We start from the raw sequence: 72089 nt of genomic DNA, 5'->3' as shown, positions 1-72089 counted from the left end.
AGAGGGTTACCGTGAGTCAAAATATATTCAATAGCAGTGTGTTTTTAAACATTGCCAAATATATGTCAAAAACCAGTCCAAAACACCCAAATGAATAACAGTATAGGTCACTATTTAAAGTTTTCTCAAGAACTCAGTATAGGTGTTTCTAAGTCCTGCTTCCTTTTACTCTTTCTTTCATCCTTCTTAAAATAACCGCCCACAAAAAGAAAGAGCAATATATATTTAGTGTGTATCATGAGTGGAGCTGTGCTAGCTCAGTGGGTCAAAGGGTTCACTGAGAGTGGAAAGGTTGACTGTTCAAGCCAAAGCCAGGTGTGACAGTTCGTTTCTCTAAAGATTTACTACCTTACGGTCATGTTACGCTGTCCTATTGGGTTGCGATGATTCAGAATTGACTCAATGTCAGAAGGCTTGCTTCTTGTTGTTGTTATTGTGGGCCAGTTATTATGGTAAGCCCTTTTTAGGAATATTTTCTTATTGCTTCTCACATCAATGTTCTAAAGAAACCAGAAAGTGATATAATTAACCCTATTTGCAGATGTGGGGAAGAGTATGAGAATGTTCAGCAGTCTATTCAGATTGCCTTGTCACTTTGGGAACTACTAGCCTTAAAGCTCAAAGAGTTTCTCACTTGGCCTGGGTAATCCCTGAGTAACTTCCATTAGAGTATTTAGAAATTCCCGTTCATGTTATAATACATGAACAACTAAGTCTTTATCTGAGGATGTTTTAGGAGGAAGTGAGACCTCTAAACTGTGCTATAAATTTAATGAAAGTATTATTGCAAATTTTCCAAGTTTAAAACTTGAGCAGTCCTTCTTGTACAGGTATTGTTAAAATTCTATATCTAAAAGCATATTCATTGCCATCAAGTCCAAAAGCAGAATTTCCCCCCTTAAGTTTTCCAAAGCTGTAGTCTGTATGGGAGCCAACTGTCACATCTTTGTCCTATAGTGCAGGTTTTTGGTTAGCCTCTGAGTTCCACCTAGGACACTGGTTAAGACTTTACCAACAGGTAAATAACTCACTGCCTCTGAGTTGATTCTGACTCATAGTGACCTCCTTCCTTCCAAAACTCCCTAACATTTTATACGTAAAGCAAATCATTTTAATTTCTAAACTTTTACTTGGAAAATAAACACATTTCCCCTCTATAATTCCTCTTCCTTCCTTTCTTACTAATAAAATGAAGACAGTTGCTCTACTCCAGAAAAAAAAAACCCTAATTACTAACAGATATTACTGGGTTGTTGTTTTTTATATACAATTGGGTCCCCACACTCACCCAGGAGAAACTGAACATAAGGAAGCATCCAATCCTATTCCTGACAAAAACAAATAATGAGCAGATTGAGAGATGGCAAGTTTTAGAGACCGGGTTTTGTAGAAGTAAAGGTTATTGATATTCTTGATGCAAAAAGTTTGACAGACGTGGGAAATGCTCCTTTTGTACTCTAGACACAGAATTCATAAAGTTGAATTATGTAAAATTCTCTTTGACTAATTATTGTATAATGAGTGCCCTTCTTTGTTCATTGTATCAAGGATTCATGATATCAATATGGTGTTAACATGGGTAGCCTGGTTAAGGTCATATTTACTGGATTTCTTCACTATAAACGGGCAGCCGTCCCTTTGTAGTTAATAAATGTCTTGAAACTCTACATTTATTTCTCTCCCCAAACTATTACCTACATATTTAAATGTCTTTTAGCAGATATGCAAAAAATCCACTGCCTTGGAGCCAATGCCAACCCATAACCACCCTATAGGATAGGGTGAAAGTGCCATTTGGAGTTTGCAAGGCTGTAACTCTTTATGGGAATAAAAAGAGTAATTTTTTCCTCCTGCTGAGCAGTTGGTGGGCTTGAACTACTGACCTTGCAGTTCTCAGGTCAAAGTGTAGTCCACTGTGCAAACAGGGATCCTTTTGGAAGTGTGGTAGTGACATACTTTCCTGTCAACTTGAAGATATAAAAGTGTAGGGGTGGAGTCTTGCTTTTCAATCAGTTCACAGCCTGATGGTGCCTCCTTGTGGGGGTGATCTCATAAGGAGGGTCCTGGGAACCTCCCCCCAGACCCCCCTCCTGCCACCCACACACACTGGCCTATAATCTTCCTGGATTCTGCATAATTGCATATGACTACATTAGTCTCAGTAGGGGTTATGGAGTAGTGTTGAATTTAAGGAGTAGCATTGGATTTATGGACTTGAGTTGGACTGGGTGGGATGTTTTCCTGATAAACAATTACTTCTGGATATAATACCCTTTCATACACACACATGAGTGTCTTAGAATTTGTTTCTCTGGCCAACCTGGCCTAACACTTTATGGTACCTTGGGACTGGAGTACTGAGAAACAAATCAGGAAGATGGAGAGTGGAGGCTTGGCTGACCTCTGCCTTATATCAGTTTTCCTCTTTGCCTGGCTGTAGGTCAGATGTAGCCATGCAGCATACTAGGAGTTTTCTGGAAAAAAACTTGGGAAGTAAAAAAATGAATGTGATCAATGAAAATTTTAAGCTCAGGGTGAGAATATACCCCTTGAACTTCTCCAAGACCATGCTGCTTGGCCAAAATAGCTGGCACAGGCCTGCCCTGGCTTAATATAGCCAGAGGCCTGAGGCCATATTGCATATGAATGTGATAGTTTAGATAAAAGAAGGATTGACTTTGACTATTTTAAGAATTGAGATTAGAATCTGGCTGTACTAGGTTTATACTAATTTCTTCTACCTATTTTTATTGATATATTGTGTGATAGAAATTATTAGGAAGCATAAAAATAGAGAGTTTGTGAACATCGATGCAAAAATCCTTAACAAAATACTAGCCAAGGGAATACAAAAGTATATGAAAGAAATAATTCACCATGATCAAGTGGGATTCATACCAGGGATGCAGGGATGGTTCAATATACGAAAGACCATTAGTATTATCCATTACAATGACATGAAAAACTATAAGAACCACATGATAATATCAATAGATGCAGAAAAAGCATTTGACAACATCCAACACCAATTCCTGTTTGAGACACTTGAGAAGAGAGGAATGGAAAGAAAGTTTCTCCAGACAATACAAGCTATATGTGAAAAACCAACACCCAACGTGGTAGTCAATGGAGAAAAGACTAACACAATCCCATTGAAAAAGTGGATCAGACAAGGATGTCCCTTGTCCCCACTCTTATTTAATATCGTGCTGGAGGTTTTAGCTAACAGCAGAAGGCAAAGAAGAGACATCAAAGGTATTCATCTGGGGAAGGAAGAAGTGAAACTATCGTTATTTGCAGATGATATGATTTTATATATGGAAAATCCCAAAAGTTCCACAAGGGGAGTACTGGAAGCAATAGGGGAGTTTGGCAGAGTGGCAGGATATAAGATCAACAAACAGAAGTCCATCGGACTGCTACACACATCAATAAGACCACAGAAGAGGAAATCCAAAAGGTCATACCCTTCACAATAGCCGAATACAAATTGAAATATCTAGGGATATACCTGAATAAAAGAACAAAATATCTATACGGGGAAAACTACAGAACACTATTACAAGAAACCAAGAGCAACCTCAACAAATGGAAGAATATGCCATGCTCATGGATTGGAAGACTCAATATAGTCAAGATGTCAGTTCTGCCAAAGGCACTACATAAGTTTAATGCAGTCCTGATACAATTACCCTCATCTTTCTTCCAAGAAATGGAAAAACTGATTACCAACTTCATATGAAGAGGGAAGAAGCCCAAAATTAGCAGAGAACTCAAGAAGGACACAGTGGGAGGGCTTGCTTTACTTGACTTTAACACATACTATACAACCACAGTCGTCAAAACGGCATGATGTTGGTGTAATGACAGATACTCAGACCAATGGAAAAGAACTGAAAACCCAGAAAGAAATAAAATCATCAGCATACAAACAACTGATCTTTGATAAGGGTCCCAAAAAATATCAAATGGGAAGCAGGTGCCCTCTTTAAAAATGGTGCTGGAAAAAAAATGGATATTTACCTGTAGAAAAATGACGCAAGACCCTATCTCACTCCCTGCACAAGAATAAATTCAAGGTGGATCACAGACCTTGTAGTTAAACCCCAAACTATTAGGGCCATCAATGAGGGAATTGGGACCAACTTGAGAACTTTCACACAGAGAATACATAGGCTATCAGAAATAGGGAAGGACACAAACACAGAGGAGGCACAAACTGACAAATGGGATATACTGAAGATAAAACACCTGTGTACATCAAAAGAATTCACCAAGAGAGTAATAAGAGTGTCCACGGACTGGAAAAACATCTTTAGCAATGACACATCAGACAAGGGCCTTATTACAAAAATCTATAATACTCTGCAAGATTTCAAAAAGTAAAAAACTAATTTCCCACTTGAGAGGTGGGCAAAGGACTTGAACAGAAGTTTCACAGGAGCAGAAATCCGAATAGTCAACAAACATATGAGAAAATGTTCCCAATCAACTGATTACAAGGATCCACATGTGACCTCTTCCCTGGGAGAGGGACAGCAGAGAAGGGGGGGAAGGGACACTCCGGATAGGGCAAGATATGACAAAATAACGATGTATAAATTACCAAGGGCACACGAGGGAGGGGGGAAAGGGGAGGGAGGGGGAAAAAAAAGAGGACCTGATGCGAGGGGCTTAAGTGGAGAGCAAATGCCTTGAGAATGATTGGGGCAGGGAATGTATGGATGTGCTTTATACAATTGATGTATGTATATGTATGGATGGTGATAAGAGTTGTATGAGTCCCTAATAAAATGTAAAAAAAGAAAAGAGGAGAAAAAAATGATTAGGGCAAAGACTATACAGATGTGCTTTATACAATTGATGTATGTATATGTATGAACTGTGATAAGAATTGTATGAGCCCCAGTAAATTGTTAAAAAAAATAATAATAAAAGAAAATGTTCCCGATCATTAGCCATAAGAGAAATGCAAATAAAAACAACAATGAGGTACCACCTAATACCCTCAAAGGTAGCCCAATTCAAAAAATCAGAAAGCAACAAGTGTTGGAGGGGTTGTGGGGAGACAGGAACTCTCATCCACTGCTGGTGGACTTGTAAGTATGTATGACCACTATGGAAATCGATCGGGCGATATCTAAAACAGATGGAAATTGAGTTACCATACAATCCAGCAATCCCCCTAATGGGCATAAACCCAGAAGAGGCAAGACAAACCAAGGCCAGACATCTGTGCTCCAATATTCATTGTGGCAGAGTTCACCATTGCAAGGAGTTGGAAGCAACCCAAATTTCCATCAACTGATGATTGGATTTAAAAAGTGTGGTATACGATGAAGAACACAGTTTTCCCCCAGATCCTGGATGCTTCCTCCCCCAACTACCATGATCCGAATTCTACCTTGCAGGGCTGGATAGGGCAGAGGTTGTACACTGGTACATATGAGGGCTGGAGGTACAGGGAATCCAGGGTGGATGATACCTTCAGGACCAAGGGTGTGAGGGACGATGCTGGGAGAGTGGAGGGTGAGTGGGTTGGAAAGGGGGAACTGATTACAAGGATCCACATGTGACCTCCTCCCTGGGATAGGGACAGCAGGGAAGGGGGGAAGGAAGACTCCGGATAGGGCAAGATATGACAAAATAACGAGGTATAAATTACCAAGGGCACATGAGGGAGGGGGGAAAGGGGAGGGAGGGGAAAAAAAAAAAGAGGTCCTGATGCAAGGGGCTTAAGTGGAGAGCAAATGCCTTGAGAATGATTGGGGCAGGGAATGTATGGATGTGCTTTATACAATTGATGTATGTATATGTATGGATTGTGATAAGAGTTGTATGAGTCCCTAATAAAATGTGAAAAAAGAAAAGAGGAGAAAAAAATGATTAGGGCAAAGACTATACAGATGTGCTTTATACAATTGATGTATGTATATGTATGAACTGTGATAAGAATTGTATGAGCCCCAATAAATTGTTAAAAAATAAAAAAAGAAAATTAAAAAAAATAAAAAGTGTGGTATATACATACAATGGAGTTCTATGCATGGCTAAAAAGCAGTGATGAACATATGAAGCACATCACTCTGTGGGAAGAACTGGAGGCACAAAAGGACAAGTACAACATGAGCCCGATGAGGTATTAAAAATGCAAAAGGGGAATAGGGAAAAAGCTACTGTATGCAAACATTCTTGGGGTGAAGACTGTGTAGTATGGCAGAGACCAGATCAAAACCAGGGATGCACATGGTAGACAACTGGGGAGGAGGTGGGGAAAGGAAAATAAAAGGATGAAAATAAGGAATAAGTGGGTAGCGGGGTCATGGGGCGCTAACCCTCCCAAGGAGAGGGTATTGTTTACATCTCCACAGGGAAAGAGGGACCAGACTTCAACCCAGTGTCCCAAGGTATGAAAGCAACATTCCGGTGTGGAGTAGGGAACCAGTAGAGAGGTCTGGGGACTGGACCCAATACCAAATAATAAGTGGATGCCTGCCCCTCCCCCCAGAAGAATTTATTTCAAAGGACAGCATTGAATCTGCAGTTCCGGGAGAGGGACATATCTGATCAGAGCACACGGGAGAAGATGAAGGGGGAGTAGGAGAGAGTGGAGCACATCCTGGCCCACGAGACCTTGAGGACAATGACCCCAACTAGAGCAGCCAGTCCACAGAGAGGACCACATGGTCAGCCCCACTATGAGACATGACGCCCCTCACTGACCCATGGCATTGCGGGGGACAGCACTGGAGACACAGTGTGGGAATTGTGTCCGACCAGATCCCACCACACCGAGGCAAAGCACTGGGGGAGTGCAGCAGAACAGCAAGGAAATAGAGTGGCAAGGTCCCCAGGGAATGCTGAAGGTGGACTTTGGGGCCAGGGCATGGTGCCCCAACAGACTGGACTGGAAAACACTCCTAAAGGCCAACAAACGATCCTTGACCTAACTATAAACTTTTCTTTCTTGTTGTGTTTTGTTTTGTTCTTTGTTAGTGGTTTGCGGTTGTTGTTGTTTTGTTATATATTGTTGCTTGGTTTTGCTCTGTCTTGTTTTTGTGCATGTTATTATCTCCACAGGTCTGTCTAAATAAGATAGGCTGGATGAACAATCTGGAGGAGAAAACAATGGTACCAACAGTTCCGGGGGGTCATGGGATAGGGGGAGGTGGGGGGAAAGGAAGTGGTGTTAACAAACCCAGGGACAAGGGAACAACAAGTGATCCAAATTGGTGGTAAGTGGGTGTGGGAGGTCTGGTAGGATGCGATCCAGGGTAATGTAACGAAGAGGTATTGCTGAAACCCAGATGGGGACAGAGCATGATAGTGGGACAGAAGGAAAGTCAAGGGAAATAGAGGAAAGAGCTGGGAGACAAGGGGCATTTAGAGAGGTCTATATAAAGACATGTACATATGCAAATATATTTATATATTAGGATGAAGAAATTGATCTATGTGCCTATATTTATATGTTTGGTATTAGGGTAGCAGAAGGACATTGGACCTCCACTCAAGTACTCCCTCAATACAAGAATACTTTCTTCTATTAAAGTGTCATTCTCTGTTGCTCACCTTCCTGACACAACTTCTGAAGACAAAGTGGGTGAATAAGTAAATGTGGTGAAGGAAGATGATGGTGCCCGGATATAAAAAAATATAGCATCTGGGGTCTTAAAGGCTTGAGGGTAAGCAAGCGGCCATCTATCTCAAAAGCAACAAAGTCCACATGGAAGAACACACCAGCCTGTGTGATCACGAGGTGCCGAAGGGATCAGTTATCAGGCATCAAAGAATTAAAAAAATCATATCATTGGGTACACACCTCCATGATACGATCACTAAGGACAAATGGGTGCATAAGCAAATGTGGCAAAGAAAGCTGATGGTCCCCGGCTACCAAAAGTTATAGCTTCTGGGGTCTTAAAGGCTTGAAGGTAAACAAGTGGCCATCTAACTCAGAAGCAACAAAGCCCACATAGAAGAACACCAGCCTGTGTGATCACGAGGTGTCGAAGGGAACAGATATAAGGCATCATCAGAACAAAAAAAATCTTACCATAATGAATGGGGGTGGGGGGGTGCAGAATGGAGACCCAAAGCCCATTTGTCGGCCACTGGAGATCCCCTTGCAGAGGGGTCTAGGGGAGGAGACGAGCCAGGCAATGTGTGATGTAGCACCAATGAAAAATACAACTTTCCTCTAGTTCCTAAATGTGTCCTCTCCACCCCCCAACCCCACCCCCAATATAATGATCCGAATTCTAACTTGCAAGTCTGGCTAGACCAGAGGATGTACACTGGTACAGATAGGAACTAGAAACACAGGGAATCCAGGGCAGATGATACTTTCAGGACCAGCAGTGTGAGTGGTGATATTGGGAGAGTAGAGGGAGAATGGGTTGGAAAGAGGGAACTGATTACAAGGATCTACATGTGAACTCCTCCCTAGGGAACGGACAACAGGAAAGTGGATGAAGGGAGATATGGAACAGGGAAAGATATGACAAAATAATATTTTATAAATCATCAAGTACTCATGAGGGACGGGGAAGCGGGGAAGGCGGGGGAAAATGAGGACCTGATGCCAGGGGCTTAAGTGGAGAGCAAATGTTTTGAGAATGATGAGGGAAATGAATGTATAGATGTGATTTACACAATTAATATATGTATGGATTGTGATGAGTTATATGAGCCCCTAATAAAATGATAAAATAAAAACATATAACTTGGGGGGGGGGAGAGAGTTTGTACACCCACTGCCTTTAGGCTCTAAATTGGAACTTTAATTGGGTGTAGGACACACCTGCAAAGAAGGTTTAGAAAAGATAAGCTCCTTCCAGTTGCCTGGAGGGCCCAGTACATTTGCATTCAAAAGACTTGCTGGAATAGCTGTTGGCAAACTGGAAATAAAAAAGGAGTTTGCCCATTTTGAATTTGGAACTAATGGCTTGCACCTGAAGCTGGGGAAAAAATGGAACCATGAAGAGATGCTTCTCTCTATGACTGTTAAAGGAAGCCAGTGGACAGCCTGTGGCTCGCTAGATGACCACCTGGATCTACTGTTCAGTGGAAGTAGGAGAAAAGCAGTAATAGATGGAGGGGTTAAGTCTGGTCACTGACACCAATGGACCTGGTTTACAGGGACTAAAAGAGAGGTGAGAGCAGGTTGGCTGGTCTGAAGTTTAAAGAGTTGTGCAGAACCTGAGCCTATGGCATGACCTAGCCCAAGGGGGCTAAGGCTGTTGATAACTTGTGAATGGGCCCCATGGTTGAAAGGTGAGGAAGCCAGTGGGCACCCTGGTGAGGCTAAGGATGGCAGCCCACATTTAGCTAACCAGAACCTGATCAGATGAAAATAAGATTTTTGAGCCTGTGAATTGGTGCATACTGTTGCTGACTTTATGAACGACTTGTCCTGATTTGACTTTGATAATGGATGCAGACTCACAAGGTTCCAACTGGAATTAATATTCTCTGTATCAAAGAACATGCTTATCTCCTCAAAGAATTGGGCTGATATAAATAGGCATTATAGAAATTGGATACCAAAAATGGGAATTATAAAGCATGAATGTTGGCTTACAAACTTTCATGAGTGGGGGATATGTCCATAGGATTATAGGATTATGGTGCAGGTGTTCACACAACTGCTATTGTTAGGCATAGAATATTTTTGTTTTGTTCACTTATAGAATATTATGCTTAAATGAGGCTCGCACATTTTGAGTTGTATGCATTTTTGTTTTATCCTATAGGCACAAATATGATTTTATTTTTATTTTTAAAATACTGTATGGGTAAATAGTTGTATAAAAATGCCAAATTGACAAGGGGTGGTCTGTTGTAGTTACATAATTTTGTGTCAACTTACAGATATAAAAGTGTAGGGGTGGAGCCTCGCCTGTCAATCAGGTCACAGCCTGATGGTAACTCCTTTTGGAGGTGACCTTCTCATAAAGAGAGGCCTGGGAACCTCCTTGCCCTCCCCCTCTGCTTTCACCTTCCTGTTGATGAGCCATGTTGAGACTCATGTGAGCCCTGTGATGCGGCCACCATCATTGGATCCACACAACTCTGCACCCATTGTCCTGTGATCTTCTTGTACTCTGCAACATTGCATGTGGCTGCATGAGTCTAAGAGGGACTTCTCGACAAGTATCAAACTTATGGACTTGTATTGGACTGGGATGGAATTTTTCCTGATATATAACTACTTCTGGATATAATTCTCTTTCTTATACACATATGAGTGTCTCTAGATTTGTTTCTCTAGTCAACCTGGCATAACACAAAAGATATAATTAGTACTGGTGTTTTTTCTTATGATTCGTTTGGATTTCTCGCTGTCTTTTTAACTTTTATAATTGGAATTCTATCTGGGACATTTTTATTGTTTGGGCTTTATTAAAATGCTAATTATCTAGCTGTCTCCTGCCCTCCAAAATCCATACTGATTCCCACTGAGTCCATTCTGACTAACAGCGACTCTATAGGACTGATTCAAACTGCCAACGTGCGTTTCCAAGACTGTAAATCCTTCCAGGAGTAGAAAGTCTTGTCTTTCCCTTCCGGAGTGACTGGTAGTTTTGTACTCTGAACCTTGTGGTGAAGAGCCCAGCGCATCACCCACTGTACTACCAGGGGTCCTCCTGTAAATTTCTCTATGAGCATCTTCATATATTTTAAGACCTCTTTAAGATTCAGTTTTCTACCTATTGATATCAATTACAGAAACCATAAACAAATTGCCAAGTACCTGGCAAAATACTAAAGGACTTTTTGGAGAAAGGTGAGAGAGGTAAATTTGGAGGGTGTGGCTCTTTAAAAGAGACCAGAAGTTGGAAGGGTTTGGGACCAACCAGAGGGGTGCAGGAGGACTCTGATGGATAAAGGAAAATACAGAGTTTGAACTCTCACCTTGACTTATTTTCCTCAAAGAAGCAACCATTAAGCAAAGACTTAAGTAACAGGGTGGAGCAGCTGAGCACTTGCTTCAGCTGCCAGTCTGTAATGCCAGGGGCTACAACATCAAATGAAGTAAAAGACAGAGAAAACTTTATCGCAGGGAGACTCTCAGAAAGGGCCTATATGTCACTACCATGGCCATAAGTATTTTTTGCCTATTTTGCTCACTTCTTAGTGTTAGTGCCTACAAATTGCCTGGCATACAGTAGGTGCTCAACAAACGTGTTGAGTAGATACACAAATGAATGAAGACATTGATAGATCCAAAAGGCCAGAATAAGAAAGAGTAGATCAACGTTTGGCTTCTTCAGATGGAAGTATATCTCATTTCATATGGACTGCTATCTTGCTGTGAAGTATAAACAAATTAGGGAGCAAGGCTGATTTTCCATGTCTATAGAAAAAGCCAAAGGAGCCCTGGTTGGAATAGTGGCTATGCATTGGGCTACGATCCGCCAGGTCAGCAGTTCAAAACCACCAGTGTTTCCACAGGAGAAAGGCAGGACTTTCTACTCCCACAAAGAGTTATAATCTCTGAAACCCAGAGGGGCAGTTTCACCCCGCCCAAAGCATCAGCATCCACATGACGGCAGTGAGTTTGGTTTTAATTTATAGAATAAACCTGGGTGCTCCCGGCAGTGGTCTTTCTTCTGTCGGTCTCTTCCTCATTAGGCATTCAATGCCCCCCCCATGAAATACTTAATGAACAAACAGTTCATAAATAATTAATTCTATGAATGAATGCCAAATGATGCATATACCTACCCTTAACTACAAGCCCAAGAGACTTTGTGTCACTGAAAATTATATATGTTCCAAGAAAAATGCTATCATTTGCCCAACTATGAAAATGTGGAATAATATGCTTGTGGTGGACACTGGAAATTTCTCTACTCCTTTTTAGATATCAGAAAACCTTGGGCAATAGGCCTAGCTGAAAAACCATAGTTCCAAATTTTATTTGTATTTATGGGTGGCCAGTGAAAGGTAAGAAAGCTCGAAGGATAAGGTGCTGTTCCTTGCTCCTTTATTAGTCCTGTTTGAAGGGCACACATAAGCATGGAGCTCAGGACCCATGTGTGCTCTGTGAGAACTAAGACATCAGAAATAAAGAAGAAGCCTAGATCACCGATGATTGGGAAGGTGTGTATTCATTCCAAAATGCGTGTCTCTGAACTTGAGTCATATGACAAAAAAATAAATTTTTATCTCCTTTATGTGACTATAACCAATTCAATAGCCAAATGAAATTTCTAATGGGCTAAGTTCCCTGCTAGATGGAATGTATGCATGTGCAGCAGCAGAAATGGGGCAAAGCCAAATGTGTACCTGCGAGAAGTAGGGAACTTGGACATTTTAATTGGTGGTTTTAGTAATTACTCACAGGAGGAGAAAATATGAAGAATAATCTAAAGAAATAGCGGCAGGGGTAAGTGGTTGAATTGTACTGTAGGAAGTGTTTTTTCAAGAACTGGTCTATTTCAGTATTAAGAAAGAATCATAAATCATCTAGTTCAGTTACCCATCTGATGCTCAATTCTCTAGAATATTTAGGTAAAAAAAAGTCACCTAACTTATGCTTGGCTACATCAAGTGATGGATAGCTCTCTACTTCCTACACCAGTCCATGTTTATCCGTGGACAGTTTTGAAAGGTAGAATGCTGCTGCTGCTAGTGAGATAAAACCTGCTCTTCTCCAGCCTCCGATCACTGTCCTTGCTCTGATCCTCAGAGCCGTGTCCAGCAAATCAAATCCCTGCTGGACATAAGAAGCCCCCAAGCACCATAGCTAGCTGCTAGTCCAGAATGGAATAGCATGGGAGCACAGGGACTGTTTGTGCACATGTTATAGATACCTTCCCAGAATCCAAAGACTCTGTACCACTAGACCTCTCCCTTTCTCTTCTTGCTGTCACACACCCCCAAAAGACGTGACCGTGCCTTCACTAGCTACATAATAACTTCTATTTTGTCCAAAATTGTACCTTTGTTACTGAAGTATAAGTCCAAAGTAATTATTATTCTGTTACTTTTAATAACTCTGGAAAATAGCTTTTGAGACAGAATGAGCAGCTGGGTGAGAAGCACATTGCCGTGCACCTATGCAATTGTGTGATCAGAAGTAAATCGTTTGTGTACTACATCAGAATAAATGATATTTAGCATATCTTCTCGAAATCACATCTGTCCACACACACCCGCTTTCATTCACCCTCCAATAACTCCCTTATACTTCTCTTAGAATTTTGGATTACTCAGCAAGCATAAATAATATTGATATAGTATTATTGTGACTTTTTCCATTAAACAAAGTCTGTTTCCAACAGAATTAGATTTATTCTCCCATTACCATATTTCAAACATATCCTGCTCACCAAGCTCTGGTGACACGGGTGAGATATTTACCATCTGTGTTATGATACCTAATTCACTTGGTTATGCACTAAAATCAAATATATTGAACCCAAGAGATTCGAATGAAAAAAAAAGTAACCTAAAAGAGCCTTTTTTTTTTTTTTTTTACAGAAAGAAAGAAAGAAATTTAGCCAACTACTGAGGACATTGTAGGTTTACTCTGTATCTACTCTCTGAGTTTAACCCCCATGGGCAGATAGCCTTTAAGAAATTTAGTCACTTTCTCTGCTTCCACAACTGCCAAAAAGAGCATATTAACATGAAGGGACACTACTGTTACTCCGTACTAGGAAAGCCAAGGTCATTTCTCTGGCGAGAATTTTAAAAGTATAAAGCTAGGTTCAGAGTGAAGGAGAAACAGTTTCTCATGGACAATCTATCTTCCGGGCAACCTATTCTCTTATCAATAGCAGAAAGGAACAGAGATAAAATAGAGTTTAAACTTCAAATCCCTCAAGTCAGGCTGTCAGGGAGGGCAGAGTGCGGACGCTGACGTGCTGGGAAAGGAAAGCTGATGCTGACCGCGTGGGTCACGTCCCTGGTTCACCTGGTGAGTGTGCACTGGGGTGGGTCAGCAGACGATGAGCATTGGGTTATTGGCAGCTTTGCTGCTGACATTAGAGACCCGCTGGGCCTAGAGAGGGCCAGCTAAGTCACAGAGCAGGAGGAACATGCACCAACTTGACCTAAAACCTCGACAAGCTCTGGGCCTCGTTTTCTCCTCTGCTCAACACTCTAAGCGATCGTTTTAAAGTGGATGCATCCTGGGAAAGTCTTTTCTTCTAGTCCCAGAAACTTCCTTCCCCAGGATGAGGAAGAAGAGACAACTTTGGGCTAGAAATTGACTCACTGCCTTCCTTTCACTTCGACAGACGTCTACTTTCCAGCCTCCTGAAAGAGAACCCCTAGAGCATGCTAGAATGTACCGGGCCCCTGAGAGGCACAAATGGTTCTCTCAGCTACTAACCTTAAGGTTGTTCATTCAAACCCCATCAATGGTACCATGGAAGAGAGGCCTTGCCATCTGTTTCCAATTGCAGTCAAGAAAATTTACAGTAGAATTGTACTTGCTAACACAGGGCACACCATGAGTTGGAATTGACCCAAAGGGAATAGGTTTAGTTTGGGTGTTTTTTAGAGTGATGCCATTTAGAACGCTCTACTCAGATGACATGCAATAAATAATTGCTTATGCCCTAAAATTGCCATGTGGGAGATAGCTTATTTTTAGTATCAGCTATAAGGGCTAGTGTTGACATTTTTACATGCAAATGGAAGGACAGATCTTCCCTGTCTTCAAAGACCCCACCAGCTAAGCGAGAGGATGAATGCATAAGGACCTAATATATAATCCGTACTGTAACATGTGCATTGATAGAGACAGATAAAGAGCCTCAGAGTTTCCAAGAATGAAGACATTGATTCTAAGCTCAAGATGACAAAAAGCAACATGGCTAATGGCGAAGCACCAGGGCTCACACAGGAGCACAGTGAGTGCTAATCTCAGGTTTACTGCTCTGCCTTCGCTTCATCCTTCACTGCGCATCAGTTTCTTCAAACATTACATGAGAAGGGCAAAGAGGCATGCTTGCCCAAAGTCCTCGCAGCCTCAGGAGATGGCTCTGAGAGGAACACATCAACAGACAGATCCCAAGCCAAGCAAAAACACTGTATTGTTCATGGCAAGTTTCACAGTCTTCCGAATAGAGCAGAAGTGGTATTGCCCGCCGCCAGAGCCTACCTCCTGGTTTCCATTCTGCAAGACTATCTTGAAAACTGGGACTATATTGTCAAGCCAGAGTAACGCTGGATGTTCACATCCAGTCAGTCATAAAAGAAGGTTAGTTTGTGTCCAGAAACAAATTCCTAGTTATTGTACTTCTTAATTATTGTACTTCAAACACATCCATTTCATCCCCACGGTGTAAAATAAAGAAACAAATATTGTCTCCAGGGTTGTATGACACCAGATCTTTCAAGGCTCCTTTGAGGATAAATAAGTAAAAAGGAAAAAATAAAACACTGCCATTCTGAAGTTCGCGCGCACGCGCTCTCGCTCTCTCACTTATTTCTCTCATCACCACGAAACAATAATGATGATATAAACTGAAGGGCAAGTATTTTGTCCTTTATAAACTTGAATTAGGAAGTCGATCCTTTTTACTCAGCGTGTTTTCAATGCACATAGAAATAAAATTGTTTAAGTTCATTTAAGCAATTAAACTAGTACAACAAGAGTTACTAATAGAGAAGACACACACAATCTATGAAACCAGAGTAAGGTAGAGAAAGTGCTGGAACCTTTGTTACAACACATAAGCAATGCAGTTAAATGTTGATTGCTATTAAGCTTCTATTTATGACTCCCCTTGTACAGTAGTTCTACTGTCAAAACTGAGAAGAAAGCAATTTTTCAAAGGTATAGCTGTCTGGATAGTATCCCTGTACAATTGGAGACTGGCAAGAGATACCTGGAAGATGAGGGATAGGAGAAGAATTTAAAGTCAGAAAAGCCTATTAAGTGCCACTAAGCATACTACTGTATAGTGTTATTTTAATTGCATACAGAACTTTGAAATAGAAAGGCAAAAAAGTTAAGCAAGATTACATAGATTTCTACAATACTCCACATTTTTCCAATGACATCTGTGTGTGAGTTCCTAGAAGTATTCTTCTATGTTCTAATGAGAATTTGAAAAGGAATTGGGTCAAGTTAAGCGGCTCCACTCATACTGAGTAAAAGGCAGGGTTTCAACACCTAAGAGAAGGACTTTCAATTGCCTAACCAACTTCAACCACCGAAACCAGAGCTTCAGCAGTGTTATTCTTTCGAAGTTTATAGGTAACAACGGAAAAGGAGAAAATTAGGTTACTTTAAGCAAAGAGATCTCATCAGGAGGAGAAACCAGCGAGTGCAAGAGCAGAACTGCTACAGCCCTGGAGGTCATGAGCTTCACGCAGATTTAGCAAGTCCCTTGTTGACATCCAAGGGGAAGGACTGGGCTTTCTACTCCAGCAAACAGTTCCAGGCTCAGAAACCCACCGGGGGTCTCTATGAGTCAGCATTGACACTGGCAATGGCCTTGAGTGAGTGGTGGTTTTGTAGCATAGCAACTTGGTTGTGCCTTGAGCTGTTAACAGAGAGGTCAACAGTGCAGAGTTGCCAGCCTAGATTTTCCACCTGGGAAACCCTCGGGAACAGTCCTGCTCTAGCCTGTTGGGATATTAAGAGTAAGAATGGACTCCACAGCAATGAGTTGGTTTGTCCCAACACACGTCACTCCACATAATCTAGTCGCACTGATTCCGACAGATCAGCTTCATTTTTGTGTGTTTTTCTATCATGAGTTAGTTTGGTCTATTTTCTGATGTCTGTCCTCTCTATCCGCTCTACCTCATGAGTTCTGGCCTTGTGCCTGCAGCCTTCTCTCCAGGTGCCTGCAGTCCTCTGGCCAATGTATTGCTGTGTTGCTTTCTCTATGTCCCTAAATTAGTCAGTAAGAGAACATCTGACTAGGCTAATCACTCTCCACCATAGAAACCCCCTACTGGAGAGGTTCCCTTCATCAAACTACCTGAGAGATGCCTGCCAGCCTATCAAGGACAGCATTTGACTCAGGCACCTGGTCCAGGTCCAGACATCTTTGATTTCAGCTGACAGGCTGTGATAAAAAATAAATAAATGAAGAACAGAGTAGGGAGTCCTAGTGGCACAATGGTTAAGTGCTTAGCTCCGTGGTTCTCAACCTGTGGGTCGCGACCCCTTTGGGGGTTGGACAACCCTTTCACAGGGGTCACCCAATTCATAACAGTAGCAAGATTACAGTTATGAAGCATCAATGAAAATAATGTTATGGTTTGGAGGGTCACCACATGAGGAATTGCATTAAAGGGTCACAGCTTTAGGAAGGTTGAGAAGCACTGGCTAAGCTGCTAACTGGGAAGGTGGCCATGGAAACCCGTCAATCGGTCCATGGGAATAAAGAGCAGGTGTAAAGATGACAGCATAGGAAACCCTATGGGGTAGTTCCACTCTGTCCCTCTCTGAGTCCGAATGCAACTCAATGCCCCACAACATTGTCCCACACCGTGCAGGTGAGGTCCCTGCATGTTGAAAAAAGTTAAAATGCTGTTGCGAATGGGAAGACTAGTGGTTTGAATACACTCAGCTCCCTCTTAAGAAAAAACTTTGGTGATCTACCACTGAAAAACAGGCCACTCAAAACCTTGGTGGACACAGTGCTTCTCCAACGGATGTGGGCTCACCCACAACTAGTTTTGATTTGTTGCAAGACCATCTTTTAGGATGTCAGGAGTGTATCTGGATTCCCAGACATTCAACATGTTTCCAAAGCACTCAACTTAACATTCCCGAGGAAAACGGTATTTTTGTTTGGGTGGTTCCTTCTGATTCTTGAATTCTGTTTCCGGTTCATAGATTCTCTCCTTGGGATCGTTACCTTACCAGTTTCTTAACTATGAATTCCAATGTAACCCTGCTGAGGAGAATCCCAAGAAACATGGTCAGCCACTCCAAGCACCCAGGACACTTGCCTGAGGCACCAAGGTAGACAGCTACAACAGAGAACAAACAGCGGCCACCTCTCTGGGTCTTTCAATGGTTTCAATCCTTAAGTTATTTTTTAAATCATTTTATTGAGGGCTTATACAACTCTTATCACAATCCATACATCTATCCATTGTATCAAGCACTTTTGTACATATGTTGCCATCATCATTCTCAAAACATTTGCTTTCTACTTGAGCCCTTGGTATCAGCTCCTCATTACCCACCTTCTCTGCTCCCTCTCCCCCAGGGAGGGGGTTACATATAGATCCTTTTAATCTGTTCCCCCATTCTCCCTCACCTTCCCTCCACCCTCCCAGTATCACCACTCTGATCACTGGTCCTGAGAGATTCATCTGTCCTGAATTCCCTGTATTTCCAGTTCCTATCTGTACTAGTGTACATCCTTCGGTTCAGCTGGATTTATAAGGTAGAATTGAGATCATGATAGTTGGGAGGATGAAGTATTCAAGAACTAGAAGAAAATTATATGTTTCATCATTGCTAAACTGCACCCTGACTGGCTCGTCTCCTCCCTGCAGTCCTTCTGCAAGGGGATGTCCAATTTCCCACAGATGGGCCCTGAGTCCCCACTCCACACTCCCCCTCATTCACAATGCTATGATTTTTTTTTTTTTTTTTTTGGTCTTTGATGCCTGATACCTGATCCTTTCGATGCCTTGTGATCTCACAGGCTGGTGTGTGTCTTCCATGTGGACTTTGTTGTTTCTTAGCTAGATGGCCACCTGTTTATCTTCAAGCCTTTAAGATCCCAGACTATAGCTTTTGATAGCTGGGCACCATCAGTTTTCTTCACCACTTTTGCTTATGCACCCACTTTGCCCTCAGCGATTGAGTCGGACAGGTTGGTGTGCTTCTTCCATATGGATTTTGTTGTTTCTCAGCTAGATGGCCGCTTGTTTACCTTCAAGACTTTAAGGTCGCAGACGCAATATCTTTTGGTATCCAGCACCATTCAGTTTTCTTCACCACATTTGCTTGTGCACCCATTGTCTTCAGCGATCGTGCCAGGAAGGTGAGCATCTCACATTGACAAATTGTTAGAACAAAATGTTCCTGTGTTGAGGGAGTACTTAAGCAGGGGCCCACTGTCCATCTGTTTCTTAATACTAAACCTATAAATACATGTACATAGATCTATTTCCCCCTCGACATATATAAATAAATTTACATCTGCATATGCCCTTGAGGTATTTCACTGTGTCACCTGTTCCAAAATAGGTTCAACAATGTTTCTACTAAGCGTGTAACTAGAACAGGCAAGAGAGGAAAAGGTAGACTGGAATGTGGTGATGTGTGTGTGTGTGTGTGTGTGTGTGTGTACTTTTTCTCCTTAAAAGCACAATGATTTAAAGAAATATATTTTTTATCTATCTGATTTCATTGTAGGCTGCTAATTTTCTGAGGCAGATACAATCAATGTAGGAAGAAAGCCCAGTACTCTATTAGCGCTTACTTTTCACTTGAGTTCAAGTACAATCTGAATGTGCTTCCTCTTCACTAGTTTTCAAGGGATCATTTGAAACCAACTTTTCTTCTGTATGCACTTAACACACCTCCTGAGGAAAAGGCACCAAGGACAGGCATCGTTTTTTCATACTTCTCAGTCTATGTTTGACCTTCAGAGGCACCTTTCTTAAGAAGGAACAGAGCGTGTCCGCCCTACCTCAACATGGAGGGCTGTGGATGAGTAAAGATTCCAAGCTAAAAGACACGACCTCTGTTCTCATCAACTCACTCTCTGGCCTTCAAACCTGAGGAGGTGCCCTCATGCATCACATCTTTTCTGTTACCTTACTCTGCTGTGCATGCTGTACCTTGGCCAGAAATAGAGGGATACCTTGTGCTTCCTCGTAGACATCTGTACTTCAAGGAAGAGATATAAAATATGCAAGAGTGCAATGTTCCCATTTTTTCAGATCCTCTGGTGGCACATACCCAAACCAGGAAGTTGCTACCCAGCTGGAAACAACCCATTCATCTGGATCTCTTTCTTCCTAAGGATTGATGTTTAAGGAACAAGAGGCAAACCTTGCTCTCTATAGAACTCTTGTTTAAAGACACATGCACAAAACCAAAAAAGGAAACTTTCGTTGTTCAATTTGTAATAGCACGTGTATGTATGTATTCATGGTTGAGTGCTTCAAGACCTAGATGATCTTTACTTGTCTTTATGGAATTTAAAATAGTCAGACACGTTTCCCATTTTTAAAATGAAGAGGTAAAGTCATAGAGAAGCTAAATGATTTGTCTAAACCAAGAAATGGATTATAATTTGGAAAATGGTATTATATTTTAAGTCTTATTCAATGATCAGTCACCTAAATTATTTCATTTTTAACACAACATACTTGAAAAAATATATATGTAGATACATATAAACACACACAGCAACAGGGTTTCAAAAGTTTGCAGAAAATGAAATTAAAAATAATTTAATTCTTCTAGGAATGTCCTATAGGGCTCTAAGAGTCCTGGTGGCATAATGGTTATACATTGGACTGCTAACCCCAAGGTCGGCCCTTCAAATCCACTACCTGATTTGCTGGAAAAAGGCAGGGCTTTCTACTCCTCTAAAGAGTAAAAGTCTCAGAAGCCCACAGGGACAGTTCTACCCTGTCCTGTAAAGATGCTAGGAGTTGGTTTTGACTTGATGGCAGTGACTTTGGTTTATTTGGTTTATATATGGCAATTAGTTTTCATTACGAATCATATATACACATACACATACACACAAAGGGGGATTGCAAAGTTTGTGGAAAAAATTTTGCCTTGTCTTTTAATTCTATTTATCCACAAAATTGTTGGAATATATAGGCTTCTGGTGACATAGTGGTTGCTCACTCAGCTGATAAGGCAAAGGTTGGTGGGTTTTAACCCCACCAATGACTCCACAGGAGAAAGACGCGGCGATCTGCTTTGGTAGAGGCAACAGGTGTGGAAACCCAGGAGAAAGTGCTCTCTGTCTGATAGCATCAGTGTGGGTCATAATCCACTTGATATCAACAGATTTAATTTGGGTGTTTTGGGTTATAAGAAAACATTTTCTCTGGGACGAGGAAATAGTTTGTAATCATTGTTCAATTTATAAAAAAGCAACAACAACTCCCTGCCATTGAGTCAAAGCTGACTCACAGAAAAGCCCTGTGGGTTTCTGAAACTGTCATTGTTTACAGGAGTAAAAAGCCCAGTTTTTCTGCCACGGAGTTGCAGGTAGGTTTGAACTGCTGACCGTGCAGATCACCATCCAACACGTAACTACTACCCCCACCACAATTCCAGACATTCCAGTTATGTCAAGACATTGTTCCACAAGGTTCATAAATGACCCTTTCCTGCAATGCAATTCAAGCATTTGCTTTATCCTGCTACCGCTACAGACTTTGGGGCGGAGCAGTGAATTTACACTCAGATTTAATTGAAAAGATGTCTGCCCACTATATTTTGTGCTACCAAATAATACTCTAGGATGTCCTCTAAATTAAAAAAAAATTCCAGGTTAAAGGCATACTTGGTTCCTCTCCTGGGGGTCTCTTCCATGAATTAGTATTCATGACGGTGGAGGCATGAATGAACTCCCCGAGCCGGGAGGGTAGAGAAAGGCCTCCCCATATGGACAGTTCCTTGTCCATGCTGCATTATGGTAGTTCTGAAGAGGGGCAGATTTGTAGTCAAACAAAGGTCAGCAAATGGCTCCAGAGTGCCAGAGTGTGATTTTTCCTTTTTAAAGAGGAGATGCTCTGAGGGTTGGAGATTTTCATCTCCCAGCTCCAACACAGAGTCATCACATGCAAACACGGACACTATCCCTGTAGTCTCCGTACAGATTAATTACTTCTGATTGCCAGGAAGCGTGAGTGGGCTACGCTGTTTCGTGATCAACTCCATCCCCCACTCGCTCTGAGACAAAAGAAAAGCGTGCGTGCGCACACACACACAAGGCTACAGCCTGGAGCCACTGTGATTTCACCTTGAATAGCCTTTATAAAGGAATCCCTTTCAGTTTTGCTTTCCAAATGAAACATTCAAAACCAGAAAGGACTTTATCAAATCTTGTTTTTCTTCATTAGTATATCACAAACTGCTAATTAGGAAAGATTTTCACTAAGTGATTTAGTTCGGATGGCTGTTTTTAACACTTGAAAGGTTACAGCTTCAAGAAGAGAGGAAAGAGCCTTAATTAAAGAATGAATTAGTGAATATTCAGTTATAGTTGATGCTGTGCCATACTATTATTTTGTATGTATGGATGTTTTATGTGATTCTGTTATCAGAATAACCAAAGAGGGAGACATTGACTACTGAGGCTAGAAAAAGGGGGAGTGGAGAGGGCTTCTGCCTGATCACATTCAGCCATTAAGCTCAAGAATCAGCTGAAGCGTGGTTTCCATAGCAACAAGTCACTAATTGCGAACATAAAGTAAAAAATCAACCTTCTCAGAATTTGGCAGCTCCGTGGATGATGTCTAATTTTTTTTTTCAATCTTTTAGTAGTGTGAATTGCGACTTTTCTGCAGGGGAATCCTCCAAGTCACTTTCTGAAACCTGGGCCCGGTCTCCTGTAAGGCCATTCTGATCTGGCCAAGTGGTCAGCATAAAGCCCTCCAGACTGGTCAAGTTGATTGCCAGTCCCTAACCCCGGCCAGAGATAAGGAGGATGGTTGTGATGAGAAATGAGGGATTTGTGTATCTTTGAGCTACAGAACTGCCAAGGGAGCTGCTTGCTCAGGCAGATGAATGAACCACAGAAACACTACCAGATAATAGATTTAAGCATCCTTTAGACAAGAAGTGGGAAAAGCAAATTGAGGGGGAAAGGCCAGCTAAACCCTGCCATCAGCCACTTTCCATGGTGTTAGCCATCCATGCTCACTCAGAAGCACAGGCTCTGCTTCCTCTGGCTGGCAGGTCCAGACACCAAACCAAAAAAAGGGTCCCTCTGAGTCTTGGGAACCTGTTCAACTGACACAATGGCACCATTCAAAGGTCACCAATTGATGAAGTGCAGCACATCATTGGTCAAAATCGCTTCAGCCGGGGTGACCTTTCACCAGCTCTGTAAGGGTACTCACTGGGTCACTAGGAGTGAGCAAGAACATTTTGATAAATTCTGTTTCCATGACGATGAATTAACCAGTGAACAGGGGGAGGTGTTGAAAGATCTGCATTCTGTAGAATACTCTCAACTGTTTGCCTGTTTTCGTTTTTAGCCATTTAGCTCTCATGGCTCTGTTCCAGGGCTCTTTAATTTGCCAGTAGCTGTTTTTCCTGCACAGATTACAGGAGTAATTCATCAGTGAATGTTTCACTCCGTGGTCCCATCAAATGTAAGGCAACATAAAAATGAATTTTTCCAATTACGCCTTTTGTTTGTTTAGAAAGAATGGACTAAGCTTCTATTCTTTCTTTCCTTGGCACCCAGCTCTGGTGTCAATATCCCCTTATTTATTGACCATTACTTTACACAGACTACAATTGGAATTTGTGAAGTGTGGGGATCTGCTTTTAAGTACTAAAAAATCCCCCCAAAGGCAATGATTTTTGAATTTAGTGGATTGGAACCCTAGAAGGGGTCATAAACAGCAAAAAAGAACATTATAACTTGTCGGCCCAGTACTTGTTACAATAGAACAAAATGTTTAAAGGGAGAAAGAATTAAGAAAACGACAGGGCTTTTCTTTCACTAAAGTACTTTACATCGGCATATTTATGTTATTTCAGCATTTACCCACTTCTGAAACTTGATGGCCGAACTACCAGCTCCATCAGGGGTGGGCTGCTGCAGTTTGACGAGTGGGGTTGGTGGTTTAATTGTCCAAAGAGCTCAGAGAGCAAAAGGAATTTATCAGGAACAATTGACTACACAACCTTTTTGCTTAAGTAAAAAGGAGAATAATGACTTCAAAATATTTATTTTCCTTCTAGCTTTCATTTGTATCTCAACAAGTAACTAATTTAGGTCACTAATTTCCAAGTAATGAGCACCCCACCCGCCTTCCCTTTCTTTTCACCTACAACAAGGCGAACAAAGGAGTTTTCATTTTTCAACTGGAAATGTCAAGTGGCACAACCAGATAAGTGCTTGATGACGAACTTCTAGTTGGTGTCTCAAACCCATCTAGTGTGGCACCTTGGAAAACAGTCCTGCTGATCTACTTCTGAAAACTCACAGCTGAGCCACCTGGGTGACGGGGTTCAGGGTCAGCGGGAGTGCAGGTGACCACCAGCTACAGCAGCATGAATGAAATTACAAAGAACAGTACGATTCACAAGAGGTAATGCACAAAACTGTTTAACATGATCACATAAAGTTCTGCCAATCAGAACTACTTTTGAAAAATTTCAATAAATAGTAATGCAATAATCTATTTTTCTGTGAAAAACTGCTCTTCGGGGTCATATTTGCTCTGAGAGGTTAATTTCACTAGCAAGAACAGAGAGAACTTTCACATTTAAAAGAATATGGTGATTTTATTTTCCTCCCTCTTTAACACATCCTTGCAGAAAAATTATTAATATTGGTGGATCTCAGAGAATGTACATGATTGAAAAATCAAAGTAATTGTTTTAATGAATAAACTTGAGTTGTTTTGCAGCAGACACCTATCAACTATTATAATGGAAAACCATGCTACTCCAACATCAGTATATTGGTAGCTCTGCTGTTGTTCCTTTAGATTTAAAATAGCAGGAATGAGACTATCATCTCAGGGGACAACTTAGTCCATTGGCACAGTGTAGGTCACAAAGATAATGTTCTACATTCTAGCTTTATCAGTGGTCATCTCTAAGGTACAACAATGGATCCCTATTCCTATGGAACACAACAACTGATCTCTATTCCTATGGAAACAAACCAAAAAAAGAGAATCAAAGATACAAAGAAAAAACTGGGACTAATAGCCCATAGAAACCACAACTTTTTCCAAACTGAGACAAGAAGAACTAGATCGTACCCAGCTACCACTATCAACTACTCAGACAGGGAACACTGAAAAATGTCCCAGGAAAAGTAAGGAGGAAATGTAGGTGGGAGTCAAATTCTTAGAAAAGACCCAATCTATTGGATCAATAGAGATACTAGAGGAAACCCCCAAGGTGATCACCTTTGAATTTGAAATTGAATCTATTTCTGCAGGTTCCTTTTAGCCAAATAATAGATTGGTTTATAAAATAAATAATATCAACTGTGAGTAATGTGTCCCCATAAGCAATTAACTATATGAGACTAAATTATCAACACACCAAAAGGAGAGGGCAAGGAGCAGAAGGGAAGGTAGGCCATTGGAAACAGAACAAACATAATGAAAATGAGAATGCTCATACATTGGGAAAATTGTATATAATAACATGAAGCAATTTGTATGAGAATTTTTTAAGGATAGTTTATGACACTATGCAAATTTTTACCTGTTTTGTTGATGTTAGGTGTCATCAAGTTGCTTCATTCACAGCATATTGTACACAGGTGCAATATGCCATCCTCATCAGCAAATGCTTCAAGTCCCCCTCACTTTCAGCAAGCAAGGTTGTTACCATCGGCATATTGTAGGTTGTTAGTGAGCCTTCCTCCTTTCCTGATGGTGCATTCTTCTTTGTATAGTTCAGCTTCTCAGATTATTTTCTCAGCACACAGATTGCGTACAACCCTGATGCACACCATTCTGATTTTAGAAAAATTCAGTATTTCCTTGTTTTGTTCAAATAACTGCCTCTTGGCCCATATACAGGTTCAACAAGAAAACAATGAAGTATTCTGGAAACTCCATTTGTTTCAATGTTATCCACAATTTGCTGTGATTCACACAGTTGAATTTATTTGCATTGTCAATACAACAGGAGTTAACATCTTTTTTTTAAATACATCTTTTTGGTATTCTCTGTCGTCAGCCAAGATCAATCTGACATTGACAATGATATCCCTTAGTCCATGTCCTCCTCTCTATCCTGCTTGAATTTCTGGCAGCTCCCTTTCAATATACTGCTGCAACCATTGTTGAATGATTTTCAGCAAAATTGAAGCTACACGTGATATTAATGATATTGAGTAATGTCTGCATTATGTTGGGTAACCTTTTTTTTGAAATGGGTACAAATGTGGATCTCTTCTAGTCCGTTGGCCAGGCAGCTGTCTCAAGATGTCTTGGCAGAGACAAGTGAGTTCTGCCAGGGTTTCATCAGCTTCTAGAGACATTTTCATTTGGATCCCATCAACTCCTGGAGCTTTGATGTCTGTGAATGCCTGCAGAACAGCTTGGATTGCTTCCTTCCCTTCATTGGTCCTTGATCACGTGCTACCTCTTGAAATGGTTGGATGGTGACCAGTTCTTGTTGTTGGAACAGGGACCGCTGTGTTTTCTTTCCATCACTTTTGGATGCTTCCTGCATCATTCAATATTTTACCCCCAGAGAATCTTTTAATATTTTGACTTGAGGCTTAAATTTTTCTTCAGGTCGTTCACATTAAGATCTGCTGAGCAGGTCCTCCGTTTCGGTTTTCTAACTTGAGATCTTTGTATTTTATTCAAATAGCCTATCTTCTTGAGTTGCCTATTGAAATTTTCTGTTCGGTTCTTTTACGCCACTGTCCCTGAAAGGTAATCAAATATTATTTTAAAATTAGATATTAAATAGTAAGGGCAACTATGGCCATTAACTAGATAGGGACACAGGTGAAGGCCAATAACATTTTTGCTCACCAGCCATATGCACTTCCTTCTGTTTCCTCTAGATAATGCACAAAGGTTCTGGTAAAAATGCCATGCTCCCCTTCCCAGACCTGAGGCCATATAATACAGGTAGCTGGCTTTTATTTCACATTGGTGTTAATAGTGTGAGATCCTTCCGCCATCTGTTGTCTGGGAAATGGACATGGGATGGCCCATCACAAGAGGCAGCTGCCTTCACACCAATGTGACCCAAACTTGGCATCAGGCAATGCAGGAGGCAGCTCGTTAATGCTAATGTCTCCAGCGAGATATGGGTGAACAGCAGTTCGTCTGAGTCCTGGAGATTGAAAGTGCCACACAAATACTATTGTGCTCAGTTGCCGATCATTAAAAATGAGTACAAATGAGAAAAATAATGGCTTGTTGATCCACCTAAGTCAAATTTGACATTCTTATTACACTATTTACAACGTGTAGACATCATTTGACCCTTAACTGGAGAGATTTCTTTTAGAAAGAAAATTGCCATAACACTTTCTTAGATTATTTGGTTAAAACAGTTCACTAGCAAGACATTCCAAAAGCTCCAACAATTTTATTTCTTAGTATACATTCAAATGACATAGTGAACCACTATTACATATATATTGTAAAGCATCTATTACTTAAAATAATTTTAATACTGAGGAAGTATTTTATAAATATTTAGGACATGAAGTCTTAAGTGACTTATGACATATCATAAATATGGCCACATTATACAACATCAAAATGGGATAATAAATATCCATATAAGCCCTAAAAAGAAAATGTATATTTAAGCATCTAAAGACCAGGTATTTTCAAGTATTTGCAATGTATTCCTGAAAAGCTGTGTAAAATATTTTAAATCATGTTCTTAATTTATTTTGACATTATTACTTATATAGATTATTCAGTAATACTTTTAGTAAAGCCAGCAATATTTTTCATATGGAAATAACTTCTTTATCTATTTTAAAACTTTATATAGTTTTGATACCTATGATTTAAAAAGCATGTGTTTGGTATAAAGTTAAAAGCACATAGCTGCTTGTATTTTAGATTTTTTTCCCCCTTCTACTCTTCTCCCAGAGGGAATAAGGAGAGATACAGCTACAAGGTCAGCATGTTGGAGTTAATAGATCTGATTAAGGACGCTATCCTGGGATTCTGCAGCCAAGAATCTAATCCCATTGGCCACATATTGTTCCCTCTTTTATAAACGGTTCTTACTAATATCTAGTCTGACAACTCTGGATTTCAGCCACAAGCAAATACCTGATACTTTATTGAGGTAGGTAGATGAATAAAAGTAATAGTCTTGTACTTAATTTACAAATAAGACTAACTCTCATCTGGAAATCACATAAAATTTTGACTGCATTGAGAGAGCATCATTATAGAAACTTTTTAGTAAAATAGAGTACTATGAGAACTAACACAAATAGCCCAAGAAATATTTTTAGAGTATTCCCAGTCTTTGACCCAAAGGAATTAATTGTGTAGAAGAAAACACACACACACACACACACACACACCGAACTCACAAACATTGAGTCTATAGGCTAGGGTAATCCACTAGCCCTATGAAAACCCAATGTCTCTATGTGTTTACAAGACTCTAATTCTTTACAGATATAGAAAGCCTCATCTTTCTACTGGGGAGAGAGGCTGGTGGTTTTGAACTACTGGCCTTGTAGTTAACAGCCTTATGTGTAGCTCACTGTACCACTGAGGTTCCTGACATACACATAGTGAGATAAATCTCTATTGATTATAAAGACTGTGGAAGTGTATGGATGGAATAAGTTGCATTGATGGTTTGATAGTAGAATTCTAACCTCCCTTGTGGGAGACCCAGGCTAGATTCCCGGTCTGTGGACTTCATGCATAGTCACTGTCCATCTGTCATTGGTGACTTGCATGTTGCTGTGATACTTGAGTTGCAGCCAATTAATATGGTCCTTCCAGTTATAATTCCTGATGCTCTATATTATAATTATAGACTTTATGCCTGTGGCTATAATCCCATTTTGAACAGTGTTCTCTACTCTTCTAATGGATATGATTAGGGTAGGTTTAAGACTTGACTTTACTAGAAGGTGCAACTGAGGATACCATCTATCACTTTCCTTGCATGCGGTATATATGTTTGTTTCACTGTACAGTGCTGACATACAACACATTACCTAGAAGGCCATGCCTCTAATCCTGCCTAAGCTTTGGTAGTAGCAAGAATTTTGGAGTTCTGGCTCTGGACCCTGCATTTGTCTTACCACTGCTTGGCCTCCATATTTGGGACTGCACAATACCCACCAGCATGTGAGATATTTCTGCAAAGGTTCATGAATGTCTGTGGGACATTAGAGTGAAGCACAGAGCCCAGGGGCATGAACAAATACATCCAAAGGAGGAGTAAAAGGGGTGGGGAAATGGAACGGAATAGCATGTTGGCAGAGTCACATATTTGGGACATCTTTAGTCTCTAAATCCTTGAGACTAGTCTCATTTTAATTCTTTTCAAAGAAATGAGTGTCGCACTGAACAGATTTTAGCACGTCCAGGCTAAGATGAAGAACAATGGCTTGGTGATCGACCTTCAAAAGTCACCAGGGAACCCCTTATGGACAGCAGTTGCCTAATCCACCCTTGGTTATTGATTGGGTATGAAGATGTAAATGACTGTCGAATTAGAGATGATGCCAGCGTTCCAGGCTCAGTGACTGGATGGATGTGTGGTGGTGTGCCATTGAGAGAGTACCAGAAAAGGAGTCACGTTAGAGAAACACGATTCAGAAAAGGACTCATTTGAGAGGAACAAAAGTGCCTATGGAACATCTGTATAGAAATGTATGATGTTCAGGGCAGAGTCCTGAGTGAAAAACATAAACTTGGGGTCCACTGGAAAATATTAGTATCTGAAATGATTAGATTGGTTAAAAATCCACCTCCCCCCACCCCCACACCAAAAAAAGAAAAGTAGAGCTATGGATTGAAGATTCAACACATGTGCACAACACTTGTTTAAGAAATGAACAAAGGAAAATTAGCCAAGAAAGTAAAGAGCAAAGATAGACCAAAGGTTGGGGAAACCCCATAATACATTAACATTATGGAAACTACAGAATTGTAAAAATGTAGCAGAGGGGTCCAGTAAGTAACAAACAAAATATATCCATTAATTTGCTTCACGATCTTCTCTTCTGAATACAAATCTGTATCATTCAAATGAGAAAGAATTTAAATAACTAAGATCTGAGGGAAAAGTTAAATATGGAATTAGGAAAGGTCATGTTCAGCATATTCCCATTTATTTAACCAACCCGGTGGCTGTCAAGAGGACCCCACATATAGGAATGCTATAGGACAGAATAGAGCCACTCCATATGGGTTCTAAGGCTGTAATCTTTACAGGAGCAAATTGCCATGTCTTTCTCCTGAGGAAGGGCTGGTGGCTTTGAAATTCCCAGCTTTCACTTAGCAGCCAAGTGCTGAGCCTAGCACCACCAGGACTTTTGACATGCTCTTTAGCCAACCAATCACCCCATTATTGTTGAGTAATTTCCAATTCACAGAGACCCAATGGGAGAGAACAGAACTACTCCACAGGTTTCCAAGACTCTAAATCTTGAGAGAAGACAGCTGCATTGGTTTCCTCTGGGCAGCTAGCACCTTCTATCATCCACCTTTGGGCTAGCAGCCATGGACTTTCATCACTGACCCACACCCTCAAGGACGGTCCATCTAAAAATGAAAACAACAAGCGCTGGCAGGGATGGGTAGGAATGGAACCCCGGTACAGTACTTGTGGGACTGTGGAGGGGTCCAGTCACTATGGAAAACAGTTTGGCAGTTCCTTAAAGAGTTCATTAGAATTATTATGTGACCCAACAATTCCACTCCTAGGCACACACCTGAAAGAACTGAAAACAGGCAGTCAAGAAAGAAACGTACACACAGGTCCATGGCTGCACTATTTACAACGGCCAAAAGGTGCAAGTGGCCCAAATGTCCATCAATAGATGAATGGATGAACAAATTGTGCAATAGCCAAACAAGGGACGTTCTTCATACAGGCAAAGAAATGAAATGCTCATACCTACTACAAAGTGAATTAACATGGAAAAGATTATACTAAATAAAAGTAACTCGGCACACAAAGTCACATTGTATAATTCCATTTCTATTCAATGTCCGTAATAAGTTATTCATAGAGATAGGACATGGTGGTGGTTGCTAGATGCGACGCATTAGGGTAAATGGGAAGAAATTAACTACATTATGGGTACAACTTTCCATTTTATGATGATAAAACTATTTCAGCATTAGACAGAGGTTGGAGTTGGACAACATTGTGTATGTAAATCCCTTTGGATTGTTCACTTTAGGATAGTTCATTTTATTTCATTGAGTTTCATCTAATTTTTTTCAAACGTCAGTTCAATATTCATCTTTCTGACAAGTACCAGGAGTGAAAATTGCATGAAATGACCAGTAAGGGTGGAAATGTTGCTTTCATGTCAAGATGAGAGTGAGATAGAGAGTTTGTGAGAGTTGAGAAGCCACACGGATCAGCTGAGTCCTGAGAGAAAACCATAACATCCTTCAATACAGAAGAGACTAGCCACAAGGTGTGCAGAGGAATAAAAATGCCGCAAAACCCTCTGGGGGCTCCTAAAAGAGGAATAATGGAAATGCAACAGAAAATTAATTTATTGGCATTTTGCATAGGAGAAACTTGGGGGGGATCTAAAGTCATGCCAATGCCATAAGCACGCTGTGAAAGCTTGCTTGTCAAGCAGACAAGATGGAACCAATGTCAGATATTCGTATTAGCATAGTCATCATGAGATGTATGACTTGTGCCCAAATTCTGCCTCACACATTTGTAAAATGAGATAATGGTATCGCTTACCCTATAAGCCTGTAAAAATAAATAAGATCACACGTATACAAAATACTAGTCTAACCTTGCGGTTTCCTCCTGGGAGTGGTTTTACATCACAGTGGACATTTTGTAATGTCTGGAGACAGTTTTGATATTACAGCTGGGGAGCCGTGACTTCTCCTGGCATGTAGTAGGCAGAGGCCAAGGATGGTACTGGATTTCCTGTAAAATGCAGGAGAGCTTCCCAGAACAAAGAATTATCTGACACAAAATGTCAACAGTGCCAAAGGGTGAGAAACCCTTCTTTGTTAGTTGTACATATTTTAGAAGAGCTGACATTTCCTGAGTGCTCACGCCATGCTAGACTCGTGTGTGTGTGTGTGTGTGTGTGTGTGTGTGTATCATTATCTCGTGGAGCTTGCCCCTGTCCAGTGAGATGGAGGCTCAGGGTGGTACACATGGTTAAGTGTTTGGGAATTATAAATAAGGTAGGGTTCATCTAGAAGCAGAGCAGAAGAAAGGCATGGGGCTCTACTTCTGAGAAAAATATCAGCCACCGAAAACCCTTTGGAGCCCAGCTCTCCTCTCCATGTGTGAGGCCAACTCATGAACAACTGATGATTTCACGAGATAGCTACATTACCTCCAATTTGAAGATGAGAAAACTGACATTAAAAAAGATGTAACATTAAAAATGATGTAACCAATGTGAGACAATTATAAGTGGTAAAACTGGAATTCCATAAATGTTAGTTATTACTAATATCATCATCATTATCACTATGTACCATTCTGATGTATAGCAGACCTACAGGACAGAGTAGAACTAACTGTTGCATAGGGCTTCTACGGCTGCACATCTTTACAGTAGTACATTGCCTCAGCTTGCTCCTTGGCAGTGACTGGAAGGGTGAACCTTCAAACTTGTGGTTAGCATAACCCAAAGCTTAACCCACTGTGCCACAAGGGTCCCTGGGTCACTGAGAAGTGAAAAATTATTCCAGTGTTTTCCACTGTCAAGCTCTTGGCCTCAAGATGACAAAAGTTTAGTTTTCCACCTTTCCAAATATTGACATAATTCAGATAAAACTGAAACATTACATGTTTTGATTTCCATGTACATGTCTTTCTTTAAATGTAGATGAAAGGAAAACATAGTAATGGTCAAGAGAGGAAAATTATGCATTTTTTAAAGACTGTCTTAAAAAGAAAATCTCCAGATTGCCTCTTAGAAAAGTCTTTTAACATTAAAAACCATTAAAGCCTGACTTCAATAACAGGCATTAAGTCCTTTCTAACGCTGAAGTCAATAGCTCCTCTTGTAAAGGGGTTATATGGTTTAAGCCCTGCTTCCAGCCTATCTTAAACTCAAGCAACGGATGAAAGAGATAAAAGTCATATGACTGTATTCATTTCACTGCGTACTCTAGCATTCTTACTATGTGTACATTTATCCTATTGCCAGTGAGGTGTCATTGATTGTTTTTAACAACCTTTTTCATCAACATCCTTTGGGAAGATGTTTTCCTTCCCTTAAATCACCCTTCGTGGAAGATGCACCTAAGCAGATTGTGTATGGACCTTAAAATATGCCAGAAAGGTAACAAATGCTGAAATCTGAGCATACACACAAATAATTCAAACAAAATTTTCTCTAAATTTGGGGTTCCTGAATTTCCAAAGTAATTGGGTCTGAATGCAGGAAAGTAGAGTGGTATAGTAGGTGAGAAGGAAAGATTTGCAGTCAGATCAATATTAACAACCCACCGCTACCAGAGACTAATTATCTGGTTTTGAGAAAGTGCCTCTCCTATTTAAAAAAAAAAGAAAAATCAGATCAACCACTAGGACTGTCCAAAAATAAATTTTAAATGTATATATGTTCATACTCTATATATGTACTCTCTCTATATAATATACAGCAATAATATATGCATATGTGTATGCATATTATGCATATTTTTTTTCTTGGGTCTTCAAAGAGTTTCATGGAAAAATAGATCATTTTTTTCATTTAATTTTTATTTCTTTTTTTAATTTCATTTTCCACAAGCTTTTTGAAGCCTCTTTGTATATGTGTGAGAATGTATCTGAGAATAAGTCAAAAACTTATTGTACCATGATACCAGTTTATACATGCACAGGTTTATTCCAAACAAGATGAGGTTAAACATGTGTCTGCAACCAATGAGTTGTACAGACAAGTTACCTCAGTCGCATGCTTATGAGAGGGGCCTCAGAGGGTCTTCAAAAGAACAGTAAAAGATTCCATCAAACATCAGCCTCTGAGAAGATAGAGTAGGCCAATGGCATTTACGGCAGAGGTCAGCCCAGAAGGTTATGATGAGGGCTTGGGGGTTACAATCTCAAGGGGTAAAGTTTATAGATCTTCCAAAAGACAAAGGACAATCAAGAGGACATATCAACAAGCAGTTTCTTTTAAAATGGCAAAGTACATAGGTGAGAAAAAGGTTGGGAAAGTTGTACCAAGATGTGTTGGTTTTGTCTTCTCGCTATAACAATGCACCTGCTCCTTCTTCTCAGCTATCTGAGTCAGTCCTATCAGAGTTTCATTGGGAAGCCGTGCCCCTTCCGCACCAAGGTACTGCCCTTGTCCCAGCAGGCTCACTTTTGTTCCCAAACCTGAAAGAGCTTTTAAAAGGAAAATTATCTAACTTGAGTGCCGCAAAAATCACCCAGACTGCCATTTTTATGCGATGTGAATCACAGAGTGCAGGATTATTGGGGGAAGGGTTAGCAACATGGACACAGGAACCTTCAGACGTGTATGGACCAAGTTAAAGAATGTGGTAACAAACAATAACTTCATGTTTTAATGTTTCTGTTTCATAGTTACTATGACATTGAGCAATATTTTATACTAACTCTCATATTTATAATGGGGCTTCAAAACGTTCCTGGAAAATGGAATTAAAAGATGATGGGATTTCCCCATGAAATTTTTGAAGCCCCTTCACACACACACACACACACACACACACACACACACACGGCTCCCAGGCTTCCCTGGAAACTGCACTGTACACACTTATTTATACTTTATATAGACTGCATATTGATCATATAATTTATGCTTTTTCTATATGTGAGTGTTATTTGGAGTTTTATGTGTTATTTGGTAAGACTTGGTTAATTTTTTAATCTGAAAACTCTCAAATATTTTCCCAAATAAATTATTGGTAATTGCTCTTTCATTTTATGTCAGTCCAGGTAATAAAAATTTCATAGGAATGCTCTGTTCTTAGATAATGGAAAAAACCTTCATAGATAGATGGATGGATGGATAGGTAGATAGATACATGGGTAGATAGGTATGCAGGCAGACAGATACCGCCATGCGCCAACCACTGACACTTTGTCAAACAAGCACAAAACTGGTCATGAGCCTAGTGCAGACATGAAGAAGGGCATTTCAGGCAGAGTTATGAGTCCATATAAAGATTTCCCAGTCTGGAATATGCTGGGAATTTTGAGAAAAAGCAAGAAGAGCAACAAGTCTAGTATTTAGTGATCTATGAGTAGAATTAAAGAACTCTCAGGGGTGAATTTTATATTTTATTTTAAATGTGATGGTAAGCCATTATAAGGTTCTGCGTAGGGAAGTTTTATGATTCAATTTTTGTCTAAAGAGTCACTATGCTTCATACATAGAGAATAAATTCTACAGGAACTAAAAATGAATTCTGGATATTGTTAGATATTTTCCACGTTCTTTTGAGTCCACTTTTAGAACAAACCAATCGGTCTTGAAAGAAGTATAGTTAGAATGTTCTTTAGAAGAGAGGATGGCAAGACATTGTCTCCTGTACTTTGAATATGGTATCAGGTGAGACCAACCCATGGAAAGTGACGCCCTGCTTGCTTGATGCAGTACGTGATAAGGAAGAAGGCCATCATGGCATAGAACTGACAAAGTGGCTGCAACCATGTGTTCAAACAGAACAATTGTGAGGATGGTGCAAGGCTAGGAAATGTTTCTTTCTGGTGTGCATATTGGTCACTGTGTTAGACCAAGTAGACTAGAGAGACAAATCTGGAGACATTCATATGTGTATAAGAAAGAACTTTATATACTAGAGCATTTGAATATTTAGAAACATCTCAGCCCAGATCAAGTCCATAAGTCCGATATTAGCCCATATATCTGATACCAATCTATAAGTTTCTCTTGAGACTCACACGACACATACAATGATGAGAAATGCAGGACAATCACAGGCCACTGGGTGGAAAGGCTTGTGGATCAGTGGCCTCTGAGCACTGGGCTGGGTCTCCACAGGGCTCCTCTAACTCCGGACTCTGGCTTCATCAGTGTCACTCATGTGTCTTGTCAGTAGATATTTTCTCAGGGAGTGAGTGCATATCTCACCTCCAGTGAGCTATTTAGCAACTTAGCTCCTCCAAATGAGGTCATCAAGCTGCAGCCTGATTCACAGGCTAAACCCACCCTTTCACTTGTAAGTCTCAAATTGACAACAGATTGTGTAACAACCACAGTCACAATAAGTCAGAACCATCTCAAATGCACCAAACAACGACACATATGAAGGTAGGGTAACAAAATAAAAGGCAGTTGTGATTAGGAAAGAGGTGGCATGGTGATGACTTAAAATAGCACATTAGCACTTTTTAAATGTCTAAAGGTGGTTAATTCATGTTGAGTTTTAAAACAGACAGAACAGAACTTCTGACAAATTATACACAGGTTGTGGGAAGGATATAAGAATGAGTCCCAAGTTTTGTACCTAAATTACTAAAATACATGAACAAGGAGCAGTGTAAAGGAGAAGAGCTTTAAAGAGTTTAGTTAGAAACACTAAATCAACATCCATATAGTTATATTACTTTGAAACCTGCAGGAAGAAGCATAAGAAAGGAGTGTTTTAGAAGCCAACGGAATACAACTATTCTAGGAAGAGTGATCTACTCATATGCTGGAGAGGCTGTAAAAGACGAGCGTAATATGGACTCTTGGCAACATAGAGACATTGGTAAGCTAAGTTTCGGTAGAGTGAGGTGAGTGAAAATCTTACTCCATAGAACTGGTTCAAGGAGAACATGATGGAAAAGTGACAAAAGAATAAAATACATGTATGCATACAACTCAATCCATGGAACATCATGAAGAGTACATTAGAAGTGGCCACTTTTCTATAGATAGCTCTTTTATCATTTTTATATAGATAGCTCTGATCAATAAAGGTAAGGATCCCACTGTTGCAGCCACACTCACGGATGGTCTTCTTCTTTATCAATAACCTTGTACTTTATCAAGCACGGTATCCCTTTCCATGGGTTGGTCTCACCTGATATCATGTTCAACATTCATGAGATGATGTCTTGCCATCCTCTCTTCTAAAGAGCATTCTAACTATACTTCTTTCAAGACAGATTAGTTTGTTCTAAAAGGCGACTCAACAGAATGTAGAAATCATCTAACAATATTATTACTAGCACATTCCAGAATTCACTTTTTGTCACCTAGAATTTATTCTACACATATGAAGCAGTGATTCGTTAGACATAAACTGAATCATGAAACCTGCCTACACAAAACCATACAATATCTTCCCTAGTGGCATATTTAGTTATATATTAAACTGCTAACCCCAAGTGGTGATCATTGTGAATTCACCCACCCCTTTGAAAGAGTCAGAGGAAGCTTTCAGCTCCGGTAAAGAAGACAGCCTGTGAGGCTCTATACAGAGTCGCCATTAGTTGGAATTGACTCAATGACAGTGAGTTTGGTTTGGGTCTATCATTGATGTATTAACTGTATTAAAACAAGGAATTGAAGGTATGTGTATACATACATATACCAACAAAATGTTCATGTACAATTATCTCATTAAATCATCACAAGATTATATTAGGAATAAAATCTGCCCATGTTAGTGTATTTGTTTCCATTTTATAGCTCTCAAGTTTAGGTTCAGAGTTTCTGACTTACCAAATGTTATATTCAAAGTCAGAAATGAAATCAAGATCCAAATACAACCACCTATTTCCTCTTCTCAGTAATGGAAAATACGTAGAATTCCAAACACCAAAGAGAAAATCAACTGATATCAATGATATTTAGACAATGCAAATATCTGACATGAATAAGGAATACCAAGAAAGTATTTTAATTAATACATTACTTACATATGGACTGTTGACAATTTTTTATGTTTTTTCCTTTTTAGATATGGTCAGATTCTCCCTTCAAGCAAGATGGAGCAAGCAGATATAGCGTAGAATCATGCCTGAGACTTGGAACCTGATCTCTTCCATGGATGGCAATGTTTCTACTCTTGGGATCCAAGGGAAAATGGAACCACCATAATCTCTGCCCTATTTGGAGACTATACTCTGGTGAGAGGCACATATTAATCAAATTTTCAAGAATTGATTTGTTAAATTAGAATAAGTGTACAGAGAAAAAGAACAGAGTGCCACAGGAGAGAACACCAAGAGCAACATAACCATGTGCCACAGCGGCTGATACATAGAAGGAAGCAAGAAAAATGCCTGGATTCTTTCCACAAGCCAGGTACAAACATTTCCTGGAGCTTGGAACAACAGCCACAAAAAGATTCTCAAAAGACATGAAAATTCAATAAGGCACTTTGGTAATAGATATGAAAGGGGAATTGTGTTATTTTCTCGTAAGAGAATCATCATTCTTCTTTCTAGGTTAGGGAAAACAAGAAGCAGTGTGCTTTCTTTTCATTTCCTTTGAAGAAATAACTGGAAGCAAAGCAAACACACACACCCCAATCATTAAAACAATTCTGAAATGCTTCTGAAACACCTTAGCTGCTCAAGGTCCTAAGTAATTACCAAGGAGCCCTGCTTCCTCCTTCACTGTGATTTGTTAACTGTCCGTGGGTCAGCCCATATGCATGGTGACCCCACCTCATGGACAATAGAATGAACCTCAGCTCAGTCCCACAAAAGCCCCAGGATTGGTTTTGAATCATACTGCTGTGAACCTTAGAGACTTACATGAGGTAAATTGACTAAAAATTGAAACCAGATCTTTCTTATAGAAGGCAAGAATGCTGTACTGAACCACTCCAAAGTTTCCTAGCCATGAGAAATGAGGGTCTCGTTGGGATTGTAGTCAATCCAAGCCATTGCTGCCTTCTGAGAAGTATGCATTTCACTTCCAAAAGATTGGCTGACATGAGTTCTGTGAAATCTTACAATCAGTAACTTCATGCATTATATACTCCTTACTAATACAGCATCAATGCAGGCTTCTTTGTTAATGAACAAAATGCAAATCGCATTCAGAGAATGCTCTTACCTACAAAAAAGGATTTGTATGTTCTTCTCCCTTCCAGATCTTTCAGCTGTGCTCCCTGGAACCTCAATCTGATGAACAATTAAATTTTCAATCTCTTCCTGAGAAATCCCGGTTCGACTTTGGTTTAGGGCAGAGGTTCTGATGTGAGGCCTGTGAGTGGGTTTCAGGGAGTCAGTCAGAGATGCTTAACAAGATTTATTTAACTAATATATATGGTTTTGTAAAAAATTACTGTTAAATAAAAGGTATAAGTTCCTTCTTTTATATGATCAGCTAGCATGCATTCATCATTAAAACCATACCATAATGTCTAAAACAGATTACTTTTGACAAAAATTAAAATGTGTCTGATTAAAGAGGATCTATTATATATACTGTAGCATAACTTATGGTGCAGAAAAATTCAGAGCCAATAAATTATGAAGCTTCTACATCAGTTGGTTTTATTTTTATCTTTGCAATGGGACATATAAGCCACAATCTTTCTTGTGCTGAAAGGTTGGTAAAAATGGAAGCAGTACAAAGCCAATAAATATAAAAGTTTACCTTGAATTTGAGGATCTTACTGCTTTGAGAAAACTTGGAAAGACTGAAATGTTACCAAATGTTTTCCAAGTTAGGAATCAAGAGCCATCCTCAGCTTCGCCCATAACTAGTCATTTTTTAACTTGTGTGAGTTGAACCCCTAAATAGTTCCTTTCCCATAGACCTGACTCTCCTCTAAGTCACTATCATCTACTACCTGGCTACCATACTGTCAAAATACAATGAAATAACATTTAAGGGCATCTTTGGGGCAATGAGAGCTTGATTTGTTGTGGTTGTTGTTGTTGTTTAATATTAGGAGATTTCAATATATCACCTACTTGACCAGGGAAAGGAGTTGTTGCTCTTTTATTTGAGCTTGAAATTTATGGGGAAGGAGAGGTGGAAGGTGGAAGAAAGGACTCCCACTTCAGAAAGAACATATAACAAACACTGTCAACTTGTAGGTTGTCTAGGGCCAAGGAAGAAGCAAGCAAGGAACCCTCTGTGGCTGATACTGACAAACGAACTGAGTTCCAAGTGTCATTTTTCTGCTCTGATGAAACCTTCACCTCTTTAGTAAAGCATGTTAGTGTACCTTAAAGAAGTACATAAAGAGCCTTTTCATGCGTATGGCAAAGCAATAAGGGGAGAGGACAGCAGCTTGCAAAGTGGCGAGAGAAAACCTGAAGTGTTCCCGAGAAGCCCAAAGCATCAGTGTGGAGTGAGCAGTGAAGGGCAACAACTGGGAAAAACATACGCCTTCTTTTATGGAGCTTCTGAAACAAAATTGTGCACACTGCACCAATGAAACATTTGTTCAACAAATGTTCACTGGCCAGATACTCTGTGCCTGCCACTGTTCTTCTAAGTTCTGGAAGAATAGAAGAGAGCAGAGCCAGCCATGTCTATCTCTACGGAAGACGCCAACTATAAAGAGACAACTACTAATTCTCTCATATGATCTTACATGCCATGAAGAAAAATAAAGTCAGGTGTGGGGGATAACAGTTGCTGAGGATTAGACTCAGTGCCGGTGGACAAGTGACTTCTATTCAGGTGACCTTGGTATTAGAGAATTAATTTATTAAACAATTTGTTATAATGCACATCAATGTCATTTCTCCTTCCAAAAGGTAAGTCCTTTGGCTTGAGAATAAAAGAGTTGATGTTGCTTGAATTCAGTCACTGAACATGGAGACGTTGGATCTGGAAAAATAAACTACTGGGGCAAAATGAACCAGTGTATGATATGAAAATAATAATTTATCAAGAGGTCACGAGGGAGGGGGGAGCAGAGGAGCTGATACCAAGGTCTCAATAGAAAAAGTAAATATAGAAGATAGCGCCCAGGTGAGCGGCACATACTGAGGGCCCTTCCTTGAAAGGCGGGTTTAGTGGCAAGGTGGCCTACTGGAAGGATTCTGGTGAGTGAGAGAACCCCCGGAGACAACAACCCACCCCTACCCCATACATATGTCCTGAGCCAGAGTCCCAGACATCTGGGATTGGATCTTTCGGACATCTCCGCTTATCCAGCTGAGTGGCCCCAGCACACCACACCACCACAAGCAGCGATTGACCCACCCACCCAACCCCCAGGCCAAGTCTCCACTCCAGGAGCTGCTTTGCTACCCCGCTGAGACATGCACAGCTGCGGCGGGACCCCCTGCAGCGGCTGCCCACTCCTTGGGCTCCACTAGGAGAGAAATTCCCCTTTCCCACAGTTGCCCTCTCCCCACGAGGCAGTAATCCACCCCCAGGCTCAGGTCCCTCCTGACTTTCACCCAGGGCTCCAGTAACCGACCTGAAGTCTACCTGCAGCTGGGGGCAACCACACCCATTATTGCCTGGGACCCCTCCACCAGCCCTCCCGCCCACCTGCCTGTCCGCTCCCACCACCTTTACTCCCACTCCTGGCCCGGGAGGCCTGGTTGCAGGCGCACTCTCTGAGCTCACATCACTGGGCACTCCCCGCCAGCTACACACCCGCTGCCTGAGCCCACACTGCTTCTACTTGCTCCCAGGCCGATGCACACCACTGCGGTGTCCTGCGGCGTCCCAGCAACAGAAGCCCGAATGATATGCGTTCCTGCCTTCTTAGGAGGCTAGTTCCACAGCCCTGTGCTTCATCTGGAGCCGCCTCTGCCCGCTCCTGGACCTGCCCGCACCACTGCAGCACCCCTTGCTGCCCCAGTCCATTCTGGCAGGCGCTTCCCACAGCTACAGCTTCTGTGTATGGGCTCAACCGGCAGGCGTGCAGGGATCTAGGGGAGTGAGTGTATGCTTGATCTGAAGAGCTTTCATTCTCCTCACATAGCCTATTAGCTTAGGGGCCCTAGATCAGCACCACCTCCTATGGCAGCGAGGCCTCTTCCACCTTTGCCTTCTTTTAGGCATTTTTAAAAGTTGGAGGGAAAGGGGGGGAATATTTTTTTCTTTTATTTCCTTCTTTTTCTTTCTTTTTTTAATTAAATGAGAAAAAAGCTGCTAAGCATGCCCTGCCAGACAAGGTCACAGCAGCCCAGGGACATACTTATAGGCTCCAGCACCCACACCAGTCACTGAAACTCCTCACCACTGCTGGCCACTGTACCATCAATGAACTCTGCCTGCACGGCAGTCTGACCCACCTCTATAGTAGGTCACAGGCAGCCCCCTGAAAGCATCCTTAATAGTAATACAAAGAAAGACCTGAGGGCCCCCTGGTCTCCCAGAGACATGGGGTCTATAAAAGGATTGAGGAAAAATCAACAGACCACATCACTCTCAATAAAAACTAGAGAGACAAAACACAGTAGCAGAGTTAATGACGCTCATAGAAGACTCAGATGCCAACCTGTCACAGAAGTAAATCTTCGGAAGTCTGCCTGGAGTGATGCAGGAGCTGAGGGAAGCAACGCAGAATAAGGATGCAACGATAGAGGAGATGAAATCCACAATAGAGGGGATGAAGTCTACGCACCAAAGGGAAATACAGTTGCTAATGGATGAATTAGCAGAAGCCACACCCCAAATTACAGAATTTACGATTAGGCTTACGGAGGCAAAGAACCAGATCAGTGATCTCAAAGACACTCAAACAGACCTCAGCAAGCAAGAAAGAAAGAAAGATAAATTAAACAAGCAGAAGATAGCCTGAGATCATTGACAGATGCTATGAAGAAGAAGAATATTTGAATAATTGCTCTACCAGAGCAAACACACCACACAAGTCAACAGCCAAGATAGCGAAGAAATTTCTGGAAGAAAACCTTCCCACCTTAATGAGTTCTTACTAGACACTCATACAGGAAACAGAAAGGACACCAACTAGACTAGACACCAAGAAGAACTCACCAAGACATTTAATAGTAAAAATATCCAAATTCAAGGAAAAAGAGAAAATTTTAAGAGCAGCAAGAGAAAGGAAGACATTCACATACAAAGGAACTCAGGTAAGAATATGCTCAGACCTATCAGCAGACACTATGAAGAGGAGGAGAGAGTGGAGCAACATCTCCCAAAAGCGGAAAGAAAAAATACTTCCCCAAGAATCCTTTACCCTGCCAAATTATCCATTAAGATAGATGGGGAGATAAGGGTCTTCCAGGACAAGGAAAGACATAAAGAATATACTGCAAGACACTCTACCCTGTGGAAGATACTGGCTGACTCACTATGGCCAGAGAATCAACCTCTACCAAGCACAAGCAGGAGACCACCATATAGCCCATCTCCATCCAGAAGCCAACATGCCAACAACAATTACCAAGATAACAAGGCCTCAGAGGGAAAATAAGACAAGGTAGAAACTCCTTACACAAACACAGCACACTGATATGAAGAGAGATAGGAAAACACCCAAAACCCAAGACATGGTATAACAATATATCCACAGATTGTGATAATACCTCTGAATTCCAGTGGATTTAATTCATACATTAAAAGAAAAAGGCTGGAGATCTGGCTCAGAAAACATAATCCAAAAACCTGCTGCCTACAAGAGATGCATCTAAAGCTCACAGACAAAAATAAACTAAGAATAAAATGCTAACAGGAAGTATACCAGGCAAACAGTGACTTAAAAAGAAGCAGGTGGCAATCTTAATCTCCAACAAAATGGACCTCAAGGTTCAAACCATAAAAAGACACAAGGAGGGGCACTATATAATGCTCAAAGGTTCAGTAAACCAGGAAGCAGTTAGCATATTGAAAATTTACACCCCCAACAATGGAGTGGTGAATTTCATCTAACTATTGGAAAGATGAAAAAGTCAACAATCATAGTAGTTGACTTGAATCCTCTTCTATCAGAGAAATACAGATCAATGGGAAAGAAGCTCAGCAAAGAGGCTATAGAGCTAAACAATGTAATTAGGCAACTGAACCTGATAGACATGTATTGAGGTTTCCATCCAAATGCAAAAAAATAATTCTTATTCTTTTCAAGGCCACATGCATCATTTTTAAAAATAGACCACATGCTGGGAGAGAAGTCAAACCTGAGTAAATACTAACACATAGATATTATCCAGATGTCTTTCTCAGATCGCCATGCCATAAAGCTGGAGATTAATAAAAGGACACCCAGAAAAGCAAGGACAATCAATTGAAGATGAACAACAATCTGTGACATGAATAGGTATAGACCCAGATTAGAGATGATGTTAGGAAGTTTCTAGAAACTAATGAGAATTAGGATACAACATATAAAAACTTATGGGATATGGCAAAGGCAGTTATCAGAGGTACCTTGATATCAATAAATGCATATATGAAAAAAGAAGAGAGGCTTATAACAGACACGTCATCACAAAACTTCCAACATCTAGAAAAGAGTCAACAGAACAACCCCTCCAGTAGCAAAAGAAATAATACAAATCAGGCCACAGTTAAATCAGTGGGAAGACAAGAGAATGATGCAGAAGATAAGTGCAGCAAAAAGCTGGTTCTACGAATTGACTGCCCGCTGGTGAACTTAACCAATGAAAGAAAGGAGCGCGCTACAGGGGACAGCACCGGAGACAGTGTGGGAATTGCACCGGACCTGATCCCACCACACCAAGGCAAAGCACTGGGGGAGTACAGCGGAACAGCAGGGGAATGGAGCGGCTAAGTCCCCAGGGAATGCTGAAAGTGGACTTTGGGGCCAGGCCAGACTGGACTGGAAAACACTCCTAAAGGCCAACAAATGATCCTTGAACTAACTACAAGCTTTTCTTTCTTCATGTGTTTTGTTTTGTCTTTTTCAGTGGTTTGTTGTTGTTTTGTTGTATACTGTTGCTTTGTTTTCCTCTGTCTTGTTTTTGTGCCTGTTATTATCTCCACAGGTCTGTCTAAATAAGATAGGCTGGATGAACTGTCTGGAGGAAAAACAATGAGACTGACAGTTGAGACTGACAGTTCTGGAGGGACTTGGGATAGGGGGAGGTGAGGGGTAAGGAAGTGGTGTTAACAAACCCAGGGACAAGGGAACAACATGGGATCCAAATTGGTGGTGAGGTAGGAGTGGCAGGCCTGGTAGGGAATGATCAAGGGTAGGATAACGTAAAGAAGAGGTATAGCTGTAACCCAGGTGGGGACGGAGCATGGTGGTGGGGCAGGAGGAAGGTCGGGGGAAATGGAGGAAGGAGCTAGGAGGCAAAGGGCATTTATAGAAGTCTAGACAAAGACATGTGCATGTAAATATATATATGAGGATGGGGAAATAGATCTATGTGCCTATATTTATAGGTTTAGTATTAAGGTGGCGGAAGGACCTTGGGCCTCTATTCAGGCGCTCCCTCATTGCATGAATGCTTTCTTCAATTGGATTGGCATTCTGTGATGCTCGCCCTCCTGACACAACTGCTAAGGCTGGAGTGGTTGAACAAACAAATGTGGTGAAGAAAGCTGATAGTGCCCGGCTATCAAAGGAGATGACGTCTGGAGTTTTAAAGGCTTGAAGATGAACGGGCAGGCATCTAGCTCAGTAGCAACAAAGCCCACATGGAAGAACACACCAGCCTGTGTGATCACGTGGTCCCAAAGGGATCAGTTATCAGGCATCAAAGAACAAAAAATCATATCATTGGGTGCACACCTCCATGATACGATCACTGAGGACAAACAGGTGCATAAGCAAATGTGGCGAAGAAAGCTGGTAGTGCCCGGCTATCAAGGGAGATGGTGTCTGGGGTCTTAAAGGCTGGAAGGTGAACAAGCGGTCATCTAGCTCAGGGGCAGCAAAGCCCACATGGAAGAAGCACACCAGCCTGTGCAATCACGAGTTGTCGAAGGGACCAGGTATAAGGCATCATCAGAAAAGGAAAAAATCTTACCATAGTGAATGAAGGGGGAAGTGCAGAGTGGAGACCTAAAGACCATTTGTCGGCCACTGGTGATCCCCTTGCTGGGGGGTGGGGGGGTCTGGGGAAGGAGATGAGTCAGTCAGGGTGCGATGTAGCAACGATGAAGAATACAGCTTTCCTCCAGTTCCTAAATGCTTCCTCCCCTCCCCACTACCATGATCTGAATTCTACCTTGCAAGTCTGGATAGAGCAGAGGTTGTACACTGGTGCAGATAGGAGCTGGAGGCACAGGGAATCCAGGGTGGATGATACCTTCAGGACCAGTGGTGTGAGGGGTGATGCTGAGAGGGTAGAGGGTGAGTGGATTGGAAAGAGGGAACCGATTGCAAGGATCTGCACATGGCCTCCTCCTTGGGGGATGGACGGCAGAGAAAGGGGGGTGAGGGGAGACGCTGGATAGGGCATGATATGACAAAATAATGATTTATAGATTGTCGGGGGCTCATGGGGGAGAAAGGAGCAGGGAGGGAGGGGAAAGAAGAGGACTGGATGCGGGGGCTTGGGTGGAGAACAAGTGCTTTGAAAGTGATTGGGGCAAGGAATGTACAGATGTGCTTTATACAATTGATGTATGTATATGTATGGATTATGATAAGAGTTGTATGAGTCCCTAATAAAATGTTTTAAAAAAAGGACGGAAGGGGAAAACATGAACAGCCAGGATGAGTGATGAAACAGTGGTAATTATAACAGAACCTAATGAGATTAAAAGGATAATCACAGAGAACTATGAAGGACTGTATTCTAATGAACTCAGAAACGCTGAAGACATGGATAAATACTTGGAAAAACAGTCCCTCCCTACATTATCTGAGACAGAGGTTAAGAACCTCAACTAACCCATAACGAAAGAAGAATAGAGAGGGCCATTAACACATTGCGGATGGATCCCAAGTTTACTCGTGTTTCACGTGCCATCTGTTACAGATGGATCATGAGATAACTCGTGAAGCAACATGAACCTGTGTTCATTTCAAGGAATGGAAAAAAGAAATTTCCTACCAGAGCCTGTAGAGTTTGTACTGCCCATGGAAAACGAAGTGAAACTATATATGTGCAAATTTTGTAAGGTACTGCTTCACAGAGAAAAATGTTATACAAAGTACCATACATTAAAAAGACATTAGAAACCTTTGTTTATATGAAATAATTGTAACGGTTTAGGATAAGGTCTCCACAACTAATCAATCCAAAGGGCTAGGAGATAATTTTTGCACAGTGTTTCAGAGATAATATTTGCACACTGTCTTTGTTTCTCAATGTAGTTGGATAGTAAAGTTTTAGATTATAGTAACAACAGTTCATTGTATAACAAAGGAACATATCAACAAATGAGCACTGGGGAACAAAGAACGTATTTTTTGTTTGATACACTGTATCACTGCAATAGGGAAGGGTACACACACAGGTGAACTGGAAATCAACAAATGGGATTTAATAGGAATAAAACACCTGTATGCCTTGAAAGACTTCACCAAGAGGGTGACAAGGCAACCCACAGACTGGGAGAGGGCTTTTAGTAATGACAAATCAGACAAAGAGCTCATTACTAAAATCCACAATACCCTCATGGCCTGCAAAAAGAGGAAGTGGACAAAAGAACCGAAAAGAACTTTCACTAGGGAGGAGACCCATATGGCCAACAAACACATGAGAAAGTGTTCCCATTTATTAGCCAAAAGAGAAATGCAAATTAAAACAACCATGAGACACCAACCAACACCTTTGAGGTTAGCCCAAATCAGAAAATCAGAGAGCAACAAATGTTGGAGGGGCTGTGGTGAAGTAGAAACCCTCCTCCACTGCTGATGGTCATGTAGATTTGTACAACCACTGTGTAAAGCAATCTGGAGATACTAAAAGAAAATGGAAATCGATCTACTTTCTGACCCACCCATCCCTCTACTGGGCATATAACCAGTAGAAGCAACAAATAAAACATGACCAGTCATCCGCACTCAAATGTTTATTGCAGCACAATTCACAATTGCAAACACTTGAAAACAGCCTAAGTTTCCATATATAGATGGGTGGATTAGTAAACTCTGGCACATACACACAATGGAGTACTATGCAGCACTGAAAAGCATGGACAATCACATGAAATATGTCATTTTGTGGGAAGAGCTGGAAGGAATCATGTTAAGTGAGGTAAGCCAAACTCAAAAGGACAGATATAACATGAGTCCCCTGAGGTAGGTACAATCAGCATGCCAGGAATAGTAGAATAAACACCTATCTCGCAATAAACGGTGGAAGCATCAATAGTTGGGGGGAGGGCAGAAGGAGGTTGTGAGAAACAGGTGGTGAGTGTATTAGTCTGGGTACTTTGGAGAAACAAATCCACAGAAACTCATGATTAAGAGAGAGTTTTATATAAAGGTTAACTGTACATCAAGAAAACATCCCTACTCAGTGTTGCCCAAGCCCACAAATCCAACATTAACCCATTAACGCATATGTCCAACACCAATCCACAAAATCCTCCTCCATCTCACAAGACAGACGCAGTGATGCCGACTGCAGGAGGAAAGCCAAGTCAGTGAATGTGTAAGCATCTCAGCACTGGTAGGGGTCTCCACATAGCTGCTCGAGGACCCAGAGTTAGATTGGGGTAGGTCCATGTGGCTTCTTCTCATGAAATGTATTACAGGAAGTGAGCCTTGTCAGTTAACAGGGAACTAGCTAAGGCAGCTGCACCCTGGTCCAACCATCACAAATCAAGAGACCCAAGAACTAGAAAGGTGAGACTCAACAAGCCATTTATTTCTCCACCTTTCAATTGACCCCACATGTGTTTATTGGCCAGGTTGGCACAATAAACTTTAACTATATCAGTGAGCAGATGGCGTCATGAACAGGGGAACAACTAGGGAAGCGGGACCAGCAACTAGGAGAGGTTAGAGATTCTGTGAGTATTAGAGCAACACCAAACTAATGGAGAGGAAGCACTAAGAGGTGGAAGAAGGGGGCGGGTGTTGGCAGGGCAGGAGGAGTCAAAAGGAAACAGAGGCAAGCTCTAGGAAGAAAAGGCATGGATAGGGAGATTAACAAAGGCTTCCACTTATATAAATACATTAATCCATAACAATAGTGATATGGGCCTATGTACAGATATTCATTAGGCAATATACTGAAGCTGCAGATGGGCCTTGGGCCTCAGCTCATACCTCCCTCAATACAAGAACTCATTGTTCTAACACATTGCTCTTCTGTGATGCTCACACACACCCCTACATGATCGTTGAAGACAAAATAGGTGCATAAGCAGATGTGGTGAAGATAGAGCATGGTGCCCGACTATTAAAAGATATAATGTCTGGGGTCTTAAAGGCTGGAAGTGAAACAAGCAGTCATCCAACAGTGAAGCAACAAGCCCACATAGAAGAAGCACACCAGTCAGTGAGATCTTGAGGTGTGGAGACTGCATAACAGGCATCAGAAGATAACAACAAATAGTAAACAAAAAATACATTGGTGAGAATGGAGGGGGGTTGGAGCGGACACCCAAAGCCCATCTATGGACAATGGAGCATCCCTCCACAGAGGGTTGCATGGAGGGAGGGAGTCAATCAGGGTCTTCCCCCTCTCCCCCCCAACCATCACGACCTCAGTGCCATCGTCCAATCTAGACTAGACCGGAGCATGTACATAGGTATAGACAAGGGATAAAACTCACAACACATTGAACCCAGGAACAGGAAGGAGAAGAGAGATTTTTAAAAAGGATAGGGGAAAGGGGGGTAGAGGTGGGGAGGGAGGGGGGAACCTATCGCAATGAATGGCACATAACCACCCCCCCTCCAGTCAGGGGGAAGAACAACAGAAACCAGAGGGGAAGGGAGACAGCGGTCAGTGTGAAATTTGAAACTAATTAACAATCTACAATCTATCAAGGGGCAATGAAGGGGGTGGGGAGGAGCTGATCCCAAGGGCTCAATGGAAAGTAAATGTCTAGAAAAGAATGATGGAATATATGTTCGAATATGTCGGATACAATTGATGTATGGTTTGTAACACGAGTTGTAAGAGCCCCAAATAAAATGGGGGGAAAAGTAAATATATAGAAAAGAATCATGGTAACGTTAGATTCCTTGGGTGGGTAATACCTTGGTTCTTGGCTTCACTTAAGAAATTCAAGCTGAAGCCTGGTTTGTGATCCAGGTGGGTTTTTATAAAGGATAGAAGAAGCTTCCGGCACTATAGTTTACTGAACACAGGACTGCACACTGCTCACCCACATGGAGGTAGGTGGGGAGACTGGTGGTCCTCAGGTTCCGGCTTTTAGGGTTTTCTGCTGGAAGGCGTGGTCAATGGTACAGGTTGACCCCCATTGGCTGAATTAAACCAACCTGGCTTACATTGGGCCAATCCAGGTGTATTGCCAACTTAGGTGTACACCCCCTGCACCCCACCCCCTACTCCCCGCCTGGAGACCTGAATTGGCGCATGTCCTTTAGCCTTTATCCGCTTCCAACCTCCTATAGGCGGCTCCTAGGCATGGAGAGGCACAAACTCCTATCTTGTTACCTAACAGTAACATACGTACAAATATGCTTGATACATTCAGTGTATGGATTATTATAAGAGTTGTAAGAGCCCCTAATAAAATGCTCTTTTAATGAAAAAAATAATAATAAAATAAACTACGAGCGGGTTAATTTCACTTCCAGCCTCATCTTTGGAAATCAGTGTTCCATATTTTGGGTTTCAAAGTAAAGGTCGATGTTCAAGTAATCCTTGGACCAGTGCACTTACACCTCCAAATCTTCTCCACACCACTTTTATTCATTTGTTTCATTTTCTCTTTGTCCTTCCTTCCTTCCTTTCTTATTTGTCAGTATACAGCAGCCTTGTCATTAAGATTTGCCTTATGGCACATTAAAATTCACTCATAAGATTTGCATAATTTGAAATTATGTCCATTTTTTAGGAAATAACCATTCGTTGTTCACATGAAAAAGCCAGATTGAAAGATGCAATTATTTGTAGAGATTGATTTTTACATTCTTCCTCTGTGAAAAGAAATCAATTTTTCATTCAATAGAATATATTTTGTGCAACTTTTGTGTTTATATGTATGTATGTTTACGCACAGTTTTCTTGGAATAAGTCTGACGTTTTCATCAAATCCTTAAATGCCTTTCAAAGGAATTGTAAAAGAAACAAACCAATGTCCACTGCTCTACGAGAAGCACAGGGCTAGCTGAGGATACACTTTGCCTTCCTGCCTTTTCTAAGGAGACATGGTGTCGACTCCATTTCCTAACAACTTGCAGCAGGTTTATCCTCTCAACCACTGGTCCTCCAGCAGCTTTCTTTTCATCGCCCCTCATTTACATAAGACTCTAGCACCCAACCCACAATCTTTCTTTCCATTCCAAATCTTGTCATCATTCCCAGAAAGCTGAGCATCCATGTGGATCTGAAAACTGTCCTAACAGATAATTTTCTGCTCATAACCTCAATCACCTTCCACACCATTTGACTTCTGCTCACACATTCCATGGCTGGACTCTATCCTTCGTCATCCCTGGAAGGGTCATGTCTTATTCTGTAAGTGAAAACACTGAAATTACCATTTACACATCACAATGCTTCCGCTTAGTATGCTCTCACGCAAGTGTTTATACAAAACCTGTGGCTGTAAAGTAACTCAATGACTCGAGCAAGTGTACTGGGGACAAACATCCTATGGATCATGGCAAGTCTGACACTTTCAAGATGTGTGAATAAATCTAAGACTCTAGTTTTCCTATGAAAAAATGAATGTATTAATACTGGTTATTTGGGGATATCACATAATATATAATACCACAACAGTATTAAAGGGGTATAATAAAAAATATATTATTTTTATTATTATTCGGCCTTCCCAAGACCAGTAATGATTTTAATCATCTTTTATTCTTATTTCCTGTTGTTGGTAGGTGTTACTGAGTCAATATTGACTCATAATGATCTCATGGGACTCACTATGACCCCAGTGGTCTTTTAGGCTGTATTCTTTAGAGAAACGAGATCAACACCAATGGAACACACAACATTATTCTAATTCTTTAAAGCATCCTCTCCACACACACCACTCCCAGCTGTCAGGACCCCAGTTCTACCTTACAAACCCAGCTAGACCGGAGCATGTACACTGATACAGATTAAAGCTCTCAACACACAGAATCACAGAATCCAGGACAGATAAATCCCTCAGGAACAATAATGGGAGTAATGATACCATAAAGATAGGAGGAAGGTGGAGAGAGAATGGGGAGAAAGGGGGAACCAATCGCAAGGATTGACAGATAAATCCCTCAGGAACAATAATGGGAGTAATGATACCATAAAGATAGGAGGAAGGTAGAGAGAGAATGGGGAGAAAGGGGGAACCAATCGCAAGGATTGACGTATAACGTCCCCCACCCCCGAGGGGGATGAACAACCAAACTGTGGGTGAATGGAGATAGCTGACAGTGTAAGATATGAAAATAATAATAATTTATAATTTATCAAGGGTTCATGAGGGTGGGAGGGTTAAGGAGGGAGGGGAAAAGGAGGAGCTGGTACAAAGGACTCAAATAGAAAGAAAATGTTTTCAAGATTATGATGGCAACATATGTACAAATGTGTTTGATAAAATTGATGTATGCATTGTTATAAGAGCTGTAAGAGCCCCCAGTAAAATGATTTATAAAACAGAGAGAAATAATTCGATATTTAAGGTTCACCATTTTAAGATACACACTTTATTATTCCTTAGCATGTTCACATTATGCATTAAACACTACTATCTAGTTCTAGAGTATCATCACTGAAAAATAAACAAACAAACCCGTACCCTCTGGGCAGAAACACCTCATCATGCCCTACCCCTGTCCCCTAACAACTGTCACTTCAGATTACTGTCTGTCTGTATGGATTGTCTAATCCTCATACGTTATATAAATTAAAATATGTCAGTTGTAAAGGATTTGACTTGGATCCACAATCAATGCTCAGGGGAAGGGCAGTCAAGGAATCAAGCGGCATAATGCAGTGGGAGAATCTGCTGCAAAATACCTATTTTAAGCATTAGAGAAGAAAGTTGCCACTTTAAAAACTCACATATGCCTGACCCAAACCACGGTATTTTCCATTGCCTCCTACGCACATCAAAGTTGGATAATGAAAAAGGAAGATCACAGAAAAATGGATGCCTTTGAATTACGGGGTTGGTGATGCATGTTGAAAGTCCCGGGGACTGCCAGAACAAACAAATCTATTCCAGAACAACCATTGTGCTTCTAAGATGCCAGGGTGTTGACACTTGTTTCACGCCCATTGGACATGTTATGTGGAGGAACCGGTCCTTGGGAAAGGGCATCATGCTTGGCAGAGTGTCAGCAACAAAAACCCAGGACCTCACTGAGATGGACGGACACAGTGACGGCCGGCAACAAAGGTTGCCAGCGTAACAATTATGAGACCTGCGCAGAACGGCACTGCTGCTTTCTGCGCACCCAGGGTTGCTGTGCACCAGCACCAACTGAACCAACGTGATGGAACCAAACAGCGTCAGTCTACAATGTGCAGCCTTTTGGGTTTGTCTTCTGCTTCATTTTCCATTGAGCGTGTTTTGAAGCTTCATCTGTGTTGTATCATGGATCAGAACTTCGTTTTATGGCCAAATGGTATGGTAAGTTATGAATGTGTTACATCACATTTATCTATTCATCAGTTGATAAACATTTGGGTCATTTCCTTTTTTGTTTTGTGCTATTACGAATAATACTGCTATCAACGTTCTTGTACAAGATTGTGTGTGGATCTGTCTTTTAAACCCCTTCGTGATCTATCACTGACAATACAATTGTTGGGTCACCCGGTCACTGTTTGAGGAACTGTCAAACGCTTCTCCAAGGTGAGTGTTTTGTTAGGGGTCATGGTATGAGGTATGACTCACAGCATCACTAAGTATACAGACTGCAGCAAATGAGACTTTTGACCCGTCCTTCACTGTCTTCACCATCTTTGCCATCCTGGAGCCTGTTGTTGTAGCCACTGTTATCAATTCATCTTATTGTCCTCTTTTTCACCCACCTTCTACTTGACCAAGCGTGACGTCCTTCTCCAGGGACCGGTCCCTCCAAAGTGGCTGCACCACTTTAAGTTCCCACCAGCTGTATCTGATGGCGTCAGTTTACCCAGAACATTGCCAACACTTGCTTTTGTCCAGCTTTCTAAAGATAGCCATCCTGGTGGTATGAACTTGGATTTTCCTTATGGTTTTGTTGTGCATAATGACTAACGAAGGAGACCTGGTGGCGCAGACTGTGTGCTTCCACCCACATTGACAGCCCCGGAGGCCCTTAGGGCGGCCTTCTGTTGGCTAGGGCAAATGTAGCTTGGAATGGTGTCAGAGGTGGTGGGTTTCACTTGGGTCTGAAGGACTTCTAACGCTGAGTTCCTTTCCAGTGCTGCTTGGCCATTTATTCATACTCTCTGGATAATTGTCAATTTATCCTGTGGCTTCCTAACACCTCCAAGGGCCCCTCTTCTTCTGACATTACTTTAAATGTTGATGTTTCCCATCATTCTCCCCAGCTTTGCCTTGTCTGACTTCCTCCAGTCCCAGGCACGTATTAATATCCATCCTTCCACCAATGAATCTTGAATCTATAGATGGGAGTTCAGTTCTCTGTCCTGATTTCCAGATTAGGTTTCCAATATCTGTTGGGCCTCTTTGCCCGAATATTCTATTAATACCTGAATTGGCACAGCATTGAAACTGAATGCACATTTCTCAAGCCAAAAGTTAAATTCTCCCCCTTTTCCTTCCCATCAACCCGCACATCTGAAACAGCTAGTCTGTCTTGTTCAACAATATAAGCTCTTCTGTAAACAGGGTTCTCTTCCCATCAGTGCTCTGATTCGATTCAGTCCGCCTCATTTATAACCTAAACTACTAACAAACGTCGCTGCTCCACTCCGAAACGGTTTCTTATCAAATGCTATCTTCTTCAAATCGCTTTGTTACTGTTAATTGCATATCTCTGGCACTGATACTTGAAAACCTTATGTATAACAGGAAGAAGAGATATTGCCTGGTTCTGCACCACCTTCATGATCCTTGGCATGTTTGAGCCCATTTCTGAAGTGTTCTATCAAGGAAGGTTTCCTGCCTTTCCAGTGACCTTCCACTTGACTAATAATAATGCCCTTTGCTAGTGATTGGTCTCTTCTAAAGATATGTTCAAAGTTAAGTGGGGCAAGGTATTGCCATCTTCACTCCTAAGAAACCTTCTGGTTGTATTTCTTCTAAGAATGATTGCCCTCATTATCTTCACATTAAATTATTGGGGCAAATACTGCAGACTAGCCCCCTTAAGACCACTTCAGTCTATTCTCTCCAGCACGAACAGAGACTAAACCCCAGAAGGACTACATTTCCCAGTCTACCTTGCATTTTCATGATATTGAGCTTCGACCCAGAGGAATCGTCCTCCAGGCTAGGGGACAGAAGTGAGTGCTGTGAAGTGGCAGCCACACGACTCTTCCGAAAGAACTGATACAGAAGTCTTCAAGCAGAGGTGGAATATTCAATCTTGGTTGTGCATTAACGAAACCTTGAGAGAGTTCTCTGTTTGTTGGGTCATACTGTGGCTGGGCCAAGCTCCAGAACAACTAAAAGCAGTGTCTAGGGTGCAGACGAAGGCTCCATACTTTGCAAAGCACGCCAGGTGATACTGACGTGCACACGGGATTGGGAATCATCACCCAGATGCCCAGCTGGTCTCTAATTTCATGTGTGCCAAGCCCAAGCTTTGGTGGCCCTGATTCGGCAGCTCTCCCATGTGCAGGCCAGAGGAACGTGATTCTTGAGTAGGAGGTACTGGCCTCAGACAGGGCCATTCTCAGGCCAACCAACATTGCAGTGTGACTTCTGCAGTTGTTTCTGGAAGCTCAGCCTGAAGCCAGCTGCTCCAGCCCTTCCAACAAGTCTATAAGCTGTTTAATACCCTGTAATAAATCCCTTTCGGCTGAGACTCGCTAGAGAGTGTTCTCTTGTCTGCTACTGAACCCTAACCAACACAGTCATCTAAAATTCAAGTCTGACCACGTCTTTTCCCTGCCTTCAATAATTCACAGGTTCACTGGTGTTATTACATGGAGTCTAAAGTGTTCTCAAATGTCTTTCAAGACCCCTGCCTTTGCAGAAGACATGTCAGTCATATGTATTAAAAGCATTTTAAAAATGCATACCCTGCTTGAGAAATTACACTGGGAAGAATTTATCTAAAGAAAAGATTTGGGCATATAGGCAAAGCTGGGCATGTATGGATGTGTGTCACTATCCATGATTTATTATAAAAAGCCATAAACAATTTAAATAACCATCAAGAAGACTCTGGGTATTTAAAGTATAAGACAGAAAACAGAACAAAAAACAAACAAACAAACAAACCAGAAAACAAGAATTACTCACTGGACTACCACCCAGACTCTCAGTATTAATAGAATCTTTCTATTAATTATAATCATAGATTGAAATGCTTTCTGTTAATTAAAATTATCTCTGGGTGGTAGTCCAATAATTAATTTTTGTTTACTTTTTAGGCTTTGCTCTTTTCCCTCATTTTACCCCCAAAAGAACATATATATCATTAAAACAAATACAACCAAAAAAAGGTAGGCATAGTCTCTTGAGAAGGGAGAATCAGATGTTCGTGATGGGCAGACTCCCTGACAAAACAATGCCTTGGCAAGATAGAGCCCTTCCTGGGGCAGTGGATGTTGGCACTTCCCACTGACAACCACCTTTCCTGAAAGCCATATGGTTACTGCTGGAATGAGGTACAAGGAGAGACTAGCAAAGGATATTGGAGCTCAACAGTGTTTATTGGTCCTGTATGCAGGTGAAAAATAAAAAGAGACCCAAACAAGGAAGCAAGCTAAAAGAAAAAGTCAGGAACTTAGGGGAAACCTGTAAAGTTCTATTCTCCCTGCTCCCTTTGAGTGTTAGTTTAACAATATCTGTCATATTGGTTAGGCTGTGGTTCTTAGTGACTTCCATTCTGTGATGTGATGTTGAGTAGCCAATCAGACGATCTGACGAAACGCTATCTTTCCTGACCCTGCATTCCTCTCATCATCTGATCTCTGGTTCTTGAGACATATGTCTGATGACCTCTCTGATCTGTTGCCTAACCAGAAGACTTTGGTTATGCCAACCCCTGAAACTCTGTGAGCCAGCAGAGGCCTCCAACCTACAGTCTGACCTACACATTTCAGATCCGTCAGCTTCAGCAATCATGTGAACCCGGAGAGGTCTTCAGCCTATTTCCAGGCTGATGAGTTTGAACGTTGTGAAGTCACACAATTGCATGAGCCATTTCCTTGAAGTTAGACTGAGACACATTGCCTCTTCCTTTAGCAGCATATGTTCTGAGTGAAAGAAACATAATATGGCGCTGACTAACACACACACACTGATAAGAAATGGAAAGCACGTTCCCAGTACCAAGCATCTGTTAGGAGCTTTAGCAAGAACTTCAGATAATAAATATTATTATTATCTCATATAGTAGCGCATCTGTTCCTGCAACACTGGGTACAATCCGTATTCTTATATCTCCATTTATCTGGTGAGACCATTGAGACTCTAGGAAATCAACTCTCCTACTCATGCTGGCACACCAAGCACATGGCAAGGCCAGGCTCACAGTGCATTTTCCACTATCGCACAGAAGCTCTGAAACAACAGCTCACAGAAACATGCAAAGTCTTCACGCCCGGTGCACAAGTGAGACAGAGGGCCAGGGAGAGAGGAAGGCAAAGTTGAGAGGAGGCAAAGTCAAGGAGAAGACCTTCAGTGGCATGGGCAGTCCAGAAGACCCAAAACCCCACTCATGGCTGGAGTCGGCCAGATTCAGCAGGTCCACTTCCTCTTCCTGCAAAAACTGATCAGGGTCGCTTCAGACATGTCTGAGAAGTCTCCTGTGTTGCTAATTTTTAATTTAGAAATTAAAATTTTCGTAAATTTCTATTTGGGAAATAGAAAGTTTTTGCACAGCTGATGCTAACCAGGTTTCCGTGCTGCTCCCCAAACTGGGAGAAAGGCCTAGCAAGAAGTTCCCACAGAGCAGCCAGAGAAAACCCTTTAGATCACAATGATCCAATCCCTTTGTTACAGGGACACCGAGAGTTAAGAATCATCTTCACAATAGCAGTAAGTAATACGGTTAAGAAAGAAGCCGAGTTTCATTCCAATTGCTCCTCCACTCTGCCTGGCATTTTGATCTCAAAGTGAACACGCAGAACTTAAGCGTTAGCACTCCTCCTGCCCCTGTGAGAAGACGCACACTGACAGCAGATCCTCCCTCCTCAGTTTCTAGGAATGGGGTCGAAAGAAATGTTCCTATGTACATGCACATTTGTGTCATCTATGTTGGTGTTCATTGCAGCAATGTTGGAAGTAATAAAATCCTGGAGGGGGGAGACTAAACCTCCATCAGTAGAAGTCTTCTTAAATACATTATGGATGAGTGCCTCATGCCTTGGGATAATATAAAGCAATTAAAAATGAGTTGGGCTTAAAAAAATATTACTTGGAAACCATCCCCTTCTTTCTCTTGCTCTTTAGGCTCATGGTGTCTGTCTGAAAAAAGGTCCGATATGCAATTGTTCTGGTAAAGCACTTTTTACGCTGTAGCAAAAAGAGGTAATAACAAGACTCTTCAACTCTAAGCATTAAGAATTAGAAAAAGCAACTTGATAACTCACTTGGCAATAGATAAAACAAATGACCACATGAATTAAAGAAGGATAACATAATAAAACTATGCTGGTAAGACATTTAGCTTATTTTTGCTACTGCCTCAGACTCCATCCAGGCATCCAAAATGTTCATGCTCTTTCTCCTTTCCCACTATCAGCTCAGAGGCTGATCTGAAATCAATCATTTACAGCTTAGTGGGAATACGTTTCAGAGCCAAGGTATAGCTGACTGAATTGCTCAGGGGCCTATTCCCAGGAGTTACTGGGCTAGAGAAATATATGTGGCTCAAGTGTGGGATGGACTTTTGCTACAGAGAGAGCTATTATACTGCTCCCTGCCATTTCACTATTTTTAATATTTTTATTGTAAGTGTACGGCTTTCTGTCGCAAATAGTTTACAGGTGCTTTTGTCAATTAGCATGACAAATCAGGAATTGTTTACTAGCTTGTTCTGTGAGAGAATGTAAGCCACATTTTTAAGCCACATTTTACATGGATGCTAAGCCGGAAATGAAAGGTATTGAAACATCACAAATTGCTCTTCAAGAGACATATTTACTTTTGGAGTCAGGAACCGGAGTGAAAATGCTGGAAGTAACAGAGGTTATGTATGGGCAATAGTGGCAAAATAAAAATTGACATCGAAAACCAATGTGTTCCTTGTGTAGGGAAAGGACCAGAAAGGATGGAGGGGCAGGCCAGCCAATTTGGATGTTCCTTCTAGTTACAGGTCACTAAACTTTGTATTTTACATATTTAATCTCACTTATTCTCACAACAATAATGTGACGAAGAAGTTTCATATTTTTACCGATTAAAGAGCAGAGGCTCAAGGAAATAAAATCACTCTCCAAATATCACAATATCAAATTATTACTAAGTATCAGTGTTTATTTGGGGGGAAATATAGAATACATTTATGACATCCTAGAACTTCAAGGGACCAGAGGTCAATTACTGCGATCACCTTGGCCCTAGACCAGTGCTTCCAATTTGGCTGATCACTAAAATCACCTGGAGAGCTGAGTCAAGTACTGAGTGCAACATTCCAGGCCAGGATGGTGCCGATGACAGTCCAGGCTGGGAACTGCTGCTACTGTCCAGAGGGTCACCTACTCATCTGTACTGAGAAAGAAACTAAGGCCAAAGGATGATTAATTCAGCATTAGACCTATTGAATTTGAGAAAATGGCAGGGCATCCAATAGGTTCCAGGAATAATTTAACTGGAGGTGGGAGACTAGAGCTCGGAAGAAATGTCATGACTAGAGGGATAAATTTTGGGGTTATCTCCTTGAAGGTGATAATAGGAGTCATGAAGGTCTTCCATGAAGAAAATAGAGGCGAGAGGAACAGAATCTGAGGGCAGAACCCTAATAAATGTCCAGAGAGGAGAAATTGTAGGAGAAGAAGAAACAGGGGCACATAACTAAGAGGTATTCAGGCCGAAACAGAACTAGGAGGAAGAAGTGCCGCAGAAGTCAAATGAGTAGAGATCAGTTTTACTACCATCAAAATCATTGCTGTCCCACTGTTGCTGGGATCGGTTAGCAGACGGTTTCCTCATGGTGACCTTGGTGTGACAGAGTGAAACTCCCCATTTCAGAACCCTTGCTATGCTGGGACCCACTGGGTAGCCACTGTGGACTGTAGAGGGTCATCATCTAGTGTTAGAGGGAACCATATGCTGTTGTAATTCATAGAGTTGACACCAGCTAATTGGCAGGGACCCATTGTCGTGTCTTCCTTTCAAGAACCACTGAAGCTTGTTCCCTATGGATGCTCCTGCTGGCATCTGTGCCACTCAATCAATCACAGCATAAGAAACTAATAGACAGGTGGCAGGTCAAGGTAATAAAGGGGCACGGAGACATTTGGGGTGGGGTGGGGTTAGTGATGTGAAAAGTTACTGTTGAATTCTAAGAGTATTGCCTGCGATAGAAGGCTGATGGTAAGAAGGTGCGAGGAAAAGGAGGCAATTGGGTTCCAATAATTTGGCAATGAAAGAAGACAAATGGACCCGAAAGTCAGAGACTCCAGTGAAAATGTCACTGTTGTCCTTACAGTACTCCTCTGGCACTGAAGAAGTGGCAAGGAGCCCTGGTGGCGCCGTGGTAAAGCACTTGGTTGCTGAATAGAAAGTAGGTGTTTGGGACTCACCAACAACTGTGGGAGAAAGATGTGTCAATATGCTTCCATAAGATTACATCCTTAAACACATTTTTTTTTCCTGAAAGCCAGGTGCTAAATGCTTTCTTCCCCACACTTTGTTATAGGACCCATATCTTTAGGGACCTATCTCTTCATGAGAGGAAGTATTGAGTACACAGTATGCCATCTAAGTGAGGCATCTACTAAGTCCACATGGAAGAGTACACCAGCCTGTGTAATCCAGGATTGTAAGTAATAAAATCCAAGTCTGGAGGAAGAGATGGTATCAGAGCTTAAATTCTGAAAACGGGGTTTGCAAAGGTTATAGATGACAGTGGAATCCCAAAATCCATTTCCCCATGTGGATTAATCCTCCAGGGAATCCCTCTGACTATAGAGCAGACGTGTGAGTGGCCTTGCTAACAGACAGAGTGCACTGTGGAGAGTACTGACGCAAATGCAATTATGTTAAAATATAACACTTCATCATTTTTTCTCATTTTAAAATTGCTCTGGTGTTTAATATTTTCTGCTTTCTTTTTGACTGAGGTTTGTCTCTACTTTGTCATTGTTTAATTTTGTTTGGGTATGTTTATTTTCTGTATACAAAGCCCAAGATTAAAAGAAAGAAGAAAAGAAATCTAGGATAGGTAAATCTGTACAGATAGAACTGAATTAATAGTTTTCCAGGGGAATTCCCAGAGTGGTTGTGGAGAAATGGGAATTTAGCAATAATGCATATAAGGAAGAAGAAGAAAACACTATGGAGTTGATAGACGTAACGGTTGCACAATGGTCTTTAATATGACTGAACTATTGTATGATATGCGAAATATATGTCAATACAAAAGATTACTGCCTTGAAACTTTATAGGACAATTTCGCTCTGTCCTATAGGGTCACTATGAGTTGACATTAATTCAAAAGCAATGATTTTGATTTGATTTTTTAAGTATGTGGAAAAGCAAAAGAATGTAGTTTAACTTATTATAACTTTTTAACCAAACCCATAAATGCCAACCAAACTCAGTATTGTATATAATTTTCTTTGTGTGAGTGAGGCCAGTGTACTTCAATTACCGACATAAAGTCTGGGTATACATACATGGGATAAAAGATTGGCTTTATCTGTCCTCTCTAACTCTACCCATCAAAATCACCCTTGCTGGCTGCTATCCCAAGGAAGGGGGGACTGACCTGGAGCAGAAAAGTTCAAACTTCTCTCTCCACCAGCTCAAGCAGTGCTTCAACCAATTTGTCAGCCTGGGACCAACTTAGCTCAAGACAGTTATGACCAATATGCTCGCATGTGTCTCCCTCTTTTTCATGTAGCCAGTTAAATTGAGGGAAGACATAAGATTCAAATTTGCTAATGTTTTAAAATTATTTTATTAGGGGCTTGTACAACTCATCACAATTCATCTATCCATCCATGTGTCAAACACATTTGTATATATGTTGCCATCATCATTCTCAAAACATATGCTTTCTACTTGAGCCCTTGGTATCAATTCCTCATTTGTCCCTCCTTCCCCACTGACCCATCCCCCATGAGCCCTTGATAATTTATAAATTATTATTATTTTGTCATATCTTACACCATCCGACATCTCCCTTCACCCACTTCTCTGCTGTCCGTCCCCCAGGGAGGAGGTTATATGTAGATCCTTGTAATCTGTCCCCCCTTTCTCCCTGACCTTCCCTCCACCCTCCTGGTATCGCCACTCTCACCACTGGTCCTGGTTCATCTGTCCTGGATTCCCTGTGTTTCTAGTTCCTATCTGTACCAGTGAAGGTCTTCTGGTCCAGCCGGATTTGTAAGGTAGAATTGGGATCATAGTAGTGGGGTTGGAAAAAAGCATTCAAGAACTAGAGGAAAATTGTATGTTTCATCATTTCTACACTGCACCCTGACTGGCTCATCTCCTCCCCGCAGTCCTTCTATGTACAATTTCCCACAGATGGGCCCTGGGTCCCCACTTCACAGTCCCCCTCATTCACAATGCTATGATTTTTTGGGGGTGGGGGTCTTTGATGCCTGATACCTGATCCTTTGGATGCCTTGTGATCTCACAGGCTGGTGTGCTTCTTCCATGTGGGCTTTGTTCTTTCTCAGTTAGATGGACCCTTGTTTATCTTCCAGCTTATAGGACCCCAGAGGTGTCAAAGGGAGCAGGTACCAGGCTAATTGTTTTTTAATGATGAATGGAAAATATTGGGGAGAGCAGAGTTTCTACCCTTGGCCATTTGTTCCAGACAAGCTTACTGATTCTGTCCTTTGTGATCTGGGGTCCAATTCCAGCTAACAGTAGAATGTTCCCTTTTCCTCCTTCTTCTTTCTCTTCTAGTTATTCCCTAGCTGTATATCTCCCACACTGGGAAAGGTGACTTTAGTCTGGAGTAGGATTTAGATTTATATACATCCTCCCCATCTGGTCCGCTCACAAGCACACCTTAAACCTCAAGGCCAGATTCAGACAGGGAAAAAGCAATACATGATATTTAAAGTGGAAGAGATTAGCCAAATTGAATTCCATTACATAAAATTAAGAGTCAAACAATGTAGACATCATAGACCAGATGGAAGCACAATCTCCATGTCAGTACATGGCCTTTATTCCCACTTCCAAGAGACTAGAAGGCACCAAATTGGAACTCTCAGTTTTCCTTCCCTAACCCCTAAAACTGACTACATCGGATCCATCCTTCTTTCATCCCCTCTTCCTATGATCTAGAAGCCCCCTCCCCCCATTTTAGGCCAGTCCTTCATGAACACTTTGGACTTTGTCACCATCTGGCTTAAAACCCATAACTCCTGAAGTCTCACATGGCCCTGTATGATGCCAACCTTCTTTACTTGTTCCAGCCTCACAGAATAATACCAAGCCTGCTCATTCCTACCTCTGTATTTTAGCCTGCCTTCTTCCTTATTCTTAGAATCTTTTTCACACAAACACACACACACACACACACACACACACACACACACACACACACACACACACACACACCCCTTGCCACTCACAGCGACCCAATGAGTCTTCATGTGTGGTTCCCTAACTATGACTCCTCAAAGCTCATGCACCTTTCCTTTGTACCTTGATCAGCGTGCACAAGAAAGAGTACCTTGGCAAGAGGCTTCTAAACACTGACAGGGAATCTTACTCTCTTTTATTTCCATCTTTCCTCAAATTTTTTGAAGCCTTCTCACATGTGAGATTATATGACTCTTTGTTTCTTTGCTGATACTGTACGCTCTATACTACATGGTAGAATCTACAATACCAAAGAGACCTTGGTCACAGTAACCTCAAATATTGAACTTGACTTGTAAATGTCAACAAGAAGTCATAGGTAGGATCAGTTTAAAGTTCAGGAAGCATAGTTCAGAATTATGCTGTGGTCTAGCTAAAAGAGAGGTGGTCCTGGGCTTCCGTATCTTACATTAAATGCTTCACCAATGTGTAGGCTAATAAGGGGACCTCACAAGAGAGCAGTAACAAAAACTATCTCACTGTCTCACAGGTTTTTGGTAAAATTAAAGTATGCTTTTGATCATAAGCTGAAAAAGCTGTTGTCAAAGTGATAGATTAACCCTTTAAGGTGATAGAAGATGCATGAGAACAGAGTTTTTCCCTCCGTTTTAATCTCAGTGTCTAGAACCGTGCATAGTATGATGGTAGATGTTCAATAATTCTTGAGGGTGAATATATTGGTATCGCTCTTATAAAAATGAGCTAAATTAATGGTAGAATTTCAATTTTCATATTTTTGAATGACTGATTCTTCTTAGACATGTCAAGTTGCTCTTAAGACACAAAATCAAAATCACTGCCATAGAACCAATTCCAACTTATAGAAACTCTGTATGAGATGGCATCTTTATGAGTGGAAACAGCCTCCTCTTTCTGGGTTTGAACTACTGACGTGGTGGTTGGCAGCCCAATAGCAAACCCATAATACCATCAGGGCTCCTCAACTATTCGTAGGGAATACTAATTTAAAAGTCCTAAAATATAATATCCTCTTATCATAGCAGTGGTTGCTTTAAAACTTAAGGTGATCTTTGCAGTGTCACTTCCTGTCTTTTATCTGGACAGTTATGATTCACCCTTTAAAATGAACCCAGACACCGTCTTCCTCAGAAAGCCTGCCTCAGGGGAGCACCGCTCCACCGCCCACACCTACACAAACTCACTGCCTCCCTGAATGTTTGTAGCAATGTAGGGACATCTTTTTAATGACATTTTCCCATTGTTTTGAAATTCATCGGTGTTTCTCCCAGTAGTCTTGAAATTTCTGTCGGGCAGTGACACTGCCTTATTCCTCTAATGATTGCTAATGCCTAACATCATATCTGGCACTTAGTAGATGCTAAATAAGTTTTGGTAGAAGGGAACTGAATTCTTGAAGACTTTCATAGATGATATCAATTTTATAACCTGATTCACTCATGCATTAGCGTTCAGCCAGTTTCTCAGCTAATCCCTGTTCATACCTGGAAAGAGTGATAACATATCATTCCATAAAGACTTTCTGGGCCACTTTCAAGCTACCAAATGTGATTTCAAAAGAATTCTGATCAATACTAGTTTAAATTAGATATCAGAAAATCCAATGCATACATAAGTGTTTGCAGTATTTATATAAAGCTAAAATCTACACTTCCTTCCATTTCCTTTCCTTCATTTAGCATGACATTTCAGCTGATATTCCCGGACTGCTGGGTGGAGCTTATGCATTTCTATTAGAGCCAGTCTTTCCCAGTGGGATTCTGCTAACAGCTACCTCCGCTTCTTCATTCTATGTACATTTTTCCTGCCCTTGCTTTATTACTAGACCAAACGATTTTACTGTGATCTCTGCACACGAAGACCAGATCTATTTGAAATAATAAGACTCTCCTGGATTGCCCCTAGATGAGAACTTGGGGGCCGACTATTGCCTAGTATTGTCAGCTGTCCGGTCAGTACATCGTATCCTGGTGTTTTCTATTGTACATGGTCACAGCTCTTAGCTCCCAAAGGAAATAAATATAGGTATTCTAGGAGCACGTCTTCATATATTCACAATTCAGAATTACACACAAAGAACAAAGTCCTACTCTAAGAAAATATAGTTTAATGTGTGCCTTCCAAATAGGATACAGCAGCATGAATCTGATATTCCGGATAGCTTTTTCTGTAAGCATACAACGTGTGTTACCCATCTGTATAACTACCATATATTTTTAAAGCACCACAATTTACAGAATATAATCTTAAAGAAACAGTGGGACAAGTGTACAAATATTTGATTTATTTCTCTGAGTACAGGTCTCCCCAGAATAAAACATGCTGCAATATCTTGAAGGAATGTGATCTGCCTTTCCAGATGATAGTAAAAGGGAGTCATTTTTGGGGGGAATCTCAGCTTGGCATCTACTGCTGCATTTCCAAAAGTATTTCTAATGATCCAAATAGAAACGGGCGACTTTGATATTTTGAAGTCTCCTGATCAAGATTCAGTCTTCTTTTGCCGAGAATGTTATATGTTACGTTACCTTGGTAAACACACACACACACACACACACACACACACACTCACACACAGACACACATACACACACACACACAAATATCAGCATTCCTATTTCAACATAGAGTTTTGTTAAATGGTTCACTTTATTTCTCTGAATGATTTAAATTGTCTACATCGTCTCCTGTCTTGTTCTTCCTCCCAACAGAAATCTCTTACCCCAACAGAAAACTCGGCCGTTCTGCTTTAGATGAACACAGTGACAAAGCATCCCCAAGTATGACTGTTCTCCAGCAGCCCCTGCTGGTGAATGAGACCGTCCAATCTGTCTGTCCTTTCTCAGCTGGCTTTGTCATTCCAGTGTTTAGTCCCCAGCCAGCCATGCCCCAGACTAGCTACCAGCAAATTGCAGGTTCAGCAGATCCTGGAACGGGTCTGCCTACCATCTGCAAGTTGACAACTGTTCCTTGTTTCCAGTGTGCAAAGGGAATGCCAGAGAAATACATAATTTTCATGAGTCTTTATTTTCCTTGTTTCCCAAACATAGGAGTCTAAGGTAAAGGGGGATTTAAAGCAGTTTGTGACTAAAATGTTAAAAGAAAATCGATGCAGTAAAAACATAGAGCGCCTGAAAATCTTCAGTGGAAGCACAGGTGTGACACGATGTCAAGAGGCATGTTTTCACAAAAAAGACAGATTCAATTATGCCAGCGCTGACTGCCCGTCCGAGGGCTGTGGAAAGTTGTGTAGGAGAGGAAACTCTCCCATGCTGCTTGACCTTAAAAGCTGTCTTGCCACGATCCTGTACACTGAAAACCCCAAAAGCTCCACAGCTGGAGTACTTACAGCACTAGGAATATGGAGGAGTGGTAGGATACAAGATCAATAAACAGAAATTGGTAGGTTTTCTATACCCATCGGACAGGACCATGGAAGAGGGGATTAAGAAGGAAGTACTCTTCACAGTAGCTAAGAACAAACTGAAATACCTAGGAATATATTTAACACACAAAAACTAAAGCCCCATACAAGGAAAACTATAAGAACCTACTACAGGAAACCAAAAGCCACCTCCACAAATGGAAGAACATCCCCTGCTTGTGGATTGGAAGGCTTAACATAGTAAAGATGATGATCTTACCTAAAGCACTTTACAAGTTCAACGCTATACCAATTCAAATACCATCAGCCTTCTTCAAAGAATCGGAAAAACTGATCACCAATTTCATATGGAGAGGGAAGCAACCCAGAATTAGCAGAGAACTCCTCAAGAAGGACACAGTTGGAGGACTTTCCTTACCTGATTTTAATGCCTATGACACAGCTACAGTGGCCAAACAGCAAAACAGTGTGATTCTGGCACAATGGCAGACATTCAGACCAGTGGAAAAAGATAGAAAGCCCAAGAATAAAACCAACAGCATGTAGACAACTGATCTTCAACAAGGGTCCCAAAACCATCAATGGGAAGCAGATGCTTAAAAATTGGTGCTGGAAACAATGGATATCCACATGTAGAGAGATGAAACAAGACGTTTACCTCACCCCATGCACAAGAATAAACTCAAGGTGGATCACAGACCTAGAAGTTAAACTCTAAACCATCAGGACCATCAAGGAAGGAATTGAGACTAACCTCAGAGTACTGGCCCAGGGAACACATAAGCTCACTGCAATAGAGAAGGGTACACACACAGGTGAACTGGAAATCGACAAATGTGATTTAATAAGAATAAAGCACTTGTGCACCTCGAAAGACTTCACCAAGAGGGTGACAAGACAACTTACAGACTGGGAGAGGATTTTTAGTAATGACACATGGGACAAAAAGGGTTCATTGCTAAAATCTATAACACCATATGACCTGCAAAAAGAGGAAAGCAGTTAACCCCCTAAGGAGGTGGGTAAAAGAATTGAAAAGAACTTTCACTAGAGAGGAGACCCATATGGTCAATAAGCATATGAGAAAGTGTTCCCGGTCCTTAGCCGTAAGAGAAATGAAAATCAAAGCAAACATGAGATACCACCTAACACCCCTGAAGCTAGGCCAAATCAGCAAATCAGAGAGCAACAAGTGTTGGAGGGGCTGTGGTGAAGTAGGAACCCTCCTCCACTGCTGGTGGTCGTGTAGATTTGTACAGCCACTATGGAAAGCAATTTGGAGATACTTAAGGAAAATGGAAATCGATCTACCTTAAGACCCACCCATCCCTCTCCTGGGCATATACCCAGTGGAAGCAACAAATAAAACACGACCAGTTATCTGTGCTCAAATGTTTATTGTGGCACAATTCACAATCACAAACACTTGGAAACAGCCTAAGTTTCCATCGATAGATGAGTGGATTAGTAAACTCTGGCACATACACACAATGGAGTACTATGCAGCACTGGAAAGCATGGACGATCACATGAAATCTGTCGTTTCGTGGGAAGAGCTGGAAGGAATCATGTTAAGTGAGGTAAGCCAAACTCAAAAGGACAGATATGAGTCCCTGAGGTAGGTACAACCAGCACGCCAGGAATAGAAGAATAAACACCTATCTCACAATAAATGGGTGGAAGCATCAATAGTTGGGGGGAGGGCAGACCACACCTAGGGAGGTACATGAGAGTCCAACATAAAGAAAGGGAAGTAGGGCAGGTGGAGGGAGAAGCAGGGTGGGGAGAAACTGAGTTGATGGCACAGGGGGAAACAGGGCACTAATCCACCCAGGGGGAGAGTATTAGTTGTGTCCTCACAAAACTGGAACATGCATACGGACCCCACTATGTCATGCCAATGAAGGAGGGCAACATAACATGCAGAGGAATCCACGAAAAGACTGGACCATGCACCGACCCTAAGCAGAATCAGCCTGACCACAACCATGGAAGGGAGTACCACAGAAAATGCAAATAGATCGTCTGGTGTGGGAGACGAGCTGACCTACCACAGCATACCCATTAGGAAGCTGAAGCAAAGGAAGGAGAAGGAACGGAGTGGAGCACACGTGGGTCCACCGAGCTCAGAGGACGACAGCCTGCCTCGGAGGGCCCAATGTACAGAGAGGACCACATAGCCGGCCCCACTGCAAGATACGACATCCTGCACTGACCCATGGCCCTACATGGGATAGCACTGGAGACACAGTGTGGGATGTGTGACTGAGCTGACCCCACCAAACTGAGGCAAAACACTGGGGGCGTGCAATTGAGTGGCAGTGGAAGCAGACCAAGGCGGTCCTGAGGGAGTATAAAGGATGGACTTTGGGGCCAGGACATGGCACCCCATCAGACTCGTCTGGAAACCACTCCTAAAGGTCAACAAACAAACCTTGAACTATTAACAGGCTTTTTCTTTCTTTCTTTCTTTCTGTTTTTTTCTTCTTTTTTTTCTCTTCTTTTAAATTTTGTATGTCAGTGGCTTTTTTGTTTGTTAGCTTGTCAGTGTTGCTGCCATCGCTGCCATTTTCTTATGCGCCATTTTGTTTGGTGCTGTCAAAGCCATCCGCAAGTTTATGCACATATTATTATATCTTCAGGTCCACCTACATAAGATAGGCTGGACAAACAATGTGAGAAAAAATACAGGATCAATGGTCGTGGAGGGACATGAGAGCATGGGAGGTAGAGGAAGGAAGGAGGTGTTGGCCAACCCAGGGACAAGGGAACAATGAGTGGTTCAAAACCAGTGACAGGGAAGGGATGGGAGGACTCGTAGGGAGTGATCAAGGGCAAGGTAACTGAGAGGAATTGCTGAAACCAGAATGAAGGCTGAACATGGTAGTGGGACAGGAGGAAAGCGTAAGGAAATCAAGGAAAGGAGTAGGAGGCAAAGGGCCTAAATACAGACATGTACATATGTAAATATATTTATGATTATGGGGGAAATAGACCTATGTGCATATATTTATAGGTTCAGTAGTAGGGTAGCAGGTGGACATTGGGCCTCCTCATGTACATTCCCTCAATACAAGAGCACCTTGCTCAGCTAAACGGTCATTCCATGATACCCACCTTCCCGACATGATCACTGAAGACAAATGTGTGCATAAGCCAATGTGGTGAAGAAAGGTGATGGTGCCCGGCTATCAAAAGATATAGCATCTGGGGTCTTAAAGGCTTGAAGGCAAAAAGCGGCCATCTAGCTCAGAAGCAACAAAACCCACAGAGAAGAAGCACACAAGCCTGTGTGAACACAAGGTGTTGAAGGGATCAGGTAGCAGACACCAAAGAACAAAAGCCATCATTGTGTGATCACCTTCCCCACATAAATGCTGAAGATGAATGTGTGAATAAGTAATTGTGGTGAAGAAGGCTAATGGTGCCCAGCTATCGAGAGATAGAGCATCTGGGGTCTTAAAGGATTGAAAGTAAACAAGCGGCCATCTAGCCCAGAAGCAACAAAACCCACATGGAAGCAGCACAACAACATAGGTGATCATGAAGGTTCGAGGGGACCAGGTTTCAAGCACCAAAGATGGGAGGACAAAATCGTATCATCGTGAATGAGGGGTACGCATAATGGGGACCCAATGCCCATTTGTAGACAATGGATATCACTTGCAGAGGGGTAGTGAGGAGGAGATGCATCACTCAGGGTTCAGTGTAGCAATAATAAAACTCACAACCTTTCTCTAGTTCTTAAACGTTTCCTCCCCACAACTATCATGATCCTAATTCTACCTTGCAAACCTGGTTAGACCAGATGATGCACAGCAGTACAGATGGGAACTGGAAACCCAGGGAATCTAGGACAGATGAAACCCTCAGGACCAGCTGTGAGAGTGGCGATACTGGGTGGGAAGGGCGGGCTAGAAAGGGGGAACCGATCACAAGGATCTACATATAACCTCCTCCCTGGGGGATGGGCAACACAAAAGTGGGTGATGGTAGACTCCAGGCAGTGTAAGATAAGATAAAATAATAATTTATAAATTATCAATGGTTCATGAGGAGGGGGAAGTAGTGAGGGAGGGGAAGAGGAAAAAGGAAAATGAGGAGCTGATTCCAGGAACCCAAGTGGAAAGTGAGTTTTGAGAATGATGAGGGCAATGAATGTATTTGTGTGCTTTACACAATTGATGTATGTGTGGATTGTAATAGAGCTGTATGATCCCCAATAAAATGATTTTAAAAATAAAAGCTGTCTTGCTCCAGGTCTTAAACGTTAAAATGTGAGCATAAAATTTTTTATTACTGGTTCCAACAGGGGAAAAAAAATTCAACCCATTCCCCCTAGTTCTTGCTTATCATCTCTCCATACATATAGAAAGATACATGTGTATATAAACAGAGATCTATATCCATTTCTAAACGTGCATACAATAGATGCATATTAATTCTGAACTTTAAAAAATGCATTCATCATTCAAAGTGACAGAACCAGAGTGGAAAACACAAGGTGATTACAATTTATCTTTCCATGCACCCATGAAACTTCCTTTAGTTAGGGAAAAAAAGAGCAAAGAAAATCTATGTTTTCGTGTGTGTGTGTTTAAGTCAAGCTTCCTCAATAGTGAAAAAATGTATACATTTGTAATAAGGATACTGACCTCCAGAACTGACTTGAATGAAAGAAAAAAAAAGGCTGTAGAAACAATCTATGTGAACATGAATGACGCAAGATGTTGATTGGGGGAAATGAAAGAGACAAGAACAAATGGAGACAGGAAACAGGACACAGAAGATAAACCGATTTAAAGATGTGGAATTTGTGGCTATTTTGGTATCAGGAAATCTCTCTTTAAGTGAAGGGTGAATGAGGTTAAAACAATGGAGAGACTCTACTTGTAGTCTGCAAATCCCAACAAGGACCACATCATTTCAAAAGCATAACCTCTGGCTTTCCACTCTTTCAATTTGATGAACAGATCCATTTGAGTTAGTAACAAATAGCCCCACCGGGTCTTTATGTCCATTATCTAAGGACTATTATTGGCCCTCGACAGACAGATGAGGTTGTCTGAGT

This window comes from Tenrec ecaudatus, chromosome 11 (assembly GCF_050624435.1).
Source record: "Tenrec ecaudatus isolate mTenEca1 chromosome 11, mTenEca1.hap1, whole genome shotgun sequence".
NCBI classification, from domain to species: domain Eukaryota; kingdom Metazoa; phylum Chordata; class Mammalia; order Afrosoricida; family Tenrecidae; genus Tenrec; species Tenrec ecaudatus.
The sequence above is the reverse complement of the archived record's forward strand: the minus strand, read 5'-3'. Positions refer to the sequence as shown.